A 72089-nucleotide genomic window follows, 5' to 3' on the forward strand; every position below is an offset into this window, starting at 1 on the left:
TGCAGCAAGGTTGCCTGGAAAATCACTTCTCTTTCAATAGGAATGAAATCACAGGAGGTCATTAATTATTAAAACTGCTAGCTCCATCCAGAGTACAGCTTTTATGAGTATGCATTTTCATGATAATAACACTAAGTCTGGCAGGATGCTCACTGAGGGTTTTCTGCCAGTTCTTCAGCAGAACATTCAGTTCATTTTAGTCTCTTCATAGCAACACATTACCAGCAAGAGTAGGTAAGATGAATGGAGATATGGCCATTTCTGTCCCCATGACTTGGACTAACAATGCTCCAAGAACCTTCAAGGATATAACAAAAGTTGTTAAAGATTGTCTGAGTCCCGTCTAAAAGATATCCATTCTCTCAAGGCATGCCACTGTCAGAGATATCAGCCAAATTTCCAGAATTCTTATTTTACTCTCTGTTTCCTTCAAGTGGTGGATGCTTATAGGGCACAATAAGCAAAGAAAGAGAGAAAGAGGGATTTGGGGAATTCTGGACTGGACTTTGGAGCTCACTCTCCAGCTCCAGACCTTCTCCTAACAAGCCCAGGCCTGATGAACATCACAACGTGCTGTGTTGTTCAAGTTTCCAAGGAGAGAGAGATGTAGGGAAAGCTAGTTTGAGGAAGGAAAAGAAGAGGTATGGAGACAGAGTGCTTTTCACCTATGCATTGATGGCAAATAAAAACATGTTTTAAACATGTCTTAAAAGTCAAGAATTGTATATACAATTAATTAGGTGTGTTTAATAGAAGCAGTGATGGGGAAGACTATGACTGCTTATTAATACAGTTTAGAACAATAGACAGTCTTGTTCTTGTGTTTCTCAGATAGGCACTGTGCAGATGTGTTCCCTGATATTATTGTCCAAGAATAAAATAATAGTTTTCTTTCCTATCAAAATTGGATTCCAAGTGGCAATGAGAGTCGGTCTAATCTGTACAAAATAAGAACCAGCTTCTTAGATCTTTACCTGTGTTAATTTATCTTGATATATGAAGTTTTTCCAAACTAAAATGCCAGTTACAGTGAGACTCATTTTCACAAGGGAAAAACATTAGCAATGCAGTGACTGCATTGTAGTGTATTCCATGGACATATGAAATGAGTAAAGATAATAGTCTTTAAAGAGGACAGCCTGTTTTTAACATCTAATCTGGCAATGGGCATCTGCCCACACTGAGTTCATAGCAAGAGCATACTATACTCACTGTAGAGAAGAGTGACTCAGTTTGCATTCAGTAGGAACAGACCCGATCAGCACAACTTAAAAGGAAGTTTTGTGCCTCACCCCAATAAGCCCCTTTGAAAACTCCAGCCACTATTTTTTTTCTGCCAGATGGGTTGATGACAAGTAGCAATCAGAAACATTCTGGTCTAGTGCTATTAAAATCATTACTGGAGACATTTGGAAAAAAGGCATCAGCATTCTTTTATTGTATTAAAATATTCTGTCTTTTATGAGCTGAGTCATAACAAGCTGAGACATATTTACTACTTAGGCAATTTTTAAACATTATAAACAGAATATTTTCTCAGAATATTGCTATCACAAGCAAGACAATTGACATTTTCAACCTTAATATGAATAAACTCCAACGTTAGTATTGTAACAATGCAAATGACTGCAGTACCTCTCCCGCTAATACTGTTCAACCAGGAAATTACTTTAAATTATGGTAGCTGGCAGTTAAATATCTCATATTTATGACTTCCCAGCAAATGCAGTTCAGAGTGCAAAGACATAGTTTACTATTATGAGAGTGAAACTTTCTTATTCTTAGGGCTTGTTTCTTTGTTTTAAAATAGATGAGACACTGCATCTCTCCTACAGAATTACACCACAAGAGCTGTCAGTAGGGTCTATGAATTTTGTTTCCCCATCCTACATCAGGATCCCTCTGGATTAGATTTATTACTGCCTTCCCTCAATCGCTCCAACCCACCGTAGTCTCCTCTCTGGTGATAAGGGCTAAAAATAGTTCTTTCCAGAGCCCAGCTCAGTAACTGTAACACCAAACACACAGAGAAGGCAGATATGCTAGCTGGTAGCTGAATGTGCTCTTTCACCACTTCAGCCAAGAAACAAGGCTTCAGTGCTAGGCTCAGAGTGAGAACTCAGATCTGAAGACATGGTACTGGACTCAGTGGTAAGTTACTTTTGAATAGTAGGAAAAAACACAATTACAAACAAACAGGCAGCTCTAATGCAATGAAATTCACTTCTGTTCAGGGATACATAAACCTTTCAACATACATAGATTAGAGGACACATGAGGTCACTGAATGATGAGTCCAAGTAATAGTATTAGCTGTACAGAATTATTTAAAATATGTAGGTATCTTTTTATATTTTAAAGATATATTTGTCAATATATTTTTTATCTCAATTCAATACTGTCACTATTACTGAGAGAAAAGAGAAAGTAGTCTATTACTGTGAGTGATTCCACTGAAAAGTGTGGAACTGGGCTACTCAGTATAAGTAAGAGGGTAAGAAGATATACGTAAATTTGACTGTATATAGTTTTCCTTCTCCTTCTTCTACAAATCAATAAAAGCTCTTTAAAGTGAAAAAATCCTTCCCAATAATGCAAAGTAAATCATATTATTTCTATGTTTTACACTCTTAAATGCTTCAAAGTTAGGCTTCATGCCCAGACTCCACTTCCTCTTATCATTATTTGTATAATGGAATTAGGTAAGAACAGAGCATCCCAAATGAAAGCACAGTCAAGCATCCTCCTACACACACACACAGATATTCTGTAGTTCTTTGGACAAAACATGCAGAGGTTAATACAAACCTAGTGACTCTCTCTCTTTTTTTTTTTTCTTTTTTTTTTTTCTTTTTTTTTTTTTTTCTGACAGTGTGTGTTGCCTCAGACCTAGCTTCAGCTTCCAGTGAATCCAATAAATCCAATAGCAGTGCTGCATTTGCGTCCACTCAGAATCAGAGACAGGCTCTGAGACAGTCATATGTGCCATGTGTATGGCAGTGGAGTTTATGGGGAACCATTTACAGTCATTCAGAATGATCCCAAGCAGAAGGACAGAACAGTCTGACCAACAAATCCAATATGCAGAATGCCTTGACTGGGCAACATGCAGAATAGTTCAATGTATTTTACCATTCTTACATAAATGCTTTAGGTGGACACCAAAGGAAGCTGGAGCAATGCAAAGCCAAAAACAATGCTCTACATGGAACTATAATGGAGACAAGGATGATACTGAACTCCCTGGTTGTGTCTGTAATAATAAATAAAGGTATGCTTGCGAATTTGGCTTCCTGTTATAGCAAACTCATAGAATGCTCCCTGTCACAAATGTGGTACATTCCAGCTACCACAATCCTCCCAAATTCTCTGACACCACTTAGCAGCTGTAGCTACCCAGTGACAACTCCCAGTAAACTGTTTGCCTGCAGCCACCTTCTTTGGGAGGTAAAAGCTATTTACTAGCTGTTGGCCTTGGTACCTAGAACATTCCCAGACATGTTCAATTTACTGCCATAGCCACAGACTCTGTGATTATTACTCTGTGATTATTTACAAGAAGCATGACTGTGTCTTAACTGGGATACAAAGATAGCTGTGGAATACAATAGGATTTGGGATTCCAGAGTAGTCTGCTGCCTCAGAGGAACCAGATGACTGAGGCTGAATAAGCTATTGTGGGAGATAAGGTGAGATAAGGTAACAAGGAACTAATGGTAGCAGAACTAGTTTTAGAATCCATAACCAGAGAATGAATCCCCGCATAAAGCCCGGGCAAGGATATCTGCTTCCAGGGTAGTATGTTGTTTATATTTTGGCTGTTTTTTGTTTGTTTGTTTGTTTTTGTTTATGTTTTCCCACGTTCTCTCTTCTGGGAACACAGTCTTGTTCTGGGTACTCTACCAAAAAGACAGGCTTGGACTTCAAGCCATAGTCCATATCTGCCTTACACTGAGAACCTGGACCATTGTGCTCTGCCCTGCTTCAACAGGTTTGGCTAAGCTGGGCCACAAACTATGGCCTGCATACAAAGAAGGCTAAAGAACTGTGCTACCCTTTCTTCACCCCTCCAGCTTGCTATTCCAGAACAGAAAGGTGATTGTTTCAGAAGACATACATGCACTCACTGAAAGAGAATCAATTGCTGTTTTTCCTAATCAGAATTGCTTGGAGTAAAATGAAAGCAAACCCACAGACCAGTAAAAAACAGTAAGATAAAGCATGTTGGAATGGGTTGCAGATTACATCTCTGTCTACTGCTTTACCAAATGGTCATCAATCATGCACGGGATTGCTGCTAACACTGCAAAAGCCGACAAACTGAAGCTGATCTTTAGCCTGAAGTGATACAGTACTGTCCTCCAGATGCTCCTTCTCAGGATGGAAGGATTATTTTTCAGACATCCATAGATTTCCTTTGTTGTCCTGAAAAAGAGACGAACAATTCAACAAGCCAAACCTTACTGTAATTGTCTTAGAGGGAAATGGAGTATAGTCAAGAGAGAGAAGACAGTAAGATCTTCAAAGAAAGGCTGATACCAGTGTCACAACTGGCACAAAGGACAACCCCTTGAGACTGCATACAGCACAGCCATCAGCATGGTTTGTGGCTGTACAGATCCTGCTGATCACTGAAGCTGTGATAGGATAGGATATGAAACAGGGCATCAAGAGTAAGTCAGGCTGCCAAGTGGAAAGGGTGAAGTCATGACTCTACAGACTTGAATGGGACTGGCATTGTGCACCTGGCAGCCTGCATGCATGATACTCAGCAATTGCACACGCTCTTGAGATAGATACACACATATTCCACTCAAGAACTTTGAAGTTTTGTACAAAGCTGGCTGAACAACTGCAAGTCATGGCAATAAAATATGACCTGAGAAATATGACACTTTTTCTTAATGAAGAACTGTGCTACCAGCAAAATGCTGTGGTGATGTGGCAATGTATACAAACACAACTGAGCAGCCACAGCCAAACACTCGAGGAAAGTACAAGAAACAAGTTTGAAGAATGCCTATGTGCTGTTTTTAGAGGGAGTCAACCTCTAAGCAACCGCAGTTGTTTAGAGGCCTATACTCACTGCTGGCTGTCACTGACCTTGATTACCTCCTACACCACCTTAAGAATGAGATCAGCACTAACATCAGTGGCCACGATTTCTAGCAAGAATGAATTTCTCGCAATGTTGCCAGTTCAGCCTTCTGCCACTGTCTCCATGTGCTCTCCTTTGCTGTGTGTAGTCTATCATGGGAGGAGCAATTCCCACAGCAAAACCCACGGCAAAGGGTCTTGCTCCGGTTGCGTACAACAGTTGTACAACCACTGTCAAGAAACTCCAGATTCATGTAGCTGTTGCCACTTATTGATGAGATGAAAATAGTGTACTGTGCTTGCAGCGGCAAATGTAGATTGTGAGCTGGCAATGATTAGATGCTCTTTACAAGAGACTGACTGGTTTCAGAAACAGAAAGATAGACACCCTAGAGAAACCCCATGCAAACACCCCCACAATGCAGCAGGATTGGTCGCCCACAGAGAACAAGCCAGCTCTGTTGCTTTGTTGCAACTGGTGCAGTAGAACCTGCAATGTGAGGCTGCTTCAGCAGTGCCCATCTGAAATGTCAATATACACCTAGACATGAAGTGGCTCAAATTTGCACTGCCAGGTCACCCAGAAATGGATGGATGTGGTGTTAATGACCACAGTGCCATGACCCAAGGACTCTGTGGCTGTCGATAGGAATCCTCTTGTGTGCCGGTGGAGCTGCTTATTGCTCCCACATCTTCATCACCCCAGCCCTGGAACTTATTACCTGTTCTGACAGCAAGGCTGGGCCTACAAGCGTTGCTTAATCTGTTTCAGCCAAAATGAAGCAACGAGGCATTTTATCTTTAAACATTTAAATCTTAGTGCTTAATCTTTGCTAACCCAGCTCATTTTAACTGTAACAAGTTGTGGCAGGTTTACTTTAAAATGCCCGACAGAAAACTGAGTTATGGCTGATTGACAGTCCCATGCACCATCCTGCTGCCCCAGCTATTAAGTTGGTAACTTCTGTCAGGGAGACAAGACAAAGCCTGTGAGAAGTTGTAACACCTGAAGCCTCCCCAAGGAGAATCAGCTGAGGGTGTGTGCCAGGGCTCTTAGGATTTATGTTGGTACAGTTTCTGCCAATGGTGATGATAATCTTTAGACTAGTCCTACAAAGTTACTTTTTAAGAAAATCAAGAACAAATAATTCTTAGGAATTCCACTCTCTGCCTTCATTCTTCGGATAAAAATCTGTCTAATGACTTTACTTCTCAGAATGCACTATTCCTGAGAAAATGTCAATTCTTTCTACATATGTGACTTGTAATAGACAAGCCATAAGGCTTTTTGTATTATACTAAGTTTATCTGAGGTATTTTAAACACAAGAAAAAAAAAAAAAAGGAAAGAAAAAAAAAAAAAAAAAAAAAAAAAAGCAAATCATTTTCCAGCTTTGTTGTTTTACAAAGTAATTCAAACCATGGAAAAATAGTAAATTGCATTTCAGACAAAGAAAGTGTGAGGAACAATATATCCTCCTGCTTCCCCATTATATAACCAATCCCCGTTCTTAAGTGCACAAATAAAATAAGAGTAAATTGAAATAAATCAAAAAAATATGTTACATAGATTCAAGTCCTACATTATGTCTTGGTTGCAATAACATACATTATCATTAATGGCTTTTACTTTACAATGTTGAGAGTTGTTGTTGGCATAATCATTTTCATTTCTTGACCTTTACTATCTGCAGTGGTTACATGAAAGCATTAGTCTGCTGTCACACTTCAAGAAACCTTGTAGTAAGATCAACTGTGCATCACTCTAAGTCATCTAAGGCTATTTTAGCATATTTGCTTTATGACCAAAATGTAAGATCACTGCAATTATCTACAACGATAGTTAGACTTCATGTATATACAATTCAAATTTCAATTGTGTTAGAAAATACTAGTGCCATAGGACTAGTGTAACATTTTATCACCATGAATTCAATATCCATTTAACGGAGATGCAACAAAAGATAATTTGAAGTTCTGAAATGAATAACTATAGTCTGGAGAAACTTATAATGAAAAAAAAAAAAAAAAAAAAAAACATATTTTTTCCAATTTTCCAGAGTGTCTGCTCTTCATTCTTAATATTCATCAGGATTTGCAGGATTTGGGGGAGTGATGAAGGTTAAGTTTCATGTAGTATTTCAAAACTGAAAAAAGTTTTACTGCTGAACAGTAAAATCCCTACAGAGACAGATTTGTGAGATACTGCAGTATATCAAAGAAATCTGCATTAAGAATATGTTGCTTCTTGTATTAAGGGAGTTGGCAGGAAAAAATGCTCTGTTCAGCAGCCATCACCGTAAAATGATATAAATGCAACTACATTACCAAGGGACCTCAATTTGCCAATTGAAGAGGGCAACTGCATTTTCTGCTTACAATACATAAAAGATCCTAAACATTTACTTGAGTATGCTCAGTTTTTTTGAGCAGTAATGGTTATTCCTTACATTGAGGATGAAGGATGCTTTTATTCTGTGTCTTTGCTGAGCTTTGCCACATCCTCTTTGACAACAGTGAAAAGGAAAAAGAAGGCACATTTGCAACAGCAGTGGGTCAGGAAAAAAGACTCCATAGGATCCATCAAGCAACTAGATGGCCATTTACATAATCAGAAGAGGTCTAGTGACATAGAGCTAGTTGGTATCTCTGCTTTGCAAGTCAGAGTGCACAGTAGCTTCAGCTCTTGCTGCTCCTCCTAAATGAAGCAGGCAGGCAGAACCAGCACTTGACCAAATTTGAACTGAACAATGAGATTAATTACTCCATCTTTTATTATCCAATCTCTGACCCAGACAGCTCTTATTTCTAACTCTGCATTTCAAAATCACAAATACATTGGCTGTGTTGTTGGATCACAAATTATCATCAGCAACATAGGCAAAGGTCAGGAACCATTGGTTGAAAGGATAACTTATAGGGAAAAATGACTTCTTTGCATGTTTGGTTTTTTTTTTTTTCTCTTCTCTGATCTTGAAGATCCATGAAGGTTAAACATTGCTCCACTGTAAGACAATTGCATAGTTATTTATATTTTATATCAGCTGGAGCTATAAAACACTAGAAAGATTACCTATGCATGTACATATCACAAAGGAAGGGAAAGCACAGAATTCCCTTCCTGTGCAAATACAGTGAAAAGAGATACAGCATGTTCCATTCCCACATACATGTTACCAGCAAGATTTTGTCAAAGCAGACAATGTTCAGAAAAGAGCAACATGATTAAGGACTAATCTACTAAGAAAGATTTAAAAAGTCTAGTTTGACTCAGAAACAGCGTTATAAAGATATAACAGCAGACTAAAAATACTGAGTGGAAAATATATTATTTAGGGTTTACAGGATAAAATCAACAAAAGGAATACATAGAATTAATATCAGGAAAGGAAGCAGGGGAAGACCAACCCATTGCTGTGTAGAATTTTAGGAACTGAATCACTGGCACTGTTATGCCACTCCCAGTAACAGAACAGTGTATCAAACCCTTAGGAGCTTTATGCAGAAAGCCTGAAACACTCTGCAGTGGCAATCAGCCAGTTCAATGGGAGGGAACAGCAACTGCTTTCTGTATCCCAGAATTTTATGCCTGCTAACTCTGCAGTTCTGCTACAGGAACAACTCTTTGTAATAAAAGGTGTTCTATATAAAACATTAATCTCTATAAATAAATTCTAGGCTTTATAATAATAATAAAGTATACTATTGCATGGAAATAATTAATCAAGCTTTCTGCAGTGAAAAGTTCTGAAAACATATAAAGCATACAGAAAAATGTTAACTTTTCTCTGAATAAATTGGAACTATTATACATTTATGAAGGTTTATACCATCATCAGTATTTACATGTATTTTTGTTTTCATAATGATGATGCCTTATTTTAGGATAGGAAGCTATGTCCAGTTTTGTTTTGTGCATTACTTGTGCCGTAACAGCTAAGGTCTTTCTGCTAAATAAGAAAAAAGTGTTTTTACAACTATACTAACTTTTCATTCTCCTTCTCATCGAGTTAGTATTTTCATTTTTCAACAGTTCATTGATGGTTTTCCTCAATGGTGGACTCCTCAAGAGCTATTATTCTTCTGTCCATGGAAAACAATGTAGACAGGCAACTATATAGTATTAACATTATTAATTCACATCTAGATTGCCCAACCAAAAGCCAGACTGCATTTTTCTAAGTGTTATGTACACGTGGTGATAAAACAGCATCTGCAGAGGAGTTTACAAGTAAGGCATACCAAAAATAACAAGAGAAGAGGCACATACAGGAGAAACTTACCTTCACCCGAAGAGCAAAACCAACATAAGCCAAGTTACTACGTAATCATCTAAAAAATTAATTTACTGCCACTATATACCATTCTTTTTTTTTAATATGCTATATTTAAATTGCACTTGATAAAAAGAGAGAAAAGTGTATAAAGATGCATTTTCAAATATATGCAAAGCCAAGGCATTACTGTTATCGAAAGACCATGATTGTATAAGGCCTACATGTCAAATTTTAGATTCTTAACTCTAAACATAAATACACATCACATCCTCAAATCCTATATTACAAGAAGTTTTTATCAGGGACTTACCATTCTGCTTACACAAAGCTTCTCCCAAATTTGAATAGATATTTCACACGGTAAACAATTTGAATTTGATACACTTTGATTAATCCAACTTTTTTATTATTTTCCTCTGTAAGACATCAAAACATTTCCTTGCATAATACAGTCAGAAGTCTGCACATTGGCATCTTGGTTTGTCTCTATCACAACAGCTGATTCAGTCAAAAAAGGAAAAGTTGTTATTTCATGTGTTTCAGCTGGCACAATTCAACTGGGGTAAAAAGAATATGCAACTGTGCTCTGACATCACTGGTCTCAGTCCAGCAGAAGATATGTGCACTCTTCTAGACTGTTCAAGCAACAAGAGCCTGGATTTTCTCATCCCACAGTATGTCAGTATCCTGAGGGAAATGTTGCTTACAGTCCAGTTCCAAAATGGAAAGATAGAGTGCTGTGACTGAAAAGGGACATCCCGCCCTTTTCTTACCAGCCTGCTCAGTCTCATGCACTATGTATCCCTGGTTGCTGTGGTAAGCATTTGTATAGCTGCCCTCAAAACTAGCTGGAAACTGGTTTCTGTTCAAAAAACAAACAAACAAACAAACATCACAATGAAAATGGGTCACCTTATTATGTGATAAAGCGGGGTCACCACGGCAGTGGGAATGAGAAGCTCTACATGAGATGAGGGAAGGGTGGAATCATCCTTTCTAGCCATACACTTTCTGGCATGACATGAAATAGGTTGTCCATAGCTTAAGTATATTTTCAGTCAGCTCATTTAGAGAAACATCTCAAATTGCAATTATTTTTAAGAGATTTTTGACTTTGTGGTTCTACTATCTTATTTTTTCTGTTCCTCAAAGAACTCTTACAGTCCTAATTAATGTACCCATTCACAAGTCTGCTCAGAATTTATTAAGTAAAACCAAAAACTAGCCAATATTTACTTAAGGCATATGCCTTATGATAAGGTGCTTGTTCACCAGCCACATAGGAAAAGAGTACTTCCTAAACGTACAGCTTTTCAAACTTCATGATTTTACCTTTTCAGAATGTTTTACACAAAAATATGTATGGTACTTGGTCAGAGTCTTCTCCATGAAGCAGGGAAGTTTTCCATGCCTTTGGGACTTCATAATCTACCTACCTCAGACTACCAGACAAAAATTTGTTTGCAGATGGTCTGGGCATCCTACTTAAGGAACTTTTGTAATGCTAAATGAAGAGCTCTATGACTGATACTTTCAGGGATATTTCACTCTTGGAAAATGAGCAGTTTCTTTGAGCACATGGAACTCCCTTGTGCTTTCAGCCACTAGGATCATTTGGGCTCAAAATGAACAAATGTGAATAATGTGTTTTCTATGTAATAAAAATTCTTGTAGTGTACCTTGGAAATGACTTCATCCTCCGGCACTACTAGGAGTGTCCTATCCTGCCATTTCTCCTGGGTGCCTGCTCTGATCTCTTCGGCCTTCCAGAGCTCCCAGATCTGACTTCCAGGACTGCAAGGTCTCCTCTGCAGGCTCAAATCTCCTGGCTATTGTCTGTGACTCTCCATAAACTTGAATTGGCTTTGCTTCTGCATTGTAATTACACTGCAGACCTTTTTCATTTCAACAGAAGGCTGCAGAGGAAATCAGATCTCTTTAAGTCTGAATATTGTAGCAAGTGTGTGAAGTCCAATGCCATTTATGATGACTGCAATAAAATCAAGAACAGCAGCTTATCATTCATTTGAAAAAAATGTTGCCATTCATTGCTTTATACATTTGAGAGCAAAATATGATTTTATGAAATGTAAGACTGTTCAATTTGCTAAAATTTCTTAATTCTATAGATAGACTGCCAATATACATTTTAACTATGGGTAAGAAAAGTTGTTGGCCTTTGTATACAAAGTCAATAGGCAAGTAATCTCTTCTCTGATTGGACTGACATTCCAGTACTTAATGTAATGTCTCCATAAAAAGTGAGGCAATTCTGTATTCTGTGTTCCACTAACTTCTGCCAAATCAAATGATTGCTTGAAAGGATCTCAGACATCAAGTATAAACAAATATAGCAAAAAAAAAAAAAGATTCATTTAAAATTAATATTAAAAATATTCATTTCGTTTTGAAAACTTATGGATTTGTTCCTCTAACACTCTCAATTCTAATGGTCAGTACCACAAGAAATGGTGACATAATAGTGAGCGGACATTTCTGTGTAAAGCATCACAAGCATAAGACAAAGAATGCTTCAATAGTAAGACTACAAGATCAAAGTCAGAAATGCTTCATTTAGTTGTGATGACAACTCTGTTAATTGAGCAATTTCAAAGGTATGCAACTTCAGCTATTGCAATTGCTTCCTTTGTAATTAGAGACTTTTCAAAGAATGTGGGTTCTCTCTGCAGATCCTTTCAACTGACCATTGTGTCACCAGAACAAGATGAGTGGAAAGATATGAGAGAACATTCATGTCATATTGGTCAATCCAGTATACAGCTAATATAAATCAGCCGATTATGTTCAACAGAAAATCATGAGTTTTCTCAACTGATGTCTGTTACAGTAAATCAGCAGCAAGTAGTCCGGCGTTTTGAGATAAATATATATATTTAGATACTTTTAGAAATTATGAATAGTCTGGACTTATATACATTTTTGTAACAGAACTGCATCCAGTATCAAAGTATATCAAACTGTCTGCAGGACTGCAATTATGAAAAGCAATGTTATCTTGCCATTGTCACTTCCACTGGGTATAGTAAAAACTAATAACAACAATAATATTCACAATAAAAATATATATATATATATAAAAAAAAAGTAGAACAATAAGACTATATTAAACCAGCTATTTATGCGACTTGGACTTTGATTATGTCTATCATGTAGATGCAGCCATATTGCTGAATTTGTCAATTGGGGCAAAATTCCCATTATATCCAATGAAGAATTCAAGATTGATCTTCTAAAGGCAGATGATGGATGCCTTTATTGTGTTTTGTATATCTTGTATTTACTAATTCATTCTCCAATGACTGTTCATCATTTGCTATAACACAATTATTTTTCCATATTTTTATTATATTTCCAGAAAAGAATATAAACTATGAAGGGGAAACATTACTATTCTTCTGTTTTCAGAATAAAAAAGAGACTTGTAGAGAAATAGTCCAAGTTATGCAACACCAGATAGAAAGAAGTTATTTTATCACTGCTTGGAATAAATGGCTACTCAAAAGGGCACAGTCTGGAATGTTTTCTTGCAATTCTAACTTGTGCTAGTAGGACAATGCTTGGCAGAGCTCAGCTGTCTTCATAACAAAATATCTCTGCACAAATATTGCTCATTACAAATTAAAAACAGTAATGGAAAAAGATACAAATATAAAGAAAGAAGATGAAGATTCTGTTTGGCTTTGACTTAGAGAGGAAAAATTATTTTTTAATCTTTTTAAAACATGAAATCCAAATGAATGTCATTACTTATCACAAATTAATATACAAAAATAAAATTATATTGATGAATATAGTAGAAGAAAATTCAACACAGTGACAGACAGGGATAATAAACTCACAAATAATAACAATCATTACGCTATATTATGATCTCATATCAATATAAATAAGCAAAAAATATATCATCAATATTTGTCTATGGAAACATAATTCTTTTCTTTTTTTTCCAAAATAACTGTAAAATTCATCTTTACTAAGTACTCCTTTATAAAAGAAAATCATATGACAAACTGCAGTGTTTCTAAGTTTGTTTGGTCGATATATTTGTATGTAATGTAATTTATTTATATATATACGTATATATATATAGGGTTCATGCTATTTTTTTCTTGCTGTAGATGAGATATTTTACAAAATATACTGTTAGTTAAAATAACTTTTTAAATTTGGAAAGATCCAAATTTGATTTTGATCTGATTTTGTAAATTTTGCCTCATTATTTGTTGTTCACAAGGATTTAGAACAATAATAGAGGTAAGAAGATTTCTTATTATAAATGCATTACAGATCTTAACACAAACTGTGGGTTATTTTACTCAAAGTTCATTTTTCCTTATTTTTTAATCTACTCATTTAAAAGCATTTGACGATCAATTAAAAAGTAAAGCCAACACAGAATAGTAAATATTTATCTCTTTTATCTCACATCTCCCATGTCCCAAACTTCAGACCAAAACCTCATTCCCTTCAGCACCCTGTCTGATCCAAACCACAGGCCATGCCACAACTCTTCTCAAACATGCAGAATCAAAGAAACCTATGACGTTTCTTTGTTGCCTATGGTCTTAGCCAAAGTCCACCAGGTCTCAAACGAGATTTTCACTCATTTCAGAGGCCAATAGACCAAGATTATATTTCCAAACGTACTTCTATCTCCACGAATTTCTGGAAACACCACTCTTGAGTTGGCTGCTCTCCAACCGAAACCTCTTTCCCTATCAGCACAACCATTCTGCCAGTCTGAAGTATAAACCTACTGTATCCTCACTGCCCAAATTCACAAACAGCTTCAGGGCAAAACCCTTGATTTGACAGACCTTCTGTACTATGGATTTTACAGAATCACAGAATTGTAGGGGTTGGAAGGGACCTCAAGCAATCATTGTGTCCAACCCCCCTGCCAAAACAGGTTCCCTGGAGCAGGCTGCCCAGGTAGGAGTCCAGACAGGCCTTGAATATCTCCAGAGAAGGAGACTCCACAACCTCCCTGGGCAGCCTGTTCCAGTGCTCTGTCACTCTCACTGTGAAGGAGTTCTTTCTCATGTTGGTGCAGAACTTCTTGTGATCCATTTTGTGGCCATTGTCCCTTGTCCTGTCCCCACAATCCACTGAAAAGAGGTTGGCCAATTCCCTCTGTCTCCAACACCTCAGGTATTTATACTCATTGATGATATGTATATATGTATATGATATACACATTGATGATATCCCCTCTCAGTCTTCTCTCTCCAGGCTAAACAGATCCAGGTCTCTCAGCCTTTCCTCATAGGCAAGATGCTCCAGGCCCCGTATCATCTTTGTGGCCGTCCGCTAGACTCTTTCCAGGAGATCCCTGTCTTTTTTATACCAGGGAGCCCAGAACTGGACACAGTACTCCAGGTAAGGCCTGACCAGAGGGGGAGGATCACCTCCTTTGGCCTGCTGGTCACACTCCTTTTTATGCACTCCAGGATCCCATTGGCCTTCTTGGCCACCAGGACACACTGCTAGCTCATGGTCAACCTGTCATCCACCAGGACCCCCAGGTCCTTTTCCTCAGAGCTCCACCCCAGCAGGTCATCCCCCTGCCTGTACTGATGCATGTTGTTGTTCCTTCCCAGGTGCAGGACTCTATTTGTTCTTCTGCTTCATGTCTGGCAATAGATTCTGTGTCTGAAAATACATCCTGTTTCTTCAGCCTTAGTTGTTGGTGTGCTTATTACAGAAAATCATAGAATCATAGAATGGTTTGGGTTGGAATCTGGGTTTGGATCATCTAACTCCAATCCCCCTGCCATAGGCAGGGATGCCACTCACTAGATCAGGTTGGCCAAGGCCCCATCCAACCTGACCTTTAACACCCTCCAGGGATGGGGCATCCACAACTTCTCTAGGCAACCAGGTCCAGTGCCTGGGTAAGGACACTTACAGCGAGAATTTCCTCCTTATGTCTAGTCTAAATCTATCATCTTTTAATTTAAGGCCATCCCCCCTTGTCCTGTCATTATCTACCCGAGTAAAGAGTCCTTCTCCATCCTTTTTATAAGACCCCTTTAAGTACTGAAAGGCCACAATGAGGTTTCCCTAGAGCCTTCTCTTCTCCTGAACAGCCTCAGCTTTCTCAGCCTTTCTTCATAGGAGAGGCGCTCCAGCCCTCTGATCATCCTCGTGGCACTCTGGACCCACTCTAACAGACCCACATCCTTCTTGTGCTGGGGGCTCCAGACCTGGACTCAGTACTCCAAGTGGGACCTCACAAGGTCAAAGTACAGGTATACAATCACCTTTCTCCACCTGCTGGCCTCTCCCTCTTTTGATGCAGCTCAGGAGGCAGTTGGCATTCTGGGCTGAAGCACACACTGCTGGCTCACATCAAGATTTTCCCATACTGTACTCATGTCTGGGATTGCCGTGACCCAAGTGCAACACCTTGCATTTGGCCTTGAATAACCTAATAACTGAAAACTTACTGACAACACTCCTGTTTTTCCAGCACTACTCAGGATCAGACTCACTCATGAAAGCACTAGAGAGCAGATCTTCTAGAAAAGGAATAAAACCAAAGCAAGGAGATGGGAATCCAATGACTCTCTAAAGCAGACAAGCCACCTTATCTCAGAAAAAGCTACTCCAATGTCATAGGAAATTACTGCAAAAAATGAACAGCACACCTGCTAACAAGGATTACCTAGACATTTTAATGTGAGGAAAAACTTCCATCTTTTTTTTCATGCTAGATTGAATCAAAATCACTGAACAAAGGAAAAGTGCACAATCTTATGGCAGGCATTTTCATAGTTCTACAAATGACAGATATACACAGGTAATCACAGACAAGTGTATTTCTGTAACATCTGCAGGCATCAGATATAAGATTGTGAATATGACCAGAAAATGTCCTTTATTTTTGAGAAGTTTTACCAGACACATTTGTATATATATTTATATGTTTATATTTAAGAAAAATTGGAAATATTAACTTGGGAAAGTACCTGAACTGATTGATTATATTAATAATATGGTCTTTAAGCAAAAAGGGCAGTCACATATTCCGTGGCATACATGAGCTGTAGGGAGTCCTCAAGGCAGTGAAGAATTCCTACCACGTGAGTATGGTGCTGAGTTTCCATACACACCTCTTTCTCTCCCACAAGCAATGCCCAAGGCATTGTTGAGACTCCCTGCTTTCAGCAGTGCCATGGCGCACTTGTATTTTCCAGCCTCCTGTGTGAATTTTGGCTCTGTGACATCTCAGATGTTCGTCACTCCCTTCCAGTCCAAAACTGGAAGTAATGTAATGACACCTCGCTGCCACACACACACTTTCTGTGATATGTCTCTTTGATTTGCACTAAAATATGTAACCCACAGCATCTGAGTTTTATGTCTTCTCAGCTTTCAGATATGTGTCTATTACAGTAAACCACTTGCTTATCTAAAAACTCTACATTAGAAGCTCACAGTCAGGAAAGACTTTGTTAGCTGTAACCCTGCACTATAAAACAACAATTAACCTATCTTCAGATAAAATTATTTTTAGAATTTATTCCAGACATGTTTAGTCTGCTGGAGATATGTTTTCACTGTCTCTGTCTTCAAAAGGCACTATGTAAATATTTATTGCAGATTCCTGATTGTAAGGTTTTTGCTCTGATTGCAAGTGTGACATTTTAAATCATATCTTCACATTTTCTCATATTTAGTGATGGGAATTAGTGTCATTTCTTGACATATTATGTATCTCTTTCACAGTGAACTAGTTAGACGTGTGCTTATAAATACAGGCATTTCCCATTAAAAAATTATTACAATAATGTGTGACTCACATAAATCAAAAATACACGTTGTCCATTTCCATTTCTAAGGATTCTAATTGTTTATTAATTAGTTTCATATAATCATTGATTCTTTAATGAGGGTTGGTGTGTATTTTTCCAGTTATTGGTAAAGTACAGGTCATACTAACAACAATCAATCAGCAAAAGCATTTGGACTTGCACTTGGACTGACCTACTCCTGTGGAGTAGTATGGGGACTGATCATGTTATAGTCATCTCACTCTTCAAGCCATTTTGCTGCTATAGAAGCCTTACATTGTATTTGCAAACATGACATACTAAAATATCAATCCTCTATACAATGTGTACACACACACACAAATAAACATTGGCCTCTAGAAATGTGATAATATACAACAGGATTCCAAAAAGTTCTTTGCATCAGTATAGGGAATAACCAAGCTGATCAGAAATGTTCCTATGGAAAAATTCATTTTCCCATTGGAAGATGCCAATTCAGTGGCTCAAAAAATCACCTGGATCAAAAAATTCTTCAGATTTCTCTCCCAATTTCTGCTCACCCACCTACTTTCTTAGAAAGTACCTGGAAGTTTATCAAATGGCAAAATTCATCGGGAAAACTGAAACAACTTGAAAAACAGCAAACCTGCAACAATCTGGGCACTGTTCCCAAGGATTTTCTACGAGGACCTCAGAAATATCTTTTATAAGACCAGAAGTCCAGTCCAGGCAAATGATGTTTGGAACTTCATATCTTTTCCACAAAACATGTGATTTTATTTTCCATTAATGAAAAACAAACTGTATTTATTGCTCTTGATCTAAAAAATCATATTTCCTCTCATCTGTTAAATCTGATATAGAGTTGCAGTGCCCATCCCTTTTAAATAGGCTCCATCCAATGTTTTGGGGGACACACAGATGTTGGTGGACTTTGGATCTAATCTGTAACCTGTTGCCATTGGTCTGTGTTCACTAACCACAGCACATATGGAATATGTTAGGACTGTTAATTCACAAAGAAAGAGTATGCAAAGCATTAACAGGATACTATTGTAGAAAGTCCAAGAAGATCCAATATTTTAGTGGATATACTAAAATAGTACTCAGTAGATGAATGCATTCTTCTCAGTTCCTCAATAAATGTATATTCTGGTGATCTACAGCAAATCACTTCCCACTGCCTTATTCCCTAGCCCTCTCCCTTCCTCCCTCCCCCCATCTGCCACCCTCTTTTCCCCATCTTATGTATAAGGGGAACTATTGTCTTTTGCTCTGGTTGTGTGCTGTGAAGGGCACAGGAGTTTGGGGGTCTTTGCCAATAGAAGACTTTAAATGGAATTTTGTATGTTTCTCTAGAGAATTTTGCTGTATGATTCACAAGTGACAATGCTACTATATTTCAGAGCTGACTTTGTAATAGTTAGTAAAAACACTGACAGCTGCAAGTATTGCACCAGCACAGTAATATCTGCACTGTTAAAAAAGTTACTTCAGAATTCTTGAAGATAACCAAAAAGATAACTGTTGTGGCAGAAGTCTTCTATACAAAACCCATATGTTAGCTAAAGCCTCATCAGCTTCAGCAAACATTACCACACAAACATTTCCCAGGCCCAATCTCTGTGGAGACAAGAAAATTATCGCCACGTTTGTTTCCTTCTTGCACCCTGCTGTGACTGACAACATGGGCCAGTTACTGCACAATATTATGGTGGTAACTGCAGTGCAGACACTTGTCTACTAGAAACAAGCAGTATACTATTGACACAGAGGGAAATGCCATATTGCCTCCTATTGCCTTATACAGCCACACCCTTGTGTAAGCATGCATTCATATTCACAACCTCTTAGATACAGTAGTGCTTGCTGCATGAAATATATTCTGTATTTATTTCCTTTGTACTTAACAATGGCTTATTGTGGATTAAAGATTTTTATTGTTTAGCAAGAATTGAACATTTAAAAATGCTACCAAAAAAAAAAAAAGCCATTTAATGTAATGCAAAAGTAGTATTTTTCAAAAGTAAATATAATTGTTGGTTAGAGAGCAGCTTCTGATTAGTATTCCACTCCCGCTTTAGCTTTTCACCTAAGTTTTTGGGAGTGTCATTAACCTACTATATAATTTTCCTCTTTGTTCATATGGCTCAATCATTCAGTTTACTGTCTTGGGGAATTTAGTCATTTTAATATAACATTTTCCTGAAAAATGTAATTTAAAAGAACCTGACAAGGCACATGAAAATTTAGAAATGCAGCAGCATAAATAAAAGACAAGCCTTATCCCTATTGTCAACCTACAGAGTAACCCACTGTTCTCACTACACTTCCAAATGGGGTAGGAACAGATAAGATAAATGAAACAATTAATCTGAGAAACAATGGCAGAAACAGATTATTCCAAAAACACAAATATAAATGGAGAACAATGTAACCAACTTGATTTATTTATAATGAGTTTAGTTCTGCTTTCTGATTCCACTGGAAACTAACACAAATTTTTGAGCCAACATTGTTAAATAATGCATCCTTATCTCTTATTTTCGTACATGCATTTAAAGGAGAGGGCTATGGAGGAGATGACTATGAACTCACACTTCCCTATTTCCACAGTGAAATTGCAGTTTAAGTATGAGCATAATCAGGCCTATGTATTTAGAATCACAGAATCACACAATCACAGAATCACAGAACTGTTGAGGTTGAACAGGACCTCTGGAGTCATCTGATCCAACCCCGAGCTCAAGAAGGGACACCCAGGGCAAGTGTGTCTAGGACCACATTCAGGTGGCTTTTGAAAATTTTCAAGTATGGAGACTCCACAGCCTCTCTGGGCAACCTGTGCCAGTGCTCAGTACAACCGATTATGTACATCAAAGCTATACTTGTTCAAAGGGTCCTGACTCTTCCTCCCACCAAGAAACTTATTTGAGGCCTTTTAATTTTTATTTATTTATTTAATATAAATTCACTAAAGGACACAGAAATTCTTGGCCATCATTTCCCCAGAGCAGCATCAGATATGACAAGAAATTCTATGATCTCTACCTGTCCCCCTCTCTCTGTCCTGTTTAGATCATTACTCAATTTGGATTTTTTGTTTCAATTTGTTAGGCCAGTAACAGGGTTAGTGGGCCCTGCATAAGCAGGCTCTCTAATAACATTGTGAGATATAGAAGGATATAAAGTCTGGCCTGGTTATACAGCAAAAACAGTTAGATTTGTCTTAATGACTTCAAGGAACTGTTTTCAAATCCCTTGAGAGAAAATAGTATATTTTCATTAAATTTAATAGGCTGTGGGTTAGGCCTCAGGTGCTTAAGATTGCTCATGTCACTTCAATGTACTATCTGTGTTGTTAAAATAGACTGAGAAACTCTTAAGAACCTGCTAGTCTTTAGTATTGCTTATTCCTAAATAGATATTGTATATATTAAGAGAGAGCTTGATCCCTTCTCATGGTACATTAACCTGAAAATAAGTCTTCTCTGAGTTGGACCAAGTGTCTTATTATTAATGTGAATTATTATCAGTTATTGTTACTGTTTATTAACATGAATTATTATCAGCATGCATTGTCAAACTTATTTCCAACCTTACTTTCAAATATAGTGCGTGTTAAAGCATACATAGTGAAAGACTACAAAACTGAATCGTTTTTCTATAAGGTTATATAAACATCTCATAATAAATAAACTTGCAACTAAAAGTATGCATTTACCTGTATTTCTCTAGTTGTCTGTATGTAATTTCAGACTGCTGATGCGGTACTGCCTGCCAATATTCTATTGCAGACACAGAGTCAGCACAAAGTCTAATACATGTAGGATCAGCTGTCAATGATACCTATACGTAGGTGTAAAACAAGGTGGGAGAAAAACGTTGAGTAGCTGGGTTTGTGGGTGTTGGTTGCTTTTTGTTTTCACCAAACATCTGTTGTCAGTTCTTCTGTAATTTCTGAGCTATTTAGGGCATTTTCTTTACTTATTCTTTCAATAGATTTTAAACTGACAGAATATTAAATATTTGTGCTACTGTTGATCATTCATATAAAGTCAATGAACAAAGAAGCAAACCTTTTATGTATTTTTTTTTCCTGATTTTTAAAAGGTTAAAATTATTTTCATTTAGGAAACAGCAAGTAAGGTAGGTAACATTTGCAATCTGCATGAGGGTTGTTTGCTGAGAACCCATGCACATAAGTGAGCAGTTTGTTGGTTATACCAGATATTACAGAACAGTTCAGATATGATGATAATAGAACAGAAAAATGAATAATGTTTGGAATTTCTTTTTTGTCTAGCATTTCTGCAATTCTTCTTCTGAAGAGTTTTCTGAGAAAGTATTGCTTAAAATGGTGACTGCTGTGATGCAGGCAGTACTATACATTTTGTCTTTCCCTGCAGCAAACTTCTGTCCTTATGTATGATAAATGTGCTTTTCAGTAAGCACAGTTCTCTGAGAAAAGAGTGACCAAGTAGCCAAAGATCTTTGGCATTTCTGAAGTGTGGAAAGAACTACTAAAGGCAAAGGAGAAATGAACAGATGCTTCTAATCCAAACTAGTCACTGTTCCATAGGTGCAGCTGTGGGATATGTGATACACATGTATGTCAACTATTAGAGAAACCTGTTAATTAGACTTTCTGGGTATACAAAATGCCACAGGGATATATGCTCCATAGTTGATTTTGTTCCATCATCCCTCCTGAATAAAAATAATCATAATAAAACATTGGTGGGGGAGTCAAAAAAAAAAAAAAGACTCTATCATGTCAATTGGATTTGGATTTCCTTTTGTTTGTATATTGTTGATCCCACAGCATTTTTGGTGGGAATAGGGCTTATTCCTTTGCAGGAATAGTCTTTTTTCTCAAACTGCAGGTCTGAATACATACAAGTTTTTCACAATACCAGTCTGTCAAGTCTTCCTCAATGACAAACTGTCCAGGAAGATGAGATTAACAAAAACTAATTATATTTGCTGAAAGTATATTCCCATTTCAGCCCAAAACTGTGATAGTAATATAAGAAATTATATATACTTCCCTTAGGAAGTTCTATATACCTCAATTACACATGTGTGGTGCCTGCATAACGTGAATCATCAACCCACAGAAGAGATCCAGGCTACTCTCTGGGAGGTGTCTGCAGATACTGAAAATGGACAAAAGAAGTGGGGGTTTTGGAGGCTGTTGAGTTCAGTTTTGCACATGAAAACTTGGAAGACTGACAAGCAATCTGAGATACTTCTGCCATCTGAGTAACATTACATTTCCTGTGGCAAGAATTAAATTTCTTAAGCATTTCTCAAGACAGTTCGAATCAACAGAAAGCTGAGATGGTACAGAAAACACTCCCACCAATTCAGCAATACCAGCAGAGTGGTCAAATACAAACTTATGTGGCCTAACTTTCATATTATATTATATTATATTATATTATATTATATTATATTATATTATATTATATTATATAGCATCGTGTAGCATCGCGTAGCATAGTATAGCATAGTATAGTATAGCATAGTATAGTATTATATTGCATTGTATTGTATTCTTTATTTTTGTTTACTAAGAACAACCAGCCCTTAAAGCTGTGGGAACTGTTTGCAGAACTCTCCATGGGCTTCTGTGGGATTCTGGGCATGCATAATAAGAACAGATCTCTCAGTAATGACTAGCTTTCACATTAAACATATTGACTTTGCCTCATGTCTATTGCCCCTCTTGTCTATAATTAATAAGAAATTTAAGAACAAAAAACATGGCTTTTTTTTTTTTTTCTTTTTCTTATAGTCTGATTCATCAAGCACTGAAATCCGTAGCAAAACTCTTCCTGATTACAATTGGTGGAGGATTTACACTAACACTGCATTAGCAGAACGGGCTTTGATTCATTTCAGTAATTACTTCCTCTTAGACAGAAGATTTATAATTCCTGCAGTCATCCTTTCGCAAAGACAAGGTGCCTTCATATTAGTAAGCCAGAGCAAATACCACCACTGGGTGACCAAAAATCCCATAACCCGAGAAAGTATTCCAGCAGTCATTCTACAAAGCAATAATTACGTAAAGTTTGGGGAGCTAGGGATGCACAGAGTGTCTAAATCGTTGCCAGAGTATGGAAAACATTATTTATGCTCAGGTTGTATTTTAAATGAAAAAAGATCTGTTTGTAACCACGTCATACAGTCTTGCATTCAAGCCTAGTTCCAGCCGTGCATATGGGCAGCCAGCTTGGAAAAAATAATTGTTATCTACAGATTACTTCAGACATGTTTAAGTAAAGACTGTTTATAAAAAATATACAGGGTCTGAGTGCAAACTACAACATGTGTTGAAGGCCCTAGGCCTGCAAGTAGCTTCCCTGTAAGCATGTGCAAGCTGATTATTGTGCACTTTGGATACAATAAAAATTGTTAAGTTGGTGTGCTGCTGCTGAACAGAGCTTCTGACAGAAACTCTCTTAGATCACTGTCTATTATAAATGTCAACAAATTATTCCCTTGGTTATCTAAGGTTCAGATTTTTTTTTTCCCTGTGTAATTTGGTAACTAAGGCTAATTAATCTAACTTAGCTATCTGTACAAGCAAAGTAAATAAACAGAAAACCTTACTTTGGCACTGAAGGCAGCCAACAGAGTACAGCCAAGGGACCAGCAACTTCTCCTAGCCCCCAGGAGAAAATGCCTGCTTGCAAACTGCCTGCTGTGAGCAGTCTGACTGGACCATGCAAATTTCTGCCCTCTGCCCAAGAACTGCTTAGGAAAATGCTATTCAGCTCAAGCCAAAACCGTGCTGTAGTAGCAATTTAATGGTGTAGAAAATTGAGTATCAGGATACTTTCCCTTGAACCGCTTAACTTACTGGTGTGGCTGCCTAAGGGGCTTCCTTTTAGCCTCATGCACCTGTGGAAGAGCCAGGTAAAATCCTGGCTTGCTGCACTATGGCACTTATATTTAAATATCTGCTATAGCATCAAATGACAAGTGAAGGAATTAAGTTATTTTTACTGAACTGCCAAAAGATAGCTGTTTGCAAAGTTATTTTAAGGTGATTAGCATTTTTCTCAGGGCTTCTGGATTACTGCTCAGAGTCACCTACTTACCTACGTTGTCTGCACAGGGAGAAAGGGTTTGGCATTCCTGCACAGCACAGCACATGAACTGCTCATTGCTTTCTTAAATATGAATACTACAGCAATAAGGCACTTAGCCTAGGCACTGAGAATGCTGGTCAGTCAGAAATATGACATAAGCAGTGATTTGGAAGATATGTAGCCTGGCACGCTACTCCCCAGCCTGTGCTAGCCTGTGGGTACTGGAAACTCTGCCCTTCCACCAGTCACAGCAGGGATCTTTCCCAGGGTTATCTTGGGATTGGACTGCTCAGGATCTTTTTCTGAAAGTCCATCACTGCAACCTGTTACTGGCTTTCAGTAACTTATCATAGTGTAAACACAGTGAGTCACGCCCAGAGACAAAATAAATGTCACTTCTAGTCCTTGCTCACAGTTGCATTCTCTGCAAACGATCTCCTGCTGTCAAATGACAAACCTAGTTAAATGTGTTACATTCAATAATACAAGCTTTGAAACAGTTTTCTAACTAACTTTAACGGCAAATGACTAGAGAAAATGAACTTTGAAATAAATATATTTTTGCAATCCAAGGTAGTGCCTAATTATATTCCAAGGAAGTAGTAAACTCTTCTATCACTGATGAATGGTTGGCAACATCGTTTACTTTAATGGATATATATTACTTTGAACTAAGTCTTTGCCATCTGTTCTACTCCATAATTAGGAATGTAAAAAGAACATATTTCACAATTACATCACAAAAATGTATAATGTAAGTGACTTAAATGCATATGTATGTTCTCTGAACAATGTAGAATGCATCTGTGATGTTTTTCTCATGTTTCAGAAATAAATCAGGATGGACGGAAGGTACTTAGTCATTACACAGTAATTTTCTTCACACTGTCAACTAAGTTCACAGAATTCAGGATGTTATAATGGGAAGATTTTACTGTACAGGCACTTTAAGCAAAATTATATGTGTAGAACACAGGAATACACCCAACAGAATCATTTTAATTTCGGCCTCTTTAAAAGATAAACTTATCAAAATATAGTTACATTTCTGTAAGCATATGCTTCCTGCTGTTTAATGGACAGCTGTGAGATTTTATTTTAATCTCTCGGGATTTATCTGAATGGAGAAACTGAACTAATGATTTATGCAACATTAGTAATATATTATACCTTAATGCAAATAACAAATCCTGGGAAAAAAACAATGTGCTTGACTCACTAGAACAGTTTGACTTCTTACAGTATTTACATGGATTCATACTCCTTTTCACAGAAAATAAATTGAAAAGAATCAATTTTTAAAATTTTATTAAATATTTTACATATTATCACCTGATTCTCTTTTCACTCACATGGTATTTATTTACGATGTGACATCATCATTGGAGTTACTTTTCATCCTCAGCAGAGGATAATCAAACATGGGTTCAGAATTCAGCAAAAGTGTCATCAGTTGAATAACACCAGGAAAATCTTTATTGTGAATTGGAGTTAATTCGGTAGGAGTTTAGAAACAGTAACACTGATAATTTGTAACAAGTTTTCGGTGATGAGTTATAAAAAAAAAGTCAATAATAATTGGATGAAAGCCCTACAAAGAGGTGTATGGCAATTTCTTTGCATGGTGGATACTGTACAAATGGATGTCTCATTTTGTAGATGAAGGAACAATTCACCTTGCAGACTTCAAGGAATGCAGAGATATCTAGTAAGTTTTAAATGGCATATTTGGGTTACTGAAATCTGTCTAGCCAGAGCCAGCATGGAGCATTACTGGAACCTTTTTTACCCATCTATCAATTTACCCAGCTTCTCAGATGGGTAAATTAGCACCAACTCCACAATACTGTGTTGCAAGCTTCTGACTGGCAATTTCCAACACTTGAGCTCCAGTGTTTATAGTTATCTCTGCACTCCATTACAACCTGTTGTGCTACATGCCCTAAGATGACAGCCCTTTCTGATGAAATATCAAGTACTGAGCTCAAGGTTGATGAGTGGAAGAAATTCAGAGAGCTCCAATATCTTTGCAGACCTGAGAAGATTATCTACAGGGAAAATAAATAAATAAATAAATAAATGTATATATTTGAACTGTCTGCCTATCTACCTATCAATGTATATAATTTTCTTGTTTCAGAATAAGCAGGATAGACTACTGTAAATCCTGTGCTTCCTACTTTTGAAGCAGTGAGCCTTCCCAGAAGGAGAGGGAGTGTTAAGCACTTCCTACCACCTTTTTTGGCATTAAAATTGCAATTCTTTCTGTTCCTTTTCTGTGCTTGAGAAGAAGAAGAAAAAAAAAAAGTTAATTTGCAATTTCCCCATGTACTATGCATCTAAGCTTCATATAGAGGAATATCTCCCACTGCACAAACCAGAACATCCTATGGGTGATAGTGTGCTTCAGAATGCAGTCTATTTCAAAATGCAGTGATGCTGTTCTGCTCTCCTTGCTCCCCTCTCTGATACTACATTTTCCCAGGAATTTTGCTCAAAATGTTATGTATTTCCACTTTGTTCCCACTGATAAAAAGAAAAAAAAAAAAAAAAAAAAAAAAAGGAATAAAATAACAACACCAAAAATCACATTATCACTGTTATTTCACTGTGCCTTGTTGGCTCAGAGATTTCCCCGATAAATAATTGGAGATATAGATGCACTCTACATAAAATTTGAAGTTTGTTTTCAGTTTCTTTTATAATTTGTGCCCTAGGGAGACAACAGAAAGAATGAGTTTGGGGGAGGTGCCAGAATGGGGGTTAAAACAGCCTATTAATTTCTTTTCTCACCTAAACAAATTGCTTTGTCAGAAAACAAGGAAGTAGAAGTGATCAGCAAACATATTTCTATGAAGCTTCACTTTCCAGAAGATGTTCTATCTTCCCTCTGAAAAAGCAAGTGTCTGAGCACATACACAAGGTAAGAACAAATATATATTTTGAAGAGGAGGGAGGGAAAATAGAAGAGAGGAAAATGTAAAGCTTGCAAGAATTTTTAGAAATAATGTCCCACAGAATCTTTAAACATAGAGTAGATGGAAAGTCAAAGCCATCATGTATCAGAAGTTTTGTCAAAGCTAATGAATGCAGAAGAGCTTCTCTGCCTTTGACCTGATCATTCTTGTTGCACCTTAAACTATAAAGAAACAAGACTCCATAATAAATCATCTTCCTCAGTCCCATGGCAGGGCTTCTCAGCAGGTGAGCCAGAAAGGATCCATGGTGCACACCAGTCAGATCCCAGCACTGGGCATGTGGTGAGTCAGAAACCCAGGATATCCTGACATACACTTTCCATCCAACACATCCAAAAAGACTACCAGAGCTCCTTGGAAGGACTGAAGGCTGCCTACAGTACTCAGCAGCATAATACAGATATCCATGATGAGTGAGGATTAGGTAGTTTTGAAACGATAACCAGACTACAAATATCCACAGGATGCTTTGCTGCACTCATAAACTTTGGGAAAGAATCAAACTGTTCATCTGCATGTAGCTGGGTTAACTTCTGTGAAATTTATGGAGAGAGTTTTTGAACCATATTCCAACTTCCTATTGCTATCTTGTCCTGAGTCTTGTGAAGACAAGCTCAAAGCCTTTCTTCTTCCAACAAACCCTAAATGACATAACATTAAACAATCTAAACTATCTTCCTGGTTCTGCTATGTTCATGTTTCAATAAGTATTTCCATAGAAGGATATCATGTGCTCCAATACTGGGTAGAATATTTCAGGTATCAAGTTTCAAGTTAACTCAAACAGAACAGTATATGGGAAATGAAACAAAGTACCACACAAGGAACTACCGCACCATGGCCATTACATGAGTCGTTCACAAGGGAACGAAAAGAGTGTAACGAGTCATACTTTCAGCTTTTGTATAGTTTGTGTTATCTATATATTGGAAAGTACCTCATTCAGATGGTAGTGGAGATTTTGGATAATTCCAAGAGGAATTCTGTCTTATTGTTTCAGCTGGAATGCCATTAGTGGAAAAGATTGTATCACAAAAGACATTCTGAGTGAGCATAACCTCAGCCCTGGGAATCACAAGGCTCAAGACTGTATCACAGACCGTGAAGAGGGTAATTTACTACATCTTCCTTCTGTTTTTACCTCTGGATCAGCCAAGATACTTGTGTGGGGAACCAATAATCCTGTGATACTATATTGGAAAGGGTCTTTCTAAGGAAGTCAATCAATACAAAGCAATAAATGTCTGAGAAAAAAAAAAAAAAAATCTCCATTAGAGAATAGGGAAAACAACACAAAACAAAAAAGCAAAAACAATCATGTTTACTAGTCACTAATTTCCTTACCATTTGAAAGTCAGAAACATCTGCTGCTGCTCTAAGTGGCATATTGGATAAGTTGATCATTTCTGACTAGAGCAATCATTGTCACTGCACCCAAGAGTATTACCACCAAGCTTAGGGACATATGGATAGCTTGGCTATTTAAAATGGGATTTGCAGAGCAGGAGAATTTTCACAAGTAGCAGCTTACTGCTCTGAAGGCCTCAGATAAATCTCTGATAGGTCATTTTTAATTTTTTTACTTTATTTTATTTTATTATTTTTTTTTTTTAGATAGTGCATCAGCAAGGCATATTATCTCTCCAGGTGTTGCACTTTGACTTTTCATAAACAGACTACCTCAGTACTACAGTCTTATGTTTTCCTCAGTCACCAATACAATACCAAGTATCTATTAGCAACTTGTTACTTTGCAAAGAATGATCTTTGAAAATGAACAAAATAAAGGGGTGATGTCAAGCAGCATCATGGACAGGGTAGCAGGAGATCTGGGTCACCTTTTTTGTTTTTGCCATCAGCTTACAAAGGTAGATGTCAAAAGATTCATTCAGTCCTTAGCTTTTGCCTCTATTTCTTTCTTCACATAAGAGAGTGAATCTCATCTTTTTCAGCAAAAGGCACAAACTGAAAAGTGGAAAGGACCCCATTCCTTATGCCATATGTTAAGACTGTCTACTATTAGAAACAAAGACCCATAAAGTGGCTGCGCAGGGTAAAGACTATTACATGCACCAGCAGAGCTACTTGGTCTGTGGTTCCCTATATGCCATAGTCTCCTAGTACATTCCTCTTTTTTCTTGATTGAGACCAATCCAACTTGCTATGTTTAGTGGCATTAACACTCAGGATCTTTTTCCTTGTGCACAGCATCTATGTGTTAGGCATCTGTATCCTGAAGGGGGACTATCTGCTTTTAACTGAAACTTGCTCATTTGCCCAACCTCCACCCAAAATCACCCAACCTGCACTTTCATTTTTCTCAAACTTTTGAGGTTTTAGGCCTGGTGAATAATCAGAGTTGTCTATGGGAAGAGTAATCTATTCTAATTTTTCTTTTAGTCAGACAAAAGCATCTTTTCTTCCAGTCATTTTTCTTGCCTCCATCAAAGGTATGGATCAGAGGCTCTCTTATTTGCATCACTGGCCCACTGTTAATACTTTTTGGTATTCTAGCTCCAGGATCTATGTACCAGGTAAACCCCGACTGACTGTAGGGGTTTAATGACTGTAGTCTCATTACATAGCTATAACAGTAATTGGGTGTTGCTTAGGTTGATATGTGTTGTTCACAAAGGGTTTAATATCTACTAAAGCTTATCTCTCTAGCTTTAAGACTGAAAATACTACTCTCCTTTGAAACTCTATATTCCATTTTTCAAGTCAGTGTTTCTGTTTCTTGCTGAGATATTTCCTACAGAGCATTGTCAAAAGACATAATTTTAAAGTAGGATAAATATGCAGTAATTTATCAATTCATAGAAATATTGTTTTTAAGAACTTACCATAAATCACATGCACCTCATACACTTCCCAGCAGGGGACCCTGACAAGGTTCCAGTGCTGTTGCTGAAATACAGCATTCTAATTAAGAAAATGCTCAAGCTCTGAATTTACTGGAGGTGGTGTTATTTGCATTAAGCCATTTTTTATATTGCAAGAAAAATGTTGATCAAATAGGGAACATTTAACTTCAGGTTTAACAAGAAAAATCTTCCTCATTTGTTCAGAGTGTTGGTCATAGTGACCCTGAAGAAAAGCCTCTTGGAGCTGACAGTAACAATGAGCTCCTGATCACTCCTTTTCATGCCAGTCAATGTTTAATTTTGGAGACTGGTTATAGAATATGAAGAGTTAAAATCCTTACATACAAGTGGCTAGCTTTGTCAAAAGAGCCATTTAAATCCTCCCCATTTCACTTTAAAAAGTGAGTCTGATGATACTCATTTTTTCTAACTCCAAAAGCCACATTTAAAACTCTTCTGGAAAACACAGGTATAAGTCATTAATTTTCAACCAACATTCTGTGATATGTGTTTCAAAGAGGACATGTAAACAATTACAGAGGTTCTTTCTGTTTCATTAAGTCCACACAATTTTATTGCCCTTCTCAGCCCCCTGCCCAACATGTATTGCAGCAATGTAATTTACGTCTTCTTATTTTGAGTCCCATCTCTAACACTACCTCCTCTGTTCTGCTGCACCTGAAATGGAATTGTCATGGTGGAGAATAAACAGGATAAACAGATAAACAGGAGTAGCTTTAGCACATCAGAAATCATGATTAACAGTACAAAAAATGACAAGTAAGGCTGCAGTTATATCTTCTATAGTTCCAACAGAATACATTGGACAGCTCAAGAGGTAAAAGAAATGGCTTTTTTCCTTTAGTAAGTTCCATGAGTAAATTCAGGTAAATCCAGAAGGCTCAGAACCTAATGAAGACTGTGGCAACCATAAATCCATGGGAACTGAATTTATCTCTGTAGTGGGTTTACGTGGCAAGGTTTTGGTAGCAGGGAGCCATAGGGGTGGTTTCTGTGAGAAAGATCTAGAAGCTGCCCCATGTTTGGGAAGGGCCCCATTGTTTTCCAGATCCGAGCCAATAAGCGATGTTGTTTTGTGCCTCTGTGAGAGCATATTTAAGACAGGGAAAAAACGCTGCGCCACACAGCAGCCGGGAGAGTCAAGGGAGTGAGAGAACAGCCTTGCACATGTCAAGGTCAGTGTAGAGGGAGGGGGAGAGGTGCTCCAGGCGCCGGAGCAGAAGTCCCCTGCGGCCTGTGGTGAGGACCATGGTGAAGCAGGATGTCCCCCTGCAGCTCATGGAGTACCATGGTGGAGCAGGGTTCCACGCTGCAGCCCGTGGAGGAGACCACGGTGGAGCAGGTGGCCCTGCACCGACGGAGGCTGCCGCCTGTGGAAGACCCCTGCCGGAGCAGATTCCGGGCCGGACCTGTAGCCCGTGGAGAGGAGCCCACGCAGGAGCAGGTGACCAGGCAGGAGCTGCTGCCCGTGGGGGAGCCAGGTTGGAGCAGTTTTCTCCTGAGGGATGGACCCCGTGGTACGGACCCATATCTGGAGCAGTTCTGAAAGAGCTGCTGCCTGTGGGAAGCCCACGCTGGATCAGTTCATCAAGGACTGCATCCCGTGGGTGGGACCCCACAGCACAGGGGACGAGAGTGACCGAGAAGGAGCGGCAGAGAAGAAGTGCTGTAGACTGACCATAACCCCCATTGCCCTGTTCCCCTGCGCCGCTTGGGGGGAGGAGGTGGAAGAGGGTGGATGGGGGGAAGGTGCTTTTGTTTTTTTTTTTCCTTTGTTTTCTCACTTCTCTCGCTTGTTAGTTGTAGGCAATAAATCTTACTATCTCCTTATGCCGAGTCTGTTTTGCCCGTTACAATAATTATTGCGTGATTTTCTCGTCCTTATCTCAACCCTTGAGCCCTTTTCACATATTTTCTCCCCATTCCTCTTTGAGGAGGGGGAGTGAGAGGGCGGCTGTGGTGGAGCTCGGCTGCCCATTCGAGCGGAACCACGACAGTCTCAACATGCCTTCCTTCATGCCTGTTACCCATGAAAGAAGTGTGACACTGAGTACTCAGTACCAGGGATTTTTGGGCAGAAGGAGTTGGTTTGTGAAACCTTACAATATCACTGTCTCTCTCACCCCCATGGCAGCATCTGTCACACATGAGTTGTACATTTGATCAGTACTGCCATGGAACTACTTCACAGGAGTCAGAAGACTTTATTTCCATGTTGTGTGTAAGAACTACTCACTGAAGGTGAAAAAGCTTTGAGGAAATGGTTGGTACCAACATACAGCCTGGGACAGATTTCTTGAGCAATTCCACATTCCAGCTTTCCAATCCAATGAACCTTGTTTTTCTACAGCCTTTAAGCTAATTAAAACACTGATTGTCTAAGTAGTTACTGAATCTGTTTCCGAAGCTGTTTATGATTCCCCAGTCACTCATTAGAAGGTAACCAGTCATATCTTGATGGCTGTGCTATTTCTGTGTATCTTTACATATATGCAAACTCAGTAATTTTTAGAGGTGTATGTGGAAGCGTTATTTCACCCAGACGCCTTGATTGTATCAATGCTACTGCATGTCTTTAGTTTATTTCCTTCTTATCTTCTGAATTCCTAGCAAATATGTCACATGAATTGATAAGCATACATGAGATCGCAATAAGATAAACTGATTTTCAGAGGGTTAGTTTTCAGTTACTCCATAAAGCTTCATCTTTTACCATGATAGAAGCTGGTCTTTGTGAAATTATGGTAGTCAAAATCATTGATAATCAGAATCACCTGAAAACTTAAGACTTATAATTTAAAGCAGCGAATACCACCTTTTCATATAGTTACAAACTCACTGTGTAGGGGAGAAAAAAGAAGAAAAAAAAAAAACAACACTTATACATTGTCACTCCTGCACTTGGGTTGTCATGCTTAACTTGTTACTTACATGGCCAGCCCCGAGAAGTTCAAAATCAGATAAATTTTACATTTTTTAAAGCTGATGTATCATTCCAGGATCACATTAATATTAGTAAAATCCACACATCAAATGATGTTTCACTCTTGCTAAAACAAACAAACAAACAAAAAAAAAAACAAACAAAAAATATTTTTATTGCATTAAGTTAAAAAAAAAAAAAAAGAAGTTAAAAGACAATTAAATGTCTAAGAATTTGGTGGATTATTATCGTGCCATACCTAGTTCTGCTATATAGTCAATATAGGTCAATATAGTCTGCTCAGGCATTCAAATACGAGAATTAAACCATGGGGTGGAGAGGGGAGGGGAGAGAAATGAAGAAATCACTGTGAAAAACAACATAACTAGATTATTTCAGTAATTTTTTTTTCTGTTCTGAAGAATAATCATAAAGAAACTGCTGCTTTCCCAGGTATATGTGCTATTCAAATTTAATCTCTAAATGTCTTTCAAGATATATTATACTACACACTATTCCACAGAATATGTTTCATGCCCCAGTGGTATATGAGGAAAGAAGGCCATGTTTGGGCAGGCATCAGAGTCAGCTGAGCCTATGCCTCACAGCCGTACCAGGAGAAAACAGTGGGAGACTCCCTGATGCAAATCATGGAGTCTTCCTGGAATATATTTCTGGGCATGTGAAGGAGGAAAACAGTCAGAATGGTTATACCATTGGCAAATCATGCCTGACTGATATGATTGCTCTCTGTGATATGACTGAGTCTGTGAATGAGGGCACAGCAGTGCATGTCATTTACCATGTTAACAAGGCTGTGTCCTGCAACATTCATTTATTCTTGTATTGAATAAGTTAGAACATTATGGTCTGGGTGGGTGAACAACTAGGGATGGGTAGCTAAAAATCTGATTGAAGTCCTGCTAGTGGATAATGATTCATTCTCTACATGGAGGTTGGTAACAAGTGGAGTATCACAAGTGTCTAACCTGGGACCTGTTCTGTGAATGTTTCATCAGTGACCCAGAGGAGATATTGGAGTACGCTCTTGTTAGGTTTGCAGATGAGGCTAAGTTGAGGGGAACTGCTGGCAGTAGATCAGGCTGCCCAGAGATGCTGTGCAGGCTCTGTCTTGTCCTTGGAGGTTTTCAGAACAGAACTGGATAAAGACCTGAACTAGTTGGTCTAACCTTAAGTTAACCATGCTTTGAACAGGAGGTTGGACTGCAGAACTCCTGATGTCCTTTCTGAAATGAACTATCCTATGCTTAACCCCAGTTATTAGAAATGCTGGTTCTGTTATTTCATTGTAGTGGATGAAATAAATGTCAACATCTTGATTCACATATTGATAAATTTAACAGAGGTAACAGGCTATAATAAAATAGTTTAAAAATTCATGCAATGTGTTTTCTTTTTCATTCAAAGTCTATAACAGCCAATTTATGTTAAATCTTGCTTTAATGATTTTGGACACTATTCTCTTATTTGACTATCCTATGACTTTCCAAGATTACTGTCTTTGTAAAAGACTTGGAGAAAGAAAATAAAAGTCATTAAATAATTCCAACTCCCATAAAATGTCAAGCTCCTTATCTTTTCTCTAATAATCACAGGTTTGACCAATTCTGTGGGATACTGTTTTTGAGCAAGCACTTCTTTCTGTTCAATTTTAGCTCAAAATTCAATCTTTGGCAGAGAGGGGAGACAGACACCTCAGGAAAGCAGTTTAACCCACTAGAACAAAATTTAACAGAGTACATCTGTTTGATCCAAGAATTATATCAACATAGATAGAATGGTGTGTATGCAATTGAGTACTGTGTGCAGTTTTGGGTGCTACAATATAAGAAGGATATAAAACTATCAGAGTGTGTCCAAAGGAGGACAACAAAGACAGAGAAAGGTCTAGAGGGTAAGATATATGAGGAGTGGCTGAGATACCTCGGTTTGCTTAGCCCAGAGCAGAGCAGGCGGAGGGGAGGCCTCATGGTGGCCTGCAGCTCCCTCACGAGGGGAGCGGAGGGGCAGGCGCTGAGCTCTGCTCTCTGGGGACAGCGACAGGACCCGAGGGAACGGCATGGAGCTGTGACAGGGGAGGGTCAGGCTGAGTATTAGGGAAAGGTTCTGCATCTAGAGGGTGGTCAGGCACTGGGACAGGCTCCCCAGGGAGGCGGTCATGGCACTGAGTCTTTCTGGAGTTCAAAGAAGCTTTTAGACAATGCTCTTAAGATATATGGTTTGCTTTTTGGATGGTCCCATGTAGAGCCAAGAGTTGGACTTGATGATTCTCGTGGGTCCCTTCCAACATGGGATGCTCTCTGATTCAAAGCAGAAGGACAACCATGGTAACCATGGTTACCACACTTAAAGACAAACCTTCAGTATGCTCAAGAATAGTTAAGTGACACCCCACTAGCCATTAATTATCACATATACCTAATAATAGTATGTTGCATGGGAAAAAAAACTAATAATAATAATAAGAGCTAGACTGACTATGCTACACAGTCTAGTTTGCTAAGACATTGCTAGCCCAGACTCTGGCAAAAGGATTCTAGTAATCTTTCTAAACGTCTGCTCTCCAGGTACAGATATAACAACACATGATATGATCATACATATACATTGAAATGATTTCAAATATACTGGACCTTTGTCAAGACTGCTATTCACTATCTTGAATTATCTGAAAGCCTGAATATGTTTTGGATCAAGCCACTTATTATCAACAGGGTGAATTAAGTATAGACTGTAGTCTCAAAATGTCCTTGCACCTGCAGATTGAAGTCAGACTCTCAATATTAATGGCTAATATTTTGATAGGTTCTCTCTGGGTGTGTGTGCATATGGGTGTGAAAGATTTTCAGAACAAGTTCACAAATCTTCCATCATAGTTAGAAGTTGAAGTGTGTTGTACCAGTACAAACTCTACCATTATTTTAAACTCTAGTTTAGTTTCTAGTTATATTTCTAATCCTTTGCTTCTGCAAAATCATTTCAAATGTTTCCAGCATCATCAAATGTCTGTCCTTCACAACATAGATAAAAAATAATGCTTTAGTAATGCGGTAACCTAAACATGATTTTTTTTCTGAGATAGAGGGCATAAAAGTGGTGGTACATTTTTTACAGGCATTACGAGTTATGTCACCAATGTTACTCCTATTATTTGCAAAATAATTCCCACTATAGATAACGCTATCATATTCATTTTACTTATTTTTTCCATCAAACTATAAAACATTTAATCATTCACTGAATTCCAAGATTATCAGCAATTTCCAAATATTTTTTTTTTCATCCTAATATTTTTCATCCAAATATTTTTCATCCTAAGATGTGTATTGATAATTACCAATTGCTTTTACATGGAACAATGGAGGAGTGTTCTGTGTTCTACAGCCTACAAAATCTATTATCAAAAGACTGTTCTTGGGCTACCAAGAGCAGTCTCTTGTTACCTACCATTATATAACTTTTTTTTCTTAAAATGATTTAACAGTAGTTGGTTTTCTGCTCCCACAAAAGACTGTACCGGAGAATCATTTAATTCTTGAAAACTTTCTAATTTGTAGTCTAAATTGATTAATGATCAGCTTTTATCTTGGGCCATCAACTCACTTTTCTTTTCCCACTTGAAATATTCATAAGAATCATTCAAGCCTTCCTTAGACTTTCTTTGGCTACCTAAATTTGACATGCTTTTGTATTTTTTCCCCTACAGCAACACTTCATTTCCACACTTACCCCGGTAGGCTGTATTTGAGCCTCACTGACGGTGACTGACTGTAGCATGATGTTATTCCACATTAGACACTAAGAACAGTAAAAATGCCTTATAAATGGTTGGTGGAAAAAGAAAATCATTCAGGACTCCAAGTTCCACAAAAACAGAAAGTTAATCAATCACAATCACCTGTAAAAAAATCTGAATTGCTGAATTCTGATACCCATAAAAGTACTTTCTGTGGTGTAATTAAATTACTGTTCTTGATTGGGAGAAACAGCATAAAGTAGAAGACAGTATTTGCATTAGTTTTTATGCTCTTGTACTTTTTTTTCCTTAAAAATCATTCTCGGAAATTTTCCTTTGCAGGATGATGTTACATTGACTATTGAGGCTTAGCAATCTTTAACATTAACCTGGGCTACAAAAGGCAGTATCAAAGCCTTACAAGAAAAAATATTGCTGATGTAAAGGAATATTCTCTTTCAAAGTTATTGCTGAAACATATTTCCTTTTCCAGTCAGCTTTCCTAGAGTGGGACACTATGCCTTGCACTAGCTGCAAAATTTTGGTCTATGGCACTTAGGTAACAAGACTGCTCCTACAGTCAGAACAGAGATATACATCTTTACAGGGCAGTTCAGTAGGTGCATAAAATATGTGCCCTAGGCTTTCTCTAAACTTAAATAAAATAAAATAAAATAAAATAAAATAAAATAAAATAAAATAAAATAAAATAAAATAATAAAATAAAATAAAATAAAATAAAATAAAATAAAATAAAATAAAATAAAATAAAATGAAAATAATAAAAAAGACACTTTTAAAAGTCCACTTCTTCCATCTATCTACCACAAATTAGATTAATCTGATTTTCTTTTTTTTTTTTTTTTTTTTTCCTTTTCTACCACTTTTTACAATGTATAGGAAACAGGACTGTATCATGACCTGAACAGGAGTGTAAATTAGCAGTTGTTCCAAAATAGTAATCTGAGAAGCACAAGTGTAACTCCAGCACAGTTCAGATCATAATTTTGCCCCCGGTGATGAGTAACTCCCATACTTTCAAAATGAAACAGTTTGCAAACCACCGAAACTACAAGCCAAAACTTGCTAGGTTGGCATGTCATCAGAAGAGCTGTTGTGGGAAAGTGCTTAGGGAATATAAATCTGCCAATCTATCCTTTTACTTTTAGTAAATCACATCTCTGATGGTGGCCCTAATGTTAACTTTTTTTTGCAGTAACACACATGAAATGGATATTCTTACCTAAATAACTGAATTCATCTAAAAAGCCTCAAATTTTCTGAGGCTACATGCTCAAAGATACCTGTTACTATTACAAATACTAATTCTCGTAAAAATCATTTTCTCCATTGAGAAGTCCTTCCATGGCAGAATAGTAAACAGTGCAGAAATTATATACAACTTAGTCTGCACATTTAATTCATTATAATCAGGGGCTTTTGGACAACTCTCCTCCTACGTTTGGCAGTATATAGACTGTGCTCTGTTGCTTTAACTTTGAATTTTGCAACACTCCACATCTATTTGGTGTGTACCCCAGAGTCAGCTTAAAATGTACAAAGCTTTCATCAAAGTTGGCTTCAATTTCTATTTCAAGTTCTATTTTAGAGAAAAACTTTACTTCTCTTTTTAAAACTTATATATATATATATATATATTATATATATATTTGTGCCTTAGGGGATTATTTGTAGGAACTGATGCTGATGATGAATCTATGTAATTAGAAAATATGTCTTCATTTTTGGCAAATTACTAAATCCCTACTCCTTCTCTTCCACTAAAAAATGAGCTGTTTAGAAATGAAACATTAGAGTATTTACCAAAACAATTACACTGCATATAGAGACCATAATCAATATACTTTATATACATAAAATAGCTTTTACTTCTTTCTGATTTGCCAGCTAGAATTCATTAACATAACTGACATCCATCAAAGGTAAATTCCAGAACACAGCAATGGTCTACCAAAATACTATTCTGAGGAAAAAGGAAATATATACATATATATATATATATATATATATATATATTCCATGTATAAGATAAAGATATTCAAATCACAAATCACTAAATAAATTTCCCAAATTGCTACACAAATCTGGTAGCCTTCTATCATGGGGTTACAGCATTAGCAGATAAGGGAAGAACAACTGACCTCATCCGCCTGGACTTGTGCAAAGCACTGTCCCCCATGATATCCTTGTCTCTAAATTGGAGAGAAAGGGATTTCACAGATGGACCACTCAGTGGGTAAGGAATTGGCTGGATGGTCACACTTGAATTGTGGTCAACAGCTCAGTGTCCAAATGGAGAGCAGTGATGACTGGTGTTCCTCAGGGTTCAGTACTGGGACCAGCACTGTTTAACATATTTTTTGGTGACATGGAGAGTGGGACCAAATGCACCCTCAACAAGTTTGCCGATGACACCAACCTGTGTGGTGCAGTCGACACACTGGAGAGAAGGGGTGCTATCCAGAGGGACCTGGAGAGGTGGGCCTGTATGAACTTCATGAGGTTCAACAAGGCCAAGTGCAAGGTCCTGCACCTGGGCCACAGCAATCCCAAGAACAAATATGGATTGGACAGAAGCCCTGAGAATAAGGACTTGGGGCTGTTGGTTGATGAGAATCTCAACATGAGCTGGCAATGTGCACTTGCAGCCCATAAAGCCGACCATATCCTGCACTGCTTCAAAAGAAATGTGGCCAGCAGATTGAGGGAGGGGATTCTCCCCCTCTACTCTGCTCTCATGAAACCCAACCTGAAGCATTGCGTTTAGCTCTGGGGCACCCAGCACAAGAAGGACATGGACTTATTAGAACAATTCCAGAGGAAGCCACAAGGATGATCAAGGGGCTGGAGCACCTCTCCTATGAAGAAAGGCTGAAGGAGTTGGGGTTGTTCAGCCTTGAGAAGAGAAGACTCTGGGGAGAACTCATTGCAGCTTTCTAGTACCTAAAGAGGGCCGACAGAAAAGCTGAGGAGGGACTTTTTGTCAGGGAGTGTAGTGATAGGACAAGGAATAATGGTTTAAAAAAAAAAAAAAAAAAAAAAAAAAGCAGATTTAGATTAGATATGCAGAAGAAATTCTTTATTCAGAGGGTGGTGAGTCACGGGACTGAGTTGCCTGGAGAAGCTGTGGATGCCCCATCCCTGGAAGTGTTCAAGGCCAGGCTGGATGGAGCTTTGGGCAACCTGATCTAGTGGGAGGTGTCCCTGCCCATGGCAGGGAGGGAGGGTGGAATTAAATGACCCTTCCAACCCAAATCATTCCATGATTCTATGAAATTATAGATTATTTCCTTGCAGGTCATCCCAATGTAATATCTGAGGAGGTTTCTCTACTTAAAATTTATCAAATGTAAAGTGATAACATTATACACAATAAATCAATCTGTTTTAAACATGAAAGTCCTGCATCATATAATAAGAGTTTTAAATTAGGTCATAATGGAAAACTATCTCTTCAGGAGGACATCCATTCCTACAAATGACAGTGAAGGAATATGTTTTTGTGTTCTAAAATCTTAAACTCCATGGAGTACAAGGGCCTGGCTTAAAGGTGCTAGGACTTAATGACTCCAGGAAGGTCCTGATTCTGATTTGTGCTTTAAAGATCAGCTGAGAAACTGAAAAAAGGAACAGAGAGGACAAATATCACACACACACAATTTTAAAAGAATATACAATAGAATTACACTAAAACAGATCATTTAGATTAAATGAATAGTAAAGGAAAGAAGCTTGACGTGTTTAAAACCAGAGCTAGAGAGACCTATGGAAAGGATAAGTTACAGTTGCTCTTGATAGTGTCCCAGAAGGTCTCTTTGCCATATTCTGGTTTTAATACTGAGAATAAATATTATTAAAATGCAAGTACTGAGAAGAAGAGGAAGATGATTTGGACAGAAGGTGCTCATATACAACCTTGTGCTGAGAACCTGCTAAAGTGAAAAGATTTCCGGCATTAATACATGAAGAAAGAGATCTGTCTTTGACAGGGGAAAATAAACAGTAAAACTTCCATGCTGAAACATATAATGGGATGAGGGAAAAGATGGAAGAAGGAAGCACAAACCCTGTGAAACCAAAAATACAGTTCACAAGGTTCACAAAACCTCAAAACAAAACAACACAAGGTTTGCCCATCCCTTACTATTACTCATCTATGAGAAATGTTCATCCCTGACCTCTGATAAATCTTCCTCCCTGTGAAGTTTCTCCTTCTGCTTTTGGATACTGTGCTTTCTGCCAGGCTGCTACACAAACATGTTTTGAGGAATCTTTATTCTAATTCTGAGAATGAACATACATCTGCCAAAAGAAGAGGTGACTTTACAAGATGCATAAGTTTATAAAGAGAACACAGACAATGTGCTACATCAAAACACAACTAAATCCTGCAACAAACTAATTTCCAGCAGCCACCACTGAAACATGAAGCATGATTTTTTTTTTTTTTAGGCTGATGACTGAGTTTTGTTCTCCCAAAAGGTAAGTAAAAAATATTCCAGTAGCTGGAATATTTTCCAGCATTCCCAAGGAGACTGACAATTTACATTTGTTTTCTTTCACCCCCCACTCTCTCAACTCTGTGCTACTTTACAAGCTCAGAAAATCTAGAAGTGCTGTAATAGAAAAAGTACAAGCAGAATAAATTTCTGTGTACTCATGATCATGTTTTATATACAAAAATTGATTTTCCTTTTGACCCATAGTTTTCTGGACCTAACTTTCAGTTGTATCTACTGTTCTACACTTAAGACAGCACAGAGCTGTATCACCCTGCAGGAAAAACTAGGGTAGAAGGAAACACATTGTTTCCTGAAGCTCTACATTTGCATTGGAGACATTGGGTGTGATTTGTGACACCCTAAGCATAACACATATTTCCTTCCAGCATGATCAGCCACTTCTGGCTGTGTGTCTGTGGGGGAGAAGGTATGATTACATTTACTTCTGCCTCTATTCCTTTGAAATACTTCCATGAGACTGAACCTGCACATTCTTCAGTACAGCAGTTGCAGTCCTGGACTGTCACAGCCTAACTATACAGAAAGTCTGGAATGGAGTGAAAGGGAACAATTTATTCCTAAATAAATAAGGAACGGGTTAGTACATGATTTTTCCTTCAACATCATGTTTCCTTCTAAAACAACAGATTTTGCAGACATGATAGAATGCTTACCATTTTCCCTCCAAAGTCTTGTTCCTAAACATATTAGAAAGCAACCTGATACCAAACTTCATTAGTGTTAACTTGGAAACTCTCTAAAGCAGCCTTATATTCCAGCTTAGTAATAATGAGAAAGGGTGGAGTCACATACTATTTAAACAACAAAGCAAACTGTAAGCTATGATAAATAAATGCCTGAAAGAAAACACCCTGACTCCACCTTTGTCTGATTCAAATGAAAAAATACCAGTTTCAACCAAACCACAAATGCACACATACACACACAAATACACACAAACAATGCCATTCTAAATTCCATGATTTGATGACTGAAGCATTTTGAACAGGTGAATTACTTCATCAGTAAAACTGCTGTCCTTTGAATGATACTCAAAATATTTACAGGACTTTTTTTTTTTTTTTTTTTTTTTTTCATTTATCTACTAAAAAAATGAAAAATTAAAAAATATAAGTTTCAAAAATTAATATCACTATGTGTTCTTAAAAATCCTGTGAAAATGCATTTTGTATTTTTTCTATTGTGTTACATGCTACAGTTCTTATGGCTTGCTTTTCATACAGTTCATGCCTTGCTTTACTGATAGGTTCTTTGTTTTTTTGTGTGTGATTTTTTTTGTTTGTTTGTTTTTCTCTATCAGCAAAGAGCAGCTACTTTAGCTCTTCATTTTATTCCCTGTTGTCACTGTCCTTCCTTTAGTTTTTGCATGCTTTATGTCTCCCATGTAAACAAACAGGCCAAATATTTTGCTTCACTCTTCAACAAATTCCTTGAGTTTCTCCTCCTTCTTGACTGAACATGGCCAGAAAACTGAAAATTATCTGTCTTCTGAACCACAAGCTGTAAACTCACAATGTAGCTGCCACTCTCCTGGAGCCATATAGAAATAAACCATAAGAATAGCCAGACCAGGTAAAAGCAAAGATATTTTTAGCCTGGTATCCAGTTCCCAGCATTGGCCATTAGCAGATGCATAGAGAAGAGCATACAAACAGGGCAAACTTTGATTATACATCCTCTACACATTCTCCCAGCCTCCAGCAATCTATGACTCATAGATTTCCTGCATGATCATGTCTTCTATCTCCAAAGAGGCCAAAGAGGCCTAGGGAGATGAAGAACCAAATACAACTCAGAACTTGCTGATGAGACACATCTAACTTGAAAGCAAGAAAGGAAGCATATGTATAAAAGGGTTAAAATATCAACAGTAGTTGTAAAGAAGATTGTGTTAGGCACTGAAAGCAGTCTAGCCACAGAAGATAGCGGTCTAAACCTACTTTGCAAATTAGCTGTACAGAGCAACAGGTTGCCACTTCCAGATATACACACACACAGAGTCCCTAACTCATTTCAGTTACAATCAGGTGTTTGATAAGCTTAAATAGTAGGTTTCACTATCCCTTTTGACTGGAATAGGTTAGAGAATACTCACACTAGTCAAATTGCAGATCCAAAGTCCAGTTGCACTCAGAAGAGAGGCAGTCAGCTTTTCAGCTGGCATGGGTAGACATGACAAGTGCTACCCACAACAGTATAGGGCTAGAAACGAGAAAAGATGTACCCTGAGCCACCTGAAGGTACAATGATTCCCAGTTATTCATCATCACACTGTCACCAGAGATTACCACGTGTACAGTTCTGCAAAACATAGTGCTGTAGTAATGGACAGAATCATTCTCTTGTTGGTAAAATGAAGGCTTGTTTGCCTTATGAAATGCAGGTGTCACTAGCAGAACAGAATTAATGCTTTTCCAGGACAGCACTCCTTTATAAATTCTGTACTAAACTGGGTGATATTCCTCCTAGTCTGTTTAAAAAAAAAAAATGGCTAAATGACTTCACATTTTTAAATAATCTGTTTGAAATAATTTAGCTGATTTTGTCAAAAGAAAGTAGAAAATGCTCACGGGAACTTCCAGCTGAACTAGAGGGTAGGATAAACCATAATGGAAGGCAATGGTATGCATCTAGGAAGCAATAGTAGGGTGTCTTCTGCTTCAACAGTTGCAACACTCCTATCTACACACACCTATCTGCAACCATGATGTCATAGACAAGCCAGCTTCACATGGGAATTTTTACTTAAATCATTATCAGTTAATACAAGTTTTTGATCATTAATGTGGATATTGAGAAAAAGGGGAAAAAAAAAAAAAAAAAAAAAAAAAGGAAAAAAAAAAAAGAGAGAGAGAAAGCATAATTAGATAACACTTAGGGAAATACATCTCCTTGCCTTCCCCAAGTTCAAGTTAAGCCAAACATTTATGCTCCCCAGCTGCTAATGGTAATTACTCTGACATACATCATGGGTTACAACATTCAGTCTGTCCCAGTTCCTCCCTTGAAGTGCTGGGGGAAGTTGGGGTTATATGTTCAATGTTTCTGCCATTCTGTGCTTACTGGTTTCTGTTTGATGCTCTTGGTTTCTAACTGTTTTTCTCTGAGACACTTTGCTTCTTGCTGATTTTCTTCTGCTGCATTTTGCTTATTACTGGTTTTCATCTCGTGCATTTTGCTACTTTAGATTTTCCTTCCCTTTTTTTTTTTTTTTTTTTTTTTTGCTACTCCAGACATTTTCCAACTTTCTTTCCATCTGCATGTCTCCAGCTATGCCTCCAGCCTGTAGTGGCTACCACTTTTCTCAAATATGTTTGAGCATCATGTATTCCCTTGACTGACTGAAGTTTTGGTGTGAGATGGGTTGTTCAGATAGATTACAGAACAGCTGGAACTGACTGTGGCAGACACAGAACAGTTCATGGTTCCTCACATGCAAGTCACATCTGCAGCCCCTTGCTACCAAGATCCTGAAATTTATGCCCAAAATACATGGCTGAGGTAAAACACCATACTTATATTAGATTACTAGATTACTTTTAGTATCTGTGTGAACTTCTTTAAAGAGCAACTCATTTAATGTCTTCAAATGATGTTACATCATGTCATGAAATCATCTTCAGAAACACAGGAAACATCTTCAATAAATGGATTTTTTGCTATATATAGCAAGTGATTTAAAGAAGGGTATGACCTCAAGAAGCTTCAGGTAGACAATGAAAAAGGCCTCCAACACTCACAGCTGCACTAGAACAAGTGCGTTGCTTTATCACTTTGATAGTCTTTGAGCAAGAAAACATATCCCAATGTTTAGACCCCAATGGGGTCTATAAAAACTTGTGTGTAGTACTGGTTCTTCCCTAGACTGATAAATTTTTATGTGGTGGGAAAGGCAAGCAGGCATCACCAACTGAAGACAAAAATATAGCTGGAAACACCTGTGAGGTGACTGGGGGAAGACAACAAAAATATTATATATTGTTTCTGCCAGTGCACTGTCCCATCAAGACATTTTAGTCACAGCTGTTTGGGCACCTTGTTTATTTATGAGAGAGATGAAGCAAGGAAAGGGGAAAGATGGCCTGCAGAAAGGGTCCAAGACTTTCACAGATGTGGAATGTTTTTCACAGGTCTGGTGTTACCTCTGTCACCCTAAGTCCTTTCCTTACCAGCCTTAACTTTCAGGTCATATCCTAGTCTATACCCTACATATCTGAGACACCAAGCATAAACCTAGATAATCTAGCAAACCCTATGCCAGTTTTTTTTTTCTTTTTTTTTTTTTTTCCTCTTTTCAAAAAGCTGGTTCTGTTGAACCATTCATCATTCAACAGAAAGCGTAGTTAGTTTTGTCAAGCAATTTGTCCTGAATGTTGCCTTGAGCTATATCTGTATTTAGATAGATAAGTATTTAAACCATTCTGTTCAAACTACAGAACTTTTTTTTATCCTTCTATTTGAGCATCTCAATTTTTGCAGCTAATGGCAAAGATGCTTTTTAACCTTTCTTACTTCAATTATATATTTTACTTAACCTTAAGGATAAGGTCATTTGACTGTTGAAACAGTCCTTCTGAGGAATGCAGTTCCTGAAAATGGATGTGAACTTGCTTGAGTGTCATGAAACATAACATTTGGACTTCATTCTTGCAGATGGACAGGACCTGAAGCTGTTAGGCAAAATGAAGCCCCATTGTATAAGTCTGTCCTCTTCCTTTTTTTTTTTTTTTTCTTTTTTTTTTTTCTTTTTTTCATAATGCAGGTGTCATGAGCAAGGTAAAGTCATGCTTTTCTGAGATAACACTTCTTTAATGACACTTCTGCACAGTAGAGCACATCAACTTTTGCACAGTTACGAAATCTGGGAATCAAAGGTTGCAGTGTTGTTGGAATTTGAGGTTTGGACAAACAAACTTCCTCCTACTGATTTGTGGCATGTGAATGGGGTACTTCAGGTCTTCCTTCACAGAAGAAGAGTACAAAAAGCTCACCCACAGTGAAGGATGGGGTACATTACTTTTCTGATTACACAGCATATTCTACCATATTCCTTCAATATCTTCAAATTTGATAATTCAGAAGAAATACTTCATGACACAATAAGTATTTGAAACTTAGAGACATTTCCCTTGTGGGGTAACTTTTAATATGGCTACCAACCAAGCACTTCTGAAGCAGTTGCAATAAACAAAGGAGTCCAACCCTTACCTAATTGGCTAGCACATACTTTCAGGCTCCAGAATTGCAAAACATGTCACATATCAACAACAGGCCAAGTCATCAAAAACTCCATCTCCCAAAAAGAAAAATCTTGATGGATGGAAAATATTTAGAACCACTGGAGGGAGATTTGGAAGAAAAAAAAAATGGGTAAGGATGAGCTAAAGGAGCAGTGGTTGCCCTCATGGCTCAACAAAGGATTTCAGAAAAGGGTGAAACGATGCATTTCTGAGATTACCTCCCAGTTAAAAAAGAATGAGTTCCAACACAAAGCTAAAAGTAAAAACATACAGCCAACAATGAAGTGCTGGACCACAGTAGCTTTGCCTTAAATAATCTCTTACTTCCCACTAAACTACACTTTAAAATATGGTTCTACAGCAACTGAAGTAAATCTAATTACTGTCTGTTGCTGCCTTTACTTTTCGTGAATTTCTTCCCTATTGGTAAAAGAGCAGGCACACCACGAACCATCAGAATCAAAAGCAAATTAATAAAATTTTACACTTGCAATGCAGAGTCCTGAAGTAGTAGGCATGGTTGGTAGTGGACCCTTGGTCCATTAGTATATAATGCTCATCCTGTTAGGGTATGATGACACACTAAGGTCACATACCTAATGGATTCTAAATACAAAACAGATTCCTGCCACCTTGTTTCTTTAAGAAGGAAGCAGTAAGTAATGTCTCCTGCTTCTGCACACTAAGTAGTAGAGGTATGTGATTTAATACTCAAGTGTATCAGACTGTGCTTGAGAGATTAGATTTCAATCTTCCTTCATAAATGATGAAAGTTCTTGGACTTTGTTACTAACATTATTATGGCATTTAGAGGTTTGAAGTTAAGAACAGACTCATTACACTGACAACTAGTCTAAGAGAAATGCTTTTCCATTCACTTCTAATGTATTCTATGAATCCTTATCATACTCTTAAAGCACATCATGCCAGTTTGTATGATGTTACACAGCAGATCTCAATGTGTTATGACATACTGTTATCTGCAACATGCAATCCTAAAATCAGAGCAGGTAATGAAAATGCATTTGTTCTTTATATAATCCTTTCACTGATCATTATTTCCCTTTAGAATGCAAATTTCAGCAATATGGGTAGGCATGGACACATACAAATAAACATATAGTAATAAGAAAAACAAAATGAAATGAGCAATACAATCTAATTTGAATACTGAAAATAAAACTGAAGCCTAGTATAAGACATTTGACTATACCCATTTAAGTCTGTTTTTCAGAAATATGACCCTCAATGTTGATAAGTCCTTGTTCTGTTCCTTCTTTGTCCTTGGTATATAGGGAAATAAAAAATCCATTTGCTCCAGCAAAATAAAGTGTGGAGCGGAAATCATATGAAGCAACAGGACAGTGAGACCGCAAGTGAATAGATGCATCTGAAATGGCCTTATTTAAATCTTCCCTATGGCAATGGCTTTGAATTCACTGGAGAAAATCCAGGGCATGAGAAATTAGAAATAGGCCTGAAATCCTTGTCAGGCTCTGTGAGAATACATGCAGAAGTGTCCAATGATATGACAACAAACAACAGCCGACATATAAGCTTCTCCTCTGTGAATTATTAAAGGTGGCCTGGCAGAATTAATATTATTAAGACTGCTTAATACTGTATATTTTGCCTCTTTTTAGCTGTATCTAACTTAAAGAAACTACAACTGAACCAAACTTAAAATGTAACTAAGATATATTCACTTAACATAAGACTTATTAGTCCTATGGAAAATCTCAACTGAAATGATTCAGCCTTGAGATCATTTTACCTTGATGATCTTGACCTGAAAATTGTAGCAGATATATCCACAAATGCATCAGCCATCTTTGCCACATCAGCAGTGGACTCCTCGGTGGTAAAGCACAGAACTTAAATTAACAAACATTAGATTTTAATCTGTTGGCTCAAGTCCGTAAATGTCCTCAGACAGGTACCTTCTGGATGCCTAAAAATGGACTTCAACATTTACATCATTAGCTTAGATCTTGAATTTCACAAAAAATTTTGCTTTCATGAAATGATATGAAAAGCAACAGTATGGCAAGCGATACAACATTGCCTCACTCCCTTCGTTTTGACTACAAGACAGATTAAGAAATTAGTAGTGTTCAGATCTTAAGTACAGAGATACTACTCTCAGCCCATATATTTCACAAACTTTCAAAATGTAGGAATTTATTATTTATTAAATTTATTATAATAAATTATATTTATTAATTTATTGATTACTTATTAAAGTTCCTCACTTTTTTGTTTGTTTTATTTTAAGTATTAGTAATACAGGTATACATAATTTCCCTGCAGACAGATGGAAAGGAATATTAACTAAATATGGAATCAAGAAATGTAAAACAAAAGTTAAGATCAAGTAACAATGGAATTTAAAATAATAGGCAGAAAAAAAAAATCATGGTCAATGGGACTTGATGAAAGATTTGTTAATAAAAATCATGAGTAAAAGAAATCATAGTTCTTGTGTCTGTTGCTATGAAGAGGTAGGAAGAATATCAATTACACCAGAAAAGGCAGATGACAAAATTATTATTCATGCAGGAAAAGGCAGAGGTTTTCAGCATTTATCTCTTTTCTATATTTGAAAAAAAAGCTAAACATGCCTTTGTACCATAAAATAATGGTGAAATATTTCCTTTTCAAGATTAGCTAAGGATGATGTTAAAGAGAAGCAACTAGAAATAATTGCTGCAAAGTAAATAGGCCTGGATAACTTTCTGCTTGTTGGAATTTTCTTTGCCAATGCTTCAAAGAGGTAAATGTGATGATCCAAGGCAAACTAATATAACAGCTGCAACAGCTCCACAAATTAAAGGGGGAATTGTTAATGCATATTACTTTATCCCATCAAATGATCAATTCCATTTGTATTTATATGGCCTAAATTTATATGAGAGCAGCATACCATTGTGCATGTTCCAATTGGTTACCACTATGAAAACCTGGCTTATACCTCATTGAAGTATTTAGGAAAGCATTTATCAGGAAGAATGTAATCAAAATGACACACTTCATGACTAGTTCACCAAATCCTCATGAATGAAGGACAGAGAGGTTCTGTAGGTAAGGAGACACAAAACTATACATAGATGACCAAACTGCGTAGTAACAGAGGCCACGCTTCTTAGAGAAAGTGCTAAATACATCACCTTCTGACCTTAGTTGGAACTGTCAACACAGACTTTCACACCTGTACATTAAATACAGATTCTGAAGTGCTAAACAGTTTCTGGATCAGTATTCCAACTAAAGTCTGCAGAAGTAGAATATGGTTAGCTGCCCTCCTCTATGTAGGAACATACTATGGTGCTTGGCATTGGTTTTCTTCTCTGATCTCATCTAGAAAGAAGTTTTAGTCATTATTTTCTAGTATAAGCAGTTCTGGATATACCTTCTCTGACTTCTCTACTCGCTTTCTTGCAGTCCAAGGCCATTCACATTCCTTCCGTTTCCACCTTCATCAACCTAACAATTATCCATAGCTTCTAATTCAGTGTCAGCTAAAACACATCTTTAGCATCATTTTCAACACTGCTACAGACTCTTTCAACACTTTTTTTTTCTGTATCACTATCTTAAATGCGGTCAACTTGGTTCCTTTTCACCTCACACAAAATATACTATTTATATCTTAGTATAACAATGTCCTTTTATAAATATTATATATATATATATATAAAAATGACATGTGGACCAGGATATATTGCCCACTATTCCTCCATCACACAAGACTACCCTAACAAGGAGGGACATATTCAGAATGTTTAAACAGTGATTTCACTTGGAATTTAGATTCTCAGAGTTCAAGAATAATTAAAGCTGCCTACCCTCAAGAATCACTTTACTGTTGAACATGTCAAACAGCAAAAAAAAATATTAGAAAAATTCCATTTTGTTGCCCATGAAAAACTACGCACTCCTTGCCTCACAGGGTAGGTATAGTCAGAGCACCATTAGCCTGGTAACCGGAAGACCTTCCAGGAAGGTTACAGGTGTGCCTCTCCTTAATGCCATGAGTCTAGAACCCATATCTTCCCTTCCTTTGTAAGCGTCCTCACCACTAGAGTATTTTAGTGCTTTCACAACAGGGTGACATTTCATTCCCATGTGGATGTGTGGTGGTTTTACCGTGCTGGGCAGCTAAACACTACAACCGTTCTCTCGCTCCCCCTCCTTAGATGAGAAGGGGGAGAAGTAAAGCAAAGAACAACTCACAGGTTGAGATAAGGATAATTCAATTAAAGGGAAATAATTATAATAATTAAATAAAGACTACCATGAACTAAACAATTTAACTAAGGGGAAATAAAAAGGGAAAGGGGAAAAGGGGGGGGGGGGGGGGGGAAGGGAAAAAAAGGGAGGAATACAAATAAATAAAACAAATGAAGGCTATGTGGAAGTGCAGAGGAAAGAAATTACTCTCTACTTCCCACAAATGAGCGATGATTGACCACGTCCTTGAAGCAGGGCCTCAACACACGCAGCCGGTGTTTGGGAGGAGGACTGACGTTTTCACAACGAGAGCCCACCCCTCCCCTCTTCTTCCTGTTTCCACCTTTTATTGATGAGTGTGACATCACATGGTATGGAATATCCCTTTGGTTGGTTTAGGTCAGCTGCCTTAGTGATGTTTCTCTTCTCACTTTTTGCCCACCCCCTAGGAGGGTTAGAGAGAGGCCCGATGCTGTGCCAGCACTGCTCAGCAGTAGACACAACACTGGTGTGATAACACTGCTGTTCCAGCTACAAGTGCAGAGTACAGCACTGTATGGGCTGCTGCAGGGAAAGTACAGGATGTTGTTGCCCTCTGCCAAACTCTGAGCTAGGTGCCTCTTCAGACATACCCTTTTGCATGATGAATGTCCACACTAGTGCTGACGGCTGGTCAAAAATGATTGCCTAAACAACTCAAGAAATACAAGCTCCTCTTCCTCAATTCCAGAAGGGGCAGCCAGGATGTAAGCTGTATGTGGCATTTGGGAAGGAGAGTGTTTGGTCTGTGGCACAACCATCTCTTCTTTGTCCTAGATTTATTGTTGCTATCAGATAGTGAAAATGATATGGAAAGGTGGAAAATACATAATTCCACTTTACATTATGTAAAAGGGGATAATAAGTCTACCTGCCATAGTCTTAAGAAGGCATGCAGGATACCTGCCGTAGTCTTAAGAAGGTATGCAGGATGTGATCACAGGTAGTTTCTAACACAGTGCAGAAGGGGAAGGACAGAAGGATGCAGAGTTGTCAGTTGAATAATACTCATAAAAGTCCGTTAGAGCTAAACAATTACTAGGACTTCATTGTAAGGACTTATATCTGTGATGTAAACAGACTTGAGAATGATGTCAAAATACATTCTTACTGTCTGTGTAGACAAAAGCACAATTAGGTAGTTATGACTGTCCCACACGCTATATCTATACCAATCGGGTTAAGATTATGATTGTGCATTCATGGAGTACCTGAAAATACACAGTAAACTGAAATCACATGTAATATAAACATAGTTACTGAAAAGTAACAGAAAGAATTATTCAGATATCTAAATAGATAGATGTCTGAATAGGCATCTAAAACTTCAGAAAACAGTATATCAGAGACTTCCATGTAGGAAGATGATAAAGCAAGTGAAGGCAGATAATGAAGAACCTGCACAACTCTCACATAAGTTTTGAGCAACAGTATACCACTGCCTAACAGTATACCACTGCCACCTAAAACAGCATCTCTTCACATATTTGAATTACCGCCTAACTGTGAACAGTTACCAAAAGAATACTGAGGCCCTACCTCCTCAAAATAAGACCTTTTGGAAGGCTCTCCATTTATACTCCAAAGTTGTAAGTTCCATGTCAGGTGTCAAAAATTATACACAGGAAAGCAATAAAAAATAATATGCCTAAAATATTCCAAATGGAATATTCTTGTATGCCTCAGCTATTGCTGTCCAATTTTATCTTATTGTTTCGATGTACACATTTTAAGATCTGATATAGGAGACTTATTAGCTTGAAATATGAATAAATTCATCCTTTCAAAAAGCAAATAGTTAAATTGTAGCATATTTTTTGTTAATTTTTAACATTTAGGAAGCAATTAAAAAACTAAACAACTAGATACACTGATTAACATAACATAAGCCAAGATAAACTTTACAAAGTTCATGGAAACAAAACAGAAAACGAAAAATTATTATAATAAAGTTAGTATATTACTACTGATAAGATACACAGAAAAATATCCTTTGATCACACAGTCATATGTGGTTTATGGTACATACCTTAGTTATCTATGAATAAAACATTGAGCAAGGACAGTCACTAAATTTCTAATTATAGTAGAAATGTTGGAGTGCATTCAGCTGAGCCTTGATCAAAGATCATTTAATGATACTCATTCCTTCCCATCTTTTTTTTTATTATTATTTTTTTTTTTTTTTTTTTAAATTTAAGAGCATATTAACAAACCACATATAAACTTTCTGTGTATGCTATTAGAATTGTTCTTCCCATACACTTGATCTGACTTCAAAAAAAAAGAAAGTGTAGCCTATACTAACAAGAACAATTATAGTTACAGAAAAATATATTCAATACATAATCTTCTTCTCCACATGAACTTCTGTCATCAATTATATGCATTAGCATAGTATTGAGAATCCTTTGTAGAGAGGCATACACATCAATTCAGCTTGTTACTGGTACCATCTGTGGCTGATCCTAATGAAAATAGCAGTGACTGGTGATGGTTCTGCAAAAGACTACATGTAAGATGCCTGTGTAGGACTAGGTTTTTTACTAGTTAATAATTAAATTCCTTTAGCTTAGCAAAGATCAGGAACACTGGTAATTTGCCCATTAGAAAGCTGGGGCACACCCATTCAGAGTAATCTGGTGTTTCCCTCCTGTATGTGGTTCCAAGGACAGACAGATTTTATTTCTGTGGTTAGTGTAACTTTAAAGCAGTTCTCTCATTACTGAATGGTTGAGAAGCTGAAGCGGAGAAAGTGGAGATGGAGACACACTGGAAGTGACCGTAATGAAAAGTAGTAATAAAGATATGAATGCTTTTACACTGTTCAATTTTAGCTCGTGAAGCCTTAACTAGGAGCTTATACAGCCATAAAAGTGCTTGAAAACTTAAACTGCTGTGCTGAAGTGCTGTCACCCATTACACTGAAGAATGTGTATTCATCGTGTCCATATTGCAACTACTATGTTTTTTTAACAACTCTGGACTTAAGCCACCAAAATCCCTGTCCTCTTAATCTATTTTAAATGTTGCCTCTTGCTTTTAAAATTAGAAATATGTCTCTATAGAGAGTAGAAATGAGTAGTGTAAGACCATAAGAACATACAAGATTTTGTTTGACTGTGTTGGTATTCTGTTTGTTTTTTAATATAGTATCAATATTCAAGACAGATCAAGTAAAGAGATAACATCTCTTTTTGCAAGTCTTCACTGATATTATTATCATCAACATCATCATCACCATCATCATCACCATGAAGTTCAACAAGGCCAAGTGCCGGGTCCTGCACCTGGGGCGCAATAACCCCAAGCAGAGCTACAGACTGGGAGAGGAGTGGTTGGAGAGCTGCCAGACAGAGAAGGACCTGGGAGTGATGGTGGATAGTCGGCTGAGTATGAGCCAGCAGTGTGCTCAGGTGGCCAAGAAGGCCAACGGCATCCTGGCTTGTATCAGGAACAGTGTGACCAGCAGGGCTAGGGAGGTGATCGTCCCCCTGTACTCAGCTCTGGTGAGGCCGCACCTCGAGTACTGTGTTCAGTTTTGGGCCCCTCGCTACAAGAAGGACATCGAGGTGCTAGAGCAGGTGCAGAGAAGGGCGACGAAGCTGGTGAGGGGCCTGGAGAACAAGTCCTACGAGGAGCGGCTGAGGGAGCTGGGCTTGTTCAGCCTGGAGAAGAGGAGGCTCAGGGGCGACCTTATCGCTCTCTATAGGTACCTCAAGGGAGGCTGTAGCAAGGTGGGGGTTGGTCTGTTCTCCCACGTGCCTGGTGACAGGACGAGGGGGAATGGGATTAAGTTGAGCCAGGGGAGTTTTAGGTTAGATGTTAGGAAGAACTTCTTCACTGAAAGGGTTGCGAGGCATTGGAACAGGCTGCCCAGGGAAGTGGTGGAGTCATCATCCCTGGAAGTCTTCAAAAGACGTTTAGATGTAGAGCTTAGGGATATGGTTTAGTGGAGGACTGTTAGCGTTAGGTCAGAGGTTGGACTCGATGATCTTGAGGTCTCTTCCAACCTAGAAAATTCTGTGATTCTGTGATCATTGAAAATCAATTAAACTTTTATGTCCTCAAGTATAGAAAGCCATGGTAGTACTTCCACTGAGTTTTGGAATCAATTTATGATTAACAAATTACTGAATTATTTTACTGTGAACAGAGCAATATGCCTTTTGGATCCAGTCACTGAAACCATGGAATGATATAAATTTTCTACTATTAAGCTAATAACTCAGCTAAGGTTTTCCAATATTTATCTTTCACATTTCAAAATTTTCATATGATAATTTTGAAAAGGGGAGGTAGAACAGAATATATTTCAATCTGTATTTCAGCATTTACTTAAAACTAAACAAAGGTACATGAACAATGTTTTGTTTTGTTTTCTTTACCCCATACAGAGAAACCTAAGAATCATCTGTTCCAGTGTTTCTCATTTTAAATGGAGGATTACCTATTGATCTACTTTTGCAACTTTATACTTTTTTATTAAATAACAAAAAATAACCTAAACCTTGACTTTTTTTTTTTTATCACTTCTTTTTCCAACCTCAATTTTGCTCATTTATTTGTTGGCAAACATAAAATTCATAGAAATTGTGACTTCTTACTATATCCACTAGTATATAGATTACAGGTTGAAAAATATCCAGTCTCTCTCATGATTTTATTCCATTGAACAAAACACTGGGATCAATTACTTGCAAACTTTAGTAGTTGAAGTATGTACTGCTGCGCAAACAAACAGAATTAAACTAGCCAAACATAGGACTTTATTAAGAGTTGCCTCACTGCACAAACTCTCTATTCCAGCATTTTGGCTTGCACCGCACAAAGACCTGAGGGCGGGCAGAGGTGGTCTCCTTCTCACCCACATTTGTTATTCATTGATTTGCCAATATCAGTATCAACCTGTTCTACTCAACAAAAAAGTTGGTTTCCACCTTGAAATCTGAGACTTAATAGGCATTCTATTATTTTTATCAGCCAATTATATCTCTGAATATTCTTGTTATCCCTAAAAATACAATATTCTTTTTAATCTTGTTACATTCTTGGCCCTTGTGATTTGGCAGTGAGTTCCACACTCTAATTACAAGTTTTATAAGTAGAGGTAATTATAGGTTGTAGGGGTTTTTTATCAGTTTTGAATGTTACCTTTTAATTTTCCCTAATGTTCCTGTGCTCATGTTAGATGACAGAGAACACAGTCATCTAATCTACTGTACCTAGACAATTATTTTACTGCATACCCTTTCTTAATCTTCTCTCTAACATAAAAAAAAAAAAAAAATCTTTCAAAAGAGATTTTTTTTCATATCCTTAGTCATTCTCATTACCCTTCCTTGATCCCACTTTAGTTCTTCAATACACTTTTTGAAATGGGGAAAACAGCTGCTGAGTTTGTGCAGTCTCCCTATGAACGCAATATGTATAACAGTGGAAGATGAGGCCCTGAGAACTCAGTTCTGTAGAGAGCCATGCTCCTTGAGTCATAAATATTAATTCTGGAGAGATTTTCCAGTCAGACTTCTCTTGGCACAATGCCACAGTATATAACATAAATTCTGCATCAAATCTGTAACTTCTTTTCACATGTGAGTATATCTTCTTGCATCCTTTTCTTTAAATCCAGTTTCAACATGAAGTTTTCAATTTACAGAGAACTATATTTATCCTCTGATATCCATTTCCATTTTACTTCTATAGATTGTTGCTTTGTTCCAGTTCCCACGCTGGGAAACTTCTTGTGTGAGACTTAAAGAGCTATCAAATAGGAGAAGGAAAAAAAAAAAAAAAAAGTTACTTCTAGGCAGTGATGGTAAAAGCTTACCTCTTAACCTTCTCCTGAGCAAACAAAATGGATCAAGCTATTAAAGATTGATGTTTTAACACGTGGTTTCTTGACCTTATATTTTCCTTGAAAGCCTTACCAGTTTTTCAGCATTCTTTTGACAGTACCCCAGTACTGGTCTCAATAACACTGTACCAAAAGGGTTACATTTATTGCTTATCCTTAAATTAATACTTCCCTGTTAAAAGGTCAGCATTCAGCCCCTTAGTGTCTTCATCAGACACTTGTAAACAGGTGGTTATTTCTACAAGTAGCCTGTACCACTGCCCATCATTACCACTATCTTGTATATTCAAAGGCTATTTTTCATTTATATTATTTACATTACTTTTATCATGGAAAATCCTCCATCACAGATCAGATATTTCTACTGTTCCAAATAAAAATATGGTCTTTAACTCAAAGGTATCTTTGGATTTCTCGTTTCTTCTTCCATTTCTCCAGCTTCTTAGCTGAACACATTTCACAAAGAACAAAGTATGTGGATAGGTAGATTAATCTTGACATGAGTTAAAACCTATTAATTGTTTGTGATTTCATCCTCCATCCTTCATAAAGGCTGAAACACATCATATCAGCTCACTAGTAACAGAAGTTTAAGATATTTCTCAAAGATCCAGAGTGTAGTAAAACACAATTAAACTCTTAAGGGTCATACCTTGTTTTCTGATTTATTCATACTTTGTTACTACTAAGTGCTAAATCTTGATTGTCTCAAAGGAACATTGCTTCTGCAACAATCAAATAATGATTATTTTCATAGAGCCCTTGATCCAAACAGCTAATCAGACTACTCCTAGTAACATCTACCTGTATATATTGTACATAGTCTAGTCTGAAAAACAGTAATTGTAGTTATACAAGACAAAGTGAACTTCTAGTAAAGTTTTCAAGGGCAGATTGTAAATAGATAATCTCTGCTAATACAAATGCATCATCAATGATAACATATAAGTACAAACAAAATTGTGTATCTCTGTGTGTAAAGGGGAAGCAGGAGATAATAGGTATATACTACCTAGCCAGGACACAAGAAAAAGCCTGTTTACTAATGTAGAAATATGAACTAAAGTGGAAGTTTACTCTCCTAGTGGTAGGTGTCACCTTTGACTGAATTTACTCAGTAGTTTGACTGAATAAAGGAGAAAGAATGCACCATATTGAGAAATTTAAGGTCTATTACTGCTAGAGTTGTCAACATCTTTCTCTAATCGCTCATCATTCTAATAACATTTTCTTAAAAAGCAAACAAAATAAGGAGACATTATGGCTTTTTTAAGAAGCACTGGCCAAAAGGAAGGCAGTGAAGTTGCTGGAAAAGTGTCCTGCTAACCTGTCTGTAGGACCTGGCAGAGTCAGCCATATCTGTTGTTCATCCTAACTTGCAAGTAAACAGGCAGGTACAGCAGGGTCCTGCCTTAGCTGCATAGTGAACATGACTGAGGTCAGAAACAAACAAGAACCATATGGGAGATGGAAGTGAGAAGTGACAAGGAGGAACACCAAAGCATTGCCCAGCCACGCAGGGATTGAATTAAGAGGGCCAACACTTGTTTGCAGTTAAAACTGGTGAAGGATGTAAAGGATAGCAGGAACACCATTGCAGGTACATTGGCAGCAAAATGAGAGACCAAGTAAAACCTGGCCTTGCTGCTGAAAACAGTGGGTGACCTTACGACACAGGGTAGGTACTCAATGTCTTCTTTGTCTCAGTTTCTACTGCCAAGGTTTGCTCTCAGATCTTCCAGAGCTCCATGCCAAGTAGCAAGGGTCAAGTTAGGGACTATTTAAACAAGCTGGAAATGTAATACAAGTCTATGGAATTGCACAGTATACATCTGAGAGTACTAAGACTGCCAGCAAATGTCACGCAAGGGTGCTCTCTATCTTTCCTGAAAGGCCACAGTGGTCAGAGGAGGATCCTGACAACAATAAAAATGTTATGTCTGTCTTAGAAAAGGGTGAGGATGATCTGGCTGACTAAACTTACCTCAGTCCCTGGGAAAATTATGGAGCAAGCACTCATGGAGACCATTCCCATTCATACAATGACAAGTACATGATCAAGAACAGCCATCTTGAATTTACCCAGTGCAAATTGTGCTTAAGCAGTCTGATTGCCTTCTACAATTAAATCACATGCTGTCTGGGAGAAGGTGGAGTAGTAGGTGTTACACTCCTTGCCTTCAGCAAGGCTTTTAATGCAATTTCCTACTGTCCTTCGAGCCAAACTGGGGAATAATAACCCAGATAGGTGGACTACAAGATTGGTTAAAAACTGGAAAGATCATTGGGCTCAAAGGGTAGTTAATAAATGTTTGAAGTCCAATTAGCAGGTGATTCCAAGTGGCATTTCCCAGAACCAAGACAGGGGATTACATTATTTAATCCACGACCCACATGATACAATGCTTAGGAACCGCAGGGTGACACCAAATCATAGGGTGCTCTACTGTAGAGTAGAGCAACCATTCAGGGAGACCTCAACAAACTGAAGGAGTGGACAACAGATAAATATGCCTTGAAGTTCCAAAAAGATAAATACAAGGTCCTGCATCTGGGACAAGACATACCTATGCAGGAGTGCAGGTTGGTACTTCCAGTTCTATGGGTGAGGGCAACGAACTGAACAGTGTGCCCTTGCAGCAACGAATACTAACCACATCTTGGGCTGCATTAGTAAGACCATAGCCAGCAGGTCAAGGGACATGATTATTACTCTCTGTTCAGCACATATAAAGCCACATCTAGAGCACTATGTTCAATTTTCTCACTCCCAAAACAAAAGAGAGGCTGAAGAGAGTAAAGAGAAGGGTCACTAAGATGGCTTTGAGCATCTGATATATTTAGACACTCAGAGGCTGAAGGACCTGAAAACACCGATATTCTTAATAAGTGTATTGGACTTTTACTGCTAGAGCATTCCTTATGGTTATATTATGCAAACAGACACATTTTGGCCATCCTATCTTGAAGACCTACAATAGCTACAGGTGTACATTCGACAATGCTAATGCCAGCAGTGCACTATGTGATGATGTATCACAGTAAACTTTGAACTGGGTTCCACACAGACATTAGAAGATAGCTTACAGTGGTACTGTCTCTGTGCTGCAAGCAGACACTCCAGTGGAATTTCTGTATTTCTATGCCTGATGAACTCATGCTTGCTCAGAGACCCTTGCACAGAAAAAATGATTTGTACATCAAAGAGCTAACTGGCATCCTACCCATGAATGATTTTCCATTTATAGTTGCAAAGCCACCACTAAAGAGGCCAGAACTAGTTTATAAAATATTTCTGCAGCTATAATTGTTTAGGACCACTGAACTGCATGTTCCAAGCCAGATCAAAAGGAGCACCACAAACCCATGAAAGGCTTATGTGTAAAGACAGGGTAAATTCCATGTCTGGGATCCATCTGTAATTCTGTCAAACCAAGAATCCTTGTAGCTGTATACAAATTAAATGTCTGTCTGCCAAAATTACATGAATGAAGAACAAATACTCCCTTATCTTTTCTTTTTTTTTTTTTTTTTTTAATTTACAGTAACTACCTTATTTTCTTTAACGTTATATGTAAAGTACCCTTCCTGTTACACCGCTGTGAAAATACAAATCAGATCAGGAGTTGTACCAATACCAGATATCGATCTTGGTCTTTTTTACCAATTTGCCTCAAAGAGATGTGTGAAGGTACGCTATGTTCTCATCTTAAAGTATTAGGGCTGACACACCTGAAGAAGATACAATCCTAAATGCAAAAGTATATTGAAGAAACTCCAAATTATTTTCTGGAACAGGCTCAAGGCAAATGTATCATTGATCTATCACAGATTGACAAGACAAAGATGGATGAATGAAATTGCAAACACAGCTGGAATGAAAAAGACCTGATGTTTTACATGTGCAGACTAGTGATACATGCATGACTTTTCATGCTTAACGATATAACAAAAATAATAATAATAAAAAACTACTTGTAGTGTTACTTACCTAAATAATTAGCATTTATCTATATTAATATTTAATGCCTGTTTTTCCTCTTTAGAAATATTTGCTATTTTAATAAGCAGATATCTAATTTTGAGCATGAGGAACACTTCCTCTTTGTGTAAAACAATGCTTAAAATAGCCACTGACAAAAGCAGCTAAATCTTTACAATATACCTAGGACATGAATTTTCAGATCATGAAATCTTCCTGTTATTTGTGCCTGTTTACACCTCAGCAGCAATAAACTGTGCATATGTCACTATTTGGAGAAACCTTTTAAAAATTTCTTTCATGTTATTAGAGATAGCCAAAATTCCTCACCAAAAAAAGAAAAAAGAAAAAAGAAAAAAAAAAAAAAAGTGCCCTTTTATTGTTTTATCTGATAAGTCCAAATCATTATCTTTAAAAAAAAGAAAAAATCATAAACCAGAAGCTTCCCAATCCCTTCAGCTGCTCACTAACCCCAGTGGTTTAGCCGCATTCCTCTGGAAATACCACATTCTGTACGAGGTAGTAACTTTTATAGACCAATTGATCTAGCTTCAAAAAGCACATTCTGGGACACAAAGGGTTGAAACTGCGCCTGAAAACTTGACCTTTACATCAGTTGGTCTAATCTAATAAAAGATATTACGCCTCCCTAGAAGCCCTCGCTTTGTTTATAGGCATGACTGTCTGAGATTGTAGCACTACTATTATCAGAGAATGCCAACTGCAACACGGCTCTCCCAGCGCCTGGAGCGGAAGGACTGCCAGCTCTTGAAGTGGTTGTCCAAAAATACCTCCACTTCAGGGATCCCCGTGCAATATCAGCTTCTCCTCCCCCACTTTTTCCAACATGGGGACACGAGGCGTTCCCGTTACGCAGCCAGGGCACGGGTGCTGTGAGGGGGCCTGTGGTGCTGTGAGGCACTCTCTGGGTCTGCTGCCTGCAAACACTGTGCTTGGCCAAACTTCGGCCTCGCTCGCCTGCCTGCCATCCCTCCACTCAGCGCCTCTGGAGAGCGGCCCAAGCAGCTACTGGAGCAGTTCTCAAGATGCTGTTACACGCCAAGCACAGCAGACGCTTATTTATTTATTATTTATTTTCGAAACCAGTGGCCCACCACCTCTGGCGGGCCGACGCTTGGCAGCTTCTCCCCTCCCTGCCAGCCTCCTCAGCCCAGGCGGCCGCCGGCGGCCTGACGTGGGGCGGCCGTTAACGGCCTCCCCGGGGCCGCTCGGCGGCGCCCCGGGAAGCCTCGGGGGAGGAGGGCGGCGGCACTGGGGGGGCTCCGTCCCCTCAGCGCCTCCTCCACTGTCGCGGCTCCGCCATTCCTGTAGAGGCAGCGCCCCCTGCGGGGCGGGCGGGGGGGGCGCCGTGCCGGGAGGAGCCGTCAGCCGGCCGCCGCCGGAGCGGGGAGGCGGGGAAGCCCTCGGGGGCGCTCCGCGGGGGCTGCGTGACTGGAGAGGAGCGCGGGGCTCACGGGCACGGGAAAACACCGCGGGGCGAGCGCACAGCGCGCTGCCTCGCCCGGCGCCGGCTCTGCGGAGAGCAGGGCGGGAGGGGAGGGGAAGGAGGGAGCGGGGGGAAGCGCCGCACCCCGGCCATGGCGGCGGCGTGTCCCCGGCCCCCCCTTCCCTCCCCGCCCGGCCCCAGACGCCGCGTCTCGGCCCGGCGCGCGGCGACCTTCCCGCAGCCGCGGGGCGGGGCCGCGGCGTTCCCGCCCTCCGCCGCATGCAGATGAGGCCCCTCCTCATTGGCCTGCGCCGGGAGCTCTTTGAAAAGGCGCCCGCTGATTGGCCGTCCGCAAATGTTAACGCAAATAGGAGAATCTCCCCCCTCCCTCCTCCTCCTCCCCCTCGCCCCCCCTCCCCTTTCTCGCCGCTGGTGCGTGCTGCGTGCCTCAGACGCCCTGTAACGCTGCGCGCCGCTTACTACAAACAAGTAGTTCCCGGCACCCCGCCATCTCCCCCCGCCCGCCGGCGCGACGGGGAGGGCCGGGGACTCCGCAGCCCCCACCGCCGCACCGCGGGCGCCCCGTCGCGGAGGAGAGGAGGGGTCGGGCCGGGGCGGCGGGGAGAGGCGTGTCCCCCCCCATACACACACACCGCCTCCCCCGCGGAGGGATACCCTCTCGGCACCATCCGCGCTCTGCCCGCACCAAAATATTGGGAGTTAAGAGGCGGCTCCGCGGCGCCGCCGGCTCAGAAGCGCGCGGGCAGGCAGGGCGGCGGCGCGGCTCCTGCGCCCAGCCCGCTCCCCGCCGCCACCACCGCACCGCAGGGCCGGCTTTACGGACGCGGCCCCCGGCTGGAAGGGGCCCTTTCGCCGCCGCCGGAGAACGAGGACCAGGACAAGGAGGGGGACTTGGCGCGGATCCGTGCCGGGGAGGCCGTCGGTGCCCGCCGCAGGGCCACCAGGGAAGCCCCGCGCGGAGGGTCTGGGCTCGGTGAGGAGGAGGAGGAGGAGGACGCAGGGGGCTCCCCCCGCACGGAAGATGTTGCTCTCCAAGTTCGGCTCGCTGGCCCACATCTGCAGCCCCGCCAGCATGGACCACTTGCCGGTGAAGATCCTGCAGCCAGGTACGGCGGGGCGCCGGGGGCTTCCCCCCGCGGGCGGCCCCAGCCCCGTGGCCGGCGCCACGCAGCCGCCCGAAACTTGGGGCTCTCCCCTTTTTATTAAGATTTTTCTTTTTTTTTAATATAACCGAAGAAGATTTTTGAGGAGGAAATTTTTTTTTAAAAAAAAAAGCCTCGTGCAGAATTAGGGCGACGCGTCCAGCGGACGTGCTGGGGGGGGGGATTTAATATATATATATTATTATTTTATTTTTTATTTTTTTTTTTGAGCCCTAATTTTCGCCGAGGCGTAGCCCGGTCGCTAACGCCGCGCTTTCCCTCCCGTTTCCCCAGTGAAAGTGGAGAAGGAGCCGTTCGACAAAGTGTACCAGGTGGGCTCCGTGCTGGGCAGCGGCGGTTTCGGCACCGTCTACGCGGGCAGCAGGATCGCCGACGGCTTGCCGGTGAGGCTCGGGGCGGCTCGGCGGGCTGCGGGCACGGGGCGAGCCCTGCCCTGCCCGGCCCCGCCGCTCACCGCCCTTCCTTTCCCCCCTCCTCGCCCCGCAGGTCGCCGTGAAGCATGTGGTGAAGGAGCGGGTGACCGAGTGGGGCACGATTGTAAGTACTTCATTTTTAATTTTTTTTTTTATTATTAATTTTATTTTGGGGAGGGGTGGGCTCCGTCGGGGCTATTGTGTGGGCGGCGGGGCTCGCCCCGCCCGCCGGCGCGGTGTCTGCGTCGGGGGGAATTTGGCGGGGGTTCGCCGCCGCAGCGCCGCGCCCGCCCCTCGGACTGCGGCAGCGGAGGAGCCACCCCGCGGGGCGGCGGTGGGTGGCACTGCCCTACCCTGCCTTGCCTCGTCCTGCCCTGCCCTGCCCGCCGCCCCCGAGTGACCCGCTCGCCACCCCTTTCTCTGCCCAGGGCGGCGTCATGGTGCCCTTGGAGATCGTCCTCCTGAAGAAGGTGGGCTCCGGATTCAGGGGGGTCATCAAGCTGCTGGACTGGTACGAGCGTCCTGACGGCTACCTGATCATCATGGAGCGGCCCGAGCTGGTGAAGGATCTCTTCGACTTCATCACGGAGAAGGGAGCCCTGGACGAGGACACGGCCCGTGGGTTCTTCCGGCAGGTGCTGGAGGCGGTGCGCCACTGCTACGGCTGCGGCGTGGTGCACCGGGACATCAAGGATGAGAACCTGCTGGTTGACCTCAGGACAGGCGAGCTGAAGCTAATCGACTTCGGCTCGGGGGCCATCCTCAAGGACACGGTCTATACTGACTTTGATGGTACGTGCCCTCCTTGCCTGGGGCAGCCCAGCCACGGCGTGCCGAATTTGGCCAGACCCCGTGCCCCTCCCAGGGCGATGCCCTATAGCTGCCGCTTATCCTGTTTCTGGCGCCTCCAAGTAGCGAGGGCGCCTCTGACGCAGCGGTTCATATCAGGTCTATCGGTAATGGAAACCTTTGGACCCGAAGCAGCTTAGGGTGTTCAGTTGCGTAGGAAAGAAGCAATTCCAGGCAGTGACGCAGCAGTTTATATTTCCCTGTCTTGGAAAAAGCATTTTTTTTCCTAGAGGGCAATCTGTTTACATGGAGGTTTCACCAGTGTCGGATGTTTCCATGTGTGGATATGCAGTTTTTACATGCAGTGCTTTTTTTAACTCGAAGCAATAGCTCTCCCCCTCCCTTTCTGCTGGTGTCCTGGAAATCCCGCATTGCAGATTTCAAAGTGATGGGACAAATACGCTCCCTGCAAATAACGTGATACTAGCTTCAGGGTCAGGCTTAATGGTTTAGAGATGGGAAATCTGAAAATAAGCTTGCACATGATAGAGGATATTTTCCCTTGCCCTTTGAATGTGACTGATGTAACCAAGGGACTTTTTTTTTTTTTTTCCAACCTCCATCCTCAGCTGCTGCACTTAACATCTGTTTGTTGTGAAACCCGAACCCCTAGGCCACGTGACCTTCAGCATCACAAATTCTCGTTTTTGTTTGGTATCCAAGGAGCACCGCAGGCAAAGAGAGGGCGGGTTAAAAAGGCTGCTGCAGAGAAGCATGGGGCCTTTTTTTTTTTTTTTTTTTTTTTTTTTTTTTAAAAAACATAAAAATTGTAAGCAGCCTTATTTTGTTTACTGCCCAGTGGAATTGGATAAAGCAGATTATCCCTGTGTAATAAGGCAGACCTGAGTTTCACCTTCTCGACTCCCTCTCTTCTCCTCCCCGACAGCCCCCTTTGTCCTTTTGTGTCTATTTTTGGTGTGATGCTGCAGACGCCACGTGGTCAGTGAAAGGGAGCTCGCCTTAGTAAACAGTCAGCTGATGGCAGCCCTGTTATTCCTTGCAACAAAATAGCACAACCGGATGGTTGATGGTGTAATTCCACAGATGACCTGAAGTTACACCACTAATGGTTTGGGGCCATAAAAAAAAAAAAACCTGCTTTTTTTTTTTTTTTTTTTTTAATTCCAAACAATGAACTTAATTTAGCCTTAGTAGAGCTACTTGAAGAATGGGAAAACACTAATCCTTTACTTTTTTTCCTGCTTTTAGGAACGAGAGTATACAGCCCGCCAGAGTGGATCAGATACCACAGATACCATGGGAGATCAGCGACAGTATGGTCTCTGGGTGTTCTGCTGTATGATATGGTTTGCGGAGACATCCCTTTTGAGCAAGATGAAGAAATCTTGCGGGGACGATTATACTTCAGGAGGAGAATTTCACCTGGTGAGTTGTGTGGGGGTGTTGAGTGGGGACTTTTTTATTTTTTTAGGATTTCTGGTTTTTTTGAGATTATCTTGAACTTACAAAAGTTATGTGTCTGGGTGGGTTGGCTGGTTGTTTTCCAAGACAGTCTCTTTATTTTTCTGATCTAGAATTCCTTCTTTGCTTGTTTCAGAATGTCAACAGCTGATCAAATGGTGCCTTTCACTGAGGCCTTCAGACAGACCAACACTTGAGCAAATTTTTGACCATCAATGGATGCACAAATCTGAAGTAGTGAAGTCTGAGGACTGTGACATAAGGCTACGGACCCTTGATACTGATGTATCGAGCACAAGTTCAAGTAATGAGAGTCTGTGAATTACTAAGGACCTCGCATTGGGAGGGGAGCTACAAGCAGAAAGACCACAGTGCTGCTGCCAATACGTAGGAGGGGCTAGAAAAATGCATTCATTATTCTGTAGTTGAATCTTTGTCTGAGGGACTTGATTTTATTTTCCCCTTTTGCTGGTTTCTGCTTTGGAATGAGAGATTTCCTTTGGAAACGCTGATGTTTGGGAGTTGCAGGCCAGTACTTAGTCAAAGACTGACCTTATTAAGAAAGCAGTGACCTCTTGAATACATGGTAAACTTTTTTGCTCTCATAGAGCCTGGACTAGATTTTATTTGCTTTTGAGTGCCTTTTTGAAAGCTGCTTCAGTGGGACTTTCTTTTTTGAGCTGTGTATGTCCAAAGAAGATCCAGTTCATTATAGGAATTTGCTCCCTTTAGACCCAGTGCTGGAGGAAGCAGCTCCTATGATGCATTGGAGAACATGTTCGGTGATTGAATGAAGTAGTCCCATCCACTGGTGATGGAATACTTGAACACAGACATTTCACTCCTGCCCCCAGCCCTTTCCAAATCCAACCCACCTCTGCTGCTCAAAGTATTTCTTATAGCCTGCACAGAAATATGAACAGGTATATCAGCTTTTTTATCAGAAACATTTATTCATGTTTCCTTTTATCATCTCTACCACTGGGCATGAGAAGCCCCTTTCTCAACTCCCCCTGGCCTTTTGTCACCCTGCGAGTCTTAAGAGTATGTATGGGCATGTTGAATGCACAATCAATGCAATATTCAAGGACTTTACTTTTTTTTCCATACCTGTATAATGTGTTTATGTAAACTTGGTTTTCCCATGTACTATACAGTTATTTATTGTTTGAAGTTTAGAAGACCTCCCACAGGTTTCAGCTGTGGCTATTTATTTGGTTAATTTATTTGGTTAGAGTTATTCAACACTGTGCTTTCCCCTCCTCCTCCCCATGGGAATTCTAGTGGTTTGCCCATGGCACTTTTTTTCTGCATTCCTGTCAACTTTTGTTTAAAAAAAGAAAAAAGACAAAAAAATATTTCTGACCTTATCAATTTTTGTTGGAAGATGGAAAATTGTTGTACAAAGTCTAATTTAAGGGAAATAGAATGACTTTTTAAAGTTAGTCAGTATGCCTTTTGTCTGGTATTGCACCAGAAATGTAAAGTAATGCTGTTTGGAAAGGTTTTAAATTATTGACATTGTACAGTCTCCGTGCATTGGCTCTGGAAGGTAGAGTGGCAGAGTCATAAACCTTAATTTATTTTAATAGCTGTGTTTCTGTGATCTGGTTGCATTTATGCAGCTTGGATTTGGATTTTTTTCTTCTGTTTAACAGTGTGAAATGTATGGAGATCATATTTTTTATACAGGTATTTCAATTAAACATTTTTTGTACATAACAGTTCTGTGTGTCTGTATGCGCTCACTTTTATCTTCACCATTACTCTTGAATCCAGCTGGGGAACAAGTGTTCTGTTAATGAACTTAACTTGTAAAGGCCTACACCGTCTGACCTGGAGTTAATAGGCCTATGCTATTAACTGGTGGCAGTTTTGGAAGAATTAATCAATCCCTTGTCTTGACTGTACCTACTTCTTGATCACCATATTTGATGTTGAACTGCAATAGGTATATGATGCAGCAGCACTAAGGGCCTACCTGAAGAGAGCTGGCCTGTGATTATGTATTTTCAACTCTGTAAACACTGAATAACTGAAATACCACTGTACTCATTGTCCTTAAACGTAACAAAGAAGCATTTTTGTACTTGCTCATGGTGACTGTTTTCATAGTTGACTTGTTTACTTTCCATTACATTCCATTTCCTTCCTTCCTCTTGCCCCCTTCCTCCTGGGGGTGGAAGAGAATTTCCTGTGGAAATACCAGCATTCTTGGAGAGTTGAGTGCCTGTTTTCTTTCACTTTCTTGTTATCAAAAACACCCAGTGTATTGTATCACTCCATGTGATACTTGGGGGACACGTGAGATTCTCACCCGTAGCAAGAGAAATACCCTCAGCATTCATCTTTGTTGGGAGTTGAGTCCTGCAGATTACTGAGTTCATCCTGATTTCTATAAAGCTGGTGCCTGTTGACCTGACTTGGTCTTTTTGTGGGGGTGGTAATGATTACAGGGTTTAATTACCCCAGAGGGATCTGTAAGGTACATTTAAGGATGTGTTCAGTCATTAAAGGTGCTTTGTAGTATTAATAGTAAGAGGCTAGGCTTAAAATCTGTTGGGTTTGCTTTATTTCCCTTTCTGGAGATCTTTCTGCCAGCTCATCTACTATTATTTTGGTTCCCTGTGGGGAATATCTCACTTGCTGACATCATATCAAGCTCCTGATGCTAACTAGTTTAGACTCAAAATGCCACTGAATAGCAGGAGGTAAAGCAGAAGGGGGGAAAGACCATTTCTGTGTGTGCAGTTTCCTGATGACATGGGGGGGAGGGTAGGTAGTTTTTTCTTGTCCATAGAGAGTTCAGTTGTTGGGGGGGGGGGGGAGAAGACAAAACAAAAAGCAGTTGTGTCCATCAACTTGACTATTTCCTTTTTTTTTTTTTAATCTGCAAATTGCTTTTTAATTTTAGAATTCTCAAGTTTTTTATCAAAATCCCTGTGTATGTTAAGTGTATTCCCTGCAAAACTCACATATACATGAAAACACTTACTATTGCAATTACACAGATGAAAGATTTTGCAGTTAATATTGCTGGAGGTGGTCACACTATCCTGTCCTAAGAGTAGAATGCTTAAAAGTGCAGGTTGGGAGTTGTAATTGATTATCTTTCGCTTAAGAGTAGAGATGCAGATATACTGGAGGAGGGATGATCCCCGTGCCTAGTGCAGATCTTTAGGGAAGCATGTTTCTAACCACAAGTAGTCCCTGGAGAAATTCCAGTAGCTGATGATAATTAACATCTTCCACTCCAGTGGCTTTACATGCTCACAGCTGTTGAAAGTGGTGGTAGCGACCATGAGGGTGAGCTTTCAATGGGCTACCGGGAAAGCAATTCTAAAAATACATTTGTAAAGCTGTTGCTGATTGCTGAACTGGATGCTTTCAAAGTTTCCACAGGAGTCTATTTTACTCTATTTTACTCTTCTTGCTCTCACAGAGAAATGCTGTTGAAGCATTCTGTTTTGCAACATAAAAAAAAAAAAAAAAAAAAAAAAAAGGTTTTCACCTTTTGCTACTGAGGCAAAATGCATTAAAAGGATAAAGGTCAAAAGGACACGGGTGCTGGTGCTGACTCCCCTCTGGGATTAGTTCAACATAAAAGGTATACTTTCAGTACTGCAAAGGCAGCTTTCGTTGTGAAACTCCCCTGTACACTAATAGAAGACACGTGGCTGAAACAGCATATACTGAAAGTAATGATTTGTAAAAAATAGCTTTTCACTACAGTTGAATGTTGGAAAATGATGTGTTCATATAGTTCCATTAGCTGAGCGTTACTGTCAAACTGAGCAAGTCAGTGACAGGTCTTTGTTTCTCCTGCACTTCTATCTGTTATTATTTTGATATCATCAAATGTTTCTTCCCTGGGATCCTCCTCTTTATGCTCTCTCTGCATACTCAGTTGGTTTTCCACAGAACAAAGCTTGAAAAGGAAAATTCTGCAGATCATTTAAAACATTACTTAAATTGCAAACTGGTTCAACCTTGACAAATTGATGTAGCTGCAGTCACACCTATGCATGAATGTATGCTACTAGCTTCATAACAGGTATTTCAAATATTCTCCAGTGATGAAAGAGTCTTAACAATATAGTATTTTGTGTAATTAATCGCCCTAACATATATATATATAGAGAGAGAGAGTATATATATATATTCTTTTGTATTAATTCAAAAGCATACACTGGCATTTATTTTTTTTTTCCAGTTCACTAAGCCTGTATTTACTGAAGCAAACAAAAAAGACCCTTTAAAAAAAAAATCAAAGGGATGTTAGAAAGATTGACAAAGGTGTGTTCTCACCAGACTCCTATGGCTCTCTTTCAGTGGTTTACTGACCTCTGTTGGTGAAATTAAAGTATATGTTCTGAAAATGATGTGTACATTGCAAAGAGAGATTTTAAAATATTGCTGACTGATATTTTTAGATATGGAAGGATATGGCTAATTCTTAAAGGCCCCATAAACTTTGGAAGGCTACAATTTCAGAAAAGAAAAAAAAAAAAAAGTCAATATGAAAATAGATTTTCATTTTGTTAACTTAGGGCAATGCTAAGGTACATGCAGTTGGTGAAAATGTAGCTGTTGGAAGAGAGGAATTTGAATTAAAAGGCTGTCAACTCAGTGTCTAAAGCTGAAGAGGCAGCCTGCCCAGTGAGCCCCCAGTCACTTACATTACTCTTGGCATGAACGTTTACGAGCATATTGGCCCTCATTCTACGACATCATTCCAGCCACGATGAGAAGCACTTGTCTTCTGGCATACAGATGGGCAGTAATTCTCAGTAGCATAACTAGATAACATTACAGAACATTGTGGCCCCATCGGTTTATTATCAGTCTAATCTTCCTACTAACAACAGTGATGCTACTATTGGTGACAGAAGGTAAGATGGTGACATTTCAGTTTCGTCCTGATACACAGCTTTTCTGATATTGTTGTACTGCGGCTCGCTGTACTTGTAAATTTGTGATCACTTAGCTTCATGGTTAACTGTGCTTGAAAAAATATAATATGTATTTGCCTAAGGGGTTCCTTCAGGTAGCTGATATATCACATGTATTAGGCTTTGGTTGTATTGTAGAACTGGTTAATAAAGTGATAAGGAAGCCATAAAACCATGCAACTAAAGATAAATTTAAATCTGTATTTAGACAGAATTCCAAATTAATCTCAGAGAATATCTCAAAACTGATGAATTCATCTGGATCAATAAAAAATATGGGCATAGAGACATAACAGAATATTATTTGCTGAAAGCAGTTGTACTACAGAATCCCAGAACTGGAGAATAACAAGGCAAAATGAAGAGCGGATAAATACTTGAAACTATTGCATAGACTTCCTCAGCTAGCAAAGCCACTCCTTCTGTTCCCATAAATTTAAAAGGTATTCAATCTTTTGCGTCCTTTACTGCTCAAAATCCTGCTATTATTTATGATATGACCAGGCACACTTGAGTTTTAAGAGATATTATGTGGTTTCCAAATATCTATTAAATTTTTCATATTTGTATCTCAGATGCTAGAACTTGTTTTTCCTTGAAAATCCAATGAAAGAAATATTTGCATATGGAAGCATTATGCTTACATAATAATATAAATTCAATATAGGTCTCAGATTAGCTGTGTTTAAGCTCTAATTAATATGGTCTTAGTAGGAATGCTATCTATTCTTGCTAATACTCTGCTAATTGACTATACAAACCATTATGTAAAAAGCTGCTTATAGTAGTCCAGTAAGAGAATTATTGGGACCCATACTTTAACTTGCACTTCTTTCTCAGGTGAGTCTGTGTTAAACTTTGAAATTACATTTGAGTCACGGTCAACAGAGGTAGATCTATGTGGTTCTTTATTTACTGTTAATGACTTAGCAAATCACTTTTACAATTGGGTATAACAAAAAATCGCAGAAAATTATACTAAAAATTGAAAGCTACTTTGCTCTCAGAATTCTGGAAAATGTTTTATAATTTCATGAAACATGCCATCATATAGCTAGTTGGATTTTGTTTTACATACGTTCTATTGGAAAAATCTGTTGAAATAAAAGGCT

At 39.0% G+C, this 72089-nt stretch overlaps 1 protein-coding gene and 1 long non-coding RNA gene across 2 annotated transcripts; one reads left to right on the plus strand and one right to left on the minus strand.

The window, feature by feature from the left end:
* Nucleotides 1-1408: 1408 nt before the first annotated feature.
* LOC311430381 lies at nucleotides 1409-59376 on the minus strand. The gene is made up of 3 exons (XR_014688748.1): nucleotides 59296-59376; nucleotides 11053-11363; nucleotides 1409-4425 (listed from the first exon to the last, which is right to left on the minus strand). It is a non-coding gene; the product is annotated as an uncharacterized lncRNA (long non-coding RNA).
* A 3538-nt stretch (nucleotides 59377-62914) lies between these two features.
* PIM3 (Pim-3 proto-oncogene, serine/threonine kinase) lies at nucleotides 62915-67749 on the plus strand. Its single transcript, XM_084532668.1, has 6 exons — nucleotides 62915-63284; nucleotides 63615-63724; nucleotides 63828-63878; nucleotides 64183-64546; nucleotides 65813-65989; nucleotides 66162-67749. The coding sequence occupies exons 1-6, from the start codon at nucleotides 63200-63202 to the stop codon at nucleotides 66344-66346; spliced, it is 972 nt and encodes a 323-aa protein (XP_084388794.1). The 5' UTR covers nucleotides 62915-63199; the 3' UTR covers nucleotides 66347-67749.
* Nucleotides 67750-72089: the final 4340 nt, after the last annotated feature.

Source organism: Aythya ferina, assembly GCF_964211825.1.
Source record: "Aythya ferina genome assembly, chromosome: 1".
Classification (NCBI taxonomy): Eukaryota; Metazoa; Chordata; class Aves; order Anseriformes; family Anatidae; genus Aythya; species Aythya ferina.

Coding starts and splice junctions, on each gene's coding strand:
- PIM3 (XM_084532668.1), top strand. CDS start 63,200: ATGTTGCTCTCCAAGTTCGGCTCGCTGGCCCACATCTGCAGCCCCGCC. Junction 63,879..64,182: donor TGACCGAGTGGGGCACGATT/GTAAGTACTTCA, acceptor TTCTCTGCCCAG/GGCGGCGTCATGGTGCCCTT. Junction 65,990..66,161: donor CAGGAGGAGAATTTCACCTG/GTGAGTTGTGTG, acceptor TGCTTGTTTCAG/AATGTCAACAGCTGATCAAA.